A 72,089-nucleotide genomic window follows, 5' to 3' on the forward strand; every position below is an offset into this window, starting at 1 on the left:
AGGGTTTTAGTCCGTAGGACAACAATCACAACATACAATCATACCATAGGCTAGCTTCCAGGGTTTAGCCTCTCTGATCTCGTGGTAGATCTACTCTTGTACTACCCATATCATCAATATTAATCAGGCAGGACGTAGGGTTTTACCTCCATCAAGAGGGCCCGAACCTGGGTAAAACATCGTGTCCCCCGCCTCCTGTTACCATTTGGCCTAGACGCACAGTTCGGGACCCCGTACCCGAGATCCACCGGTTTTGACACCGACATTGGTGCTTTCATTGAGAGTTCCTCTGTGTCGTCGCCGTTAGGCCTGATGGCTCCTACTATCCTCGATAGCGATGCGGTCCAGGGTGAGACTTTTCTCCCCGGATAGATCTTCGTATTCGGCGGCTTTGCACTGCGGGCTAATTTGCTTGGCCTTCTGGAGCAGATTGAAAGCTATGCCCCATGCCGTCAGGTCAGATTTGGAAGTTTGAACTACACGCCCGACATCCGCGGAGACTCGATCTTCGACGGATTCGAGCCAAAGCCAGGCGCGCCGCACTGTCGCGATGGGTATGACCTAGCTCTGCCACCGAACAGTACCTAGAGGCCGCGCCCGCATCAGCTCCGACCCTTAGCTCGGAGCCAACTGCGCCAATCGAGGACGGGTGGTTAGACACCGCCTCAGGGGCTGCAGTCTCAACGGCGGTCGAGCCGAATACCAGCATAACACTCTGCGCAGCCCGTGACTCCAAGGTGCCGGACTCTTTTTCTCACTCCGAACCGCCCGTGCCCTTGCCAATCAAATCCGATTGGGCGCCGATCATGGAATTCACCGCCGCAGATATATTTCGGCACTCGCCCTTCGGTGACATCCTAAATTCACTAAAGTCTCTCTCTTTGTCAGGCGAGCCCTGGCCGGACTATGGCCAACAGGATTGGGATGCGGACGACGAAGAAATTCGGCGCCCACCCACCACCCACTTCGTAGCCACTATTGATGACTCAACCGACATGCTCGACTTCGACTCCGAAGACATCGATGGTATGGACGACGATGTGGGAGGCGAAGAGGAACCACCGCCCACAGGGCGCTGGATGTCCACCTCATCATATGACGTATACATGGTGGACACACCAAAACAAGACGACGACGAGGAACGAAAGGACACACCGAAGGCTTGTTCCCTCGAGAAGCAGTCAAAGCGGGGGCGCAAGCACCTCCCTAAATCCAGCCTCGGCAGAAATAACGATCATACAGACCCAGCGTTGGAGCAGGGCGAACCACTGCCGGACCACGGCAATACGGAGAATCAAACCGAACAAACCAATTCTGTCAAAGATAATAGTCTGGACGACATAACGCCGGACAGGCACCCGGAGCAGCAGAATGCCCGTCAAAGGCTTGTTGCCACCGCGAGGAGTCTGAAAAAGTAGAAGCAAAGGCTCAAGGCTGCGCAGGACACACTCCAAATCAGATGGACTAAAGTACTCAACACATCAGCGAAGTACGGCGACAATCGCCCCACCAAGAGCTACCCAAAGAGGAAGTTGCTACCCAAATTCGATGAGGAGGCCTCAGACCCCCCACAACCAAAAATAAAAACGGTCACATGGCTGGATAGACGACCTCACGGCCAACATAGAGCGGCAAACAACGCCACCCACAAGCCAATACGCGATCCACGCGAGGGCTCGCACCAAAAGGACGACGCAACCAGATCCATCTATGGACCACGCAAGCGCGCCCCAGCATACGATGTAACACAACAAACATCCGAACAACGCGGTATACCCAGATACAGGGGTGCCGCACACCCCCTATGTTTCACCGACGAGGTGCTGGACCATGAATTTCCAAAGGGTTCAAACCCGTAAACATAGAGGCATACGATGGAACAACAGACCCTAGGGTCTGGATTGAGGATTATATCCTCCATATCCATATGGCCCGAGGAGATGATCTCCACGCCATCAAGTACTTACCCCTCAAGTTCAAAGGGCCAGCTCGTCACTGGCTTAAAAGCCTCCCTGAAAACTCCATTGGAAGCTGGGAAGAGCTCGAAGACGCTTTTCGGGCAAATTTTCAAGGGACTTATGTCCGGCCTCCGGACGCGGACGATTTGAGTCATATAACTCAACAGCCCGGAGAGTCAGCCCGAAAACTTTGGAACATGTTTCTTACTAAAAAGAACCAAATTGTCGACTGTCCGGACGCCAAAGCCTTGGCAGCTTTTAAGCATAGTGTCCGTGATGAATGGCTTGCCAGACACCTCGGCCAAGAAAAGCCGAGAACAATGGCAGCATTAACAAGCCTCATGACCCGCTTTTGCGCGGGTGAGGACAGCTGGCTAGCGAGATGCAGCACCAGCGACCCTAGTACATCTGAAGTTAGAGATGGAAACGGGAAATAACGGTGCATCAGCAATAACAAACGCCGGAATAAAGAAGATAGCACGAAGAGCACGATAGTAAATGCCGGATTCAAAAGCTCTCGGCCAGGTCAGCAAAAGCCTCCCTCTAAAGGCGCCAGAGACGAACTATCCAGCCTAAACAAAATTCTGGACCAAATATGTCAGATCCATGGCACCCCCGGTAAACCCGCTAATCATACTCATAGAGAATGTTGGGTCTTCAAGCAGTCCGGCAAGCTCAACGCCGTACACAAGGGGGAGGATGCACCAAGCGAAGACGAGGATGAGCCTCTCAAGCAAGACACTGGGGAACAAAAGAAATTTCCACCATAAGTCAAAACAGTAAACGTGTTACACGTGATCAAGGGGAGAAACCAAGCGGATGGATACCACTTCACACGAGTCCTGATGGATGGTGGTAGCAGTCTCAACCTGATATACCAGGATACAATCCGCGAAATGGGGATAGACCCAACGAAAATTTGCCATAGCAATACCACCTTTAAAGGAGTAACGCCAGGCCCAAGGGCTCATTGCACGGGCTCCCTGCTACTAAAGGTTATATTCGGCTTCCCCGATAACTTCCATAGCGAACATTTAACCTTCCATATCGCTCCGTTCCAAAGTGGCTATCAAGCACTACTTGGATGCGAAGCTTTTGCTCGCTTTAATGCAATACCACATTACGCTTCCCTGACGCTCAAGATGCCCGGACCAAGCGGCATCATTACAGTGAACGGAAGTATTAAGCGATCTTTGTGCGCTGAAGAGAATGCGACTGCCTTGGCAGCCGCACACTAAAAACGGCCTCACCAACTAAAGCATTTGATAGGTCGTCAAGACCACGGACGCGGTTAGACGAGTCCGACACTACTATATGTAATTTGTACCGGATTGATGGCCACACCCCTATTACAAATACAAGGGGCTCAACGCGCGCAGACAAGCGGCAATTTCTACTCATTTTTAGTTATACATGGTTTCTTTAAAAACTATCTTTTTGCACGACAACTTTTTCACCTAAGTTCCTCTCTTTTACAGATGATCATCGTGCTACACCTGTCCAGGATACGGCACAACGGAGACACAGGCGCAGACATGCAGCAGGGACCCGTTCCAAGGATTCTTTTTAGATTAAGACCTTGCGTTAACCTTTTTTACTGTCTCTTGTTGATACACATCCACCGAATTCTCAGCACAATTGGGAAGGATGCTGACGTCTTGGCATGTGGTCACGTCAGAATAGTGCACGTACCTGGACACAAGGGGCTTCTTACAAAGGGCACTATTTAGGCTCGGTTTATACCATAAAGACCGAATACCTTAGGGAGTGTTCGGTGTCGCGAGTTTGGCCTTATATGCATCAGCTCCTAATCATTGTCTTTGGTCAAATGTTGGGTTTGCCCAGCTCCTGTGTTTTGGTGCCTTACGTTCCACTTTATCGGCTAAGGCAGCACCAGGAGAACTACTGCGATTGTGCCCTGGTTCACCCGGACGAGCACCTCAGTAGAGAAAGCCGAAAACTGACTGTCATGATATAGCGTGAGACTGGTCAACCACTCGATGACCTATCAGAATGTTAGAATTCCTCCGCCTTAACGAAGGGCCGTTTTCCAGCCAGGCATGTATGCACCCGGAGATCGGGAGAGTGCGGAGCCACCAGGGGCTATCTAGTAGCCCCACTGTCAAACTCCTATGGCTAAGTGAAAGTGTTAAAGCATTATAGTCCGGTTGCCTCGTTCGCTACGCTATCACCTCCTTAATAGGACCAAGACGTTGGGTTAAGTGTGAACACGCGTTTTTTGCAAGCACCTCCGCATTATATGCGTGGGGGTTGAAGCCGACGACTGCAATCTTTTAGGTTATATACATATGTACACAAACGGCCGCACAGGAGGCATCATATTACTTTCCAGCAAAAGTATAAATACAGCCTTACTATATTTCATAAAAACATTGTGTTTACAATGGGAATACATGTCATTCAAACATAATATTCTTCGAGCACTGGGACTCTATCAAACGAGCACCCTCAAGAACCTCTTCAAAATAGTGCTCGGCAGCTACTCGGCCTATGGCTGAACCTTGCGCCGCAACAGTGGTAGCATCCATCTCCGCCCAGTATGCCTTGACACGGGCAAAGGCCATCTGTGAGCCTTCTATGCACGCCAACCTCTTCATCGTGTTGATGCATGGCACCACACCAAGGAACTGCTGCACTAAGCTAAAATAGCTGTTTGGCTTCGGCTTCTCCGGCCACAAATGATCTACAACAGACCTCATGGCGAGTCCGGACAACCTATTAAGTTCGGCCCATTCGGTTAGCTGATCAGTCAAGGGAAGCGGATGCTCTGGAACGTTGAATTGCGACCAGAATAGCTTGTCCACTTCACGATCTGATTGATCTTGGAAGTATTCGACCGCATCGGCAGCGCTCGCCGCCAAGTCCATATATGCGTCTGCCGAACTCCACAGCCGATCTAGAGGGGCATACCACGGATCTCCGAACTTCCTCCACAGCAGAAAGGGCTTCCCAGCCGCAATATCCCCGGCTTCGCACAGCTCCTCCTTCGCCCTCATAGCAGAGCGACTGTCTTTGGTCGCCATAGTGGCCTTCTCAAGGTCCGCTGCCTTCACTCGGTTTTCTTCTTCAAGGAACTGGCAACGATCGGCAGTGCCTTTTAATTCTACGGCCATCTCGGACATCTTTTCTTTGCTTTCGCAATGGGCATCCTTCTCGGCTCTTAACTCTTCGGCCGCCTTCAAAGCAGCCGCATTACTAACCCTCGCTTGTTCCTTGGCTCGGGCGAGTTCCGCCCGAAGGGTCTCCACAGTGGCAGCTCCGTCTGCAGTCACAACATATTAAAGATACTGGCATCATGCTGCTCTTATTGTGTGACATTTACCAGAAAACATTACTTACCCTGTGATTCGTCAAGCCGCTTATTAACAAGCTCGATGTCGGCGTCTGCCGCATCTAGTTGCCGTTTTAATTCGGCAAACTCACTAGTCCGGCTAGCCACCGGAGCTTCCACCACCTGCACATAAAGGCAGTCTGGTTATTGCCTGGGACTATGATCCTCTGTTCGCCGCCGTTCTCGACGACAACCAGAGTCTCAGGGGCTACTATCTACACAGGGCACACCTAACATGTGCGGTACTATCACATATTATTTCACGTACCTCAAAGCCTGTCAGTAGACTCATAAAGGCTTCATGTAATCCGCTTTCGGCAGACGAAATTCTCTCCATCACCGCACCCATCAGTGTACGGTGCTCTTCTGAGATGGCCGCTCGCCCTAACAGCTCCCTCAGAACGTCCGACCGCATACCAGACGGTGCCGGACTCTTTTGTTTGCTCTCTTTGGGAGACGGACGCTGAGGACTTCGGGAGTTTATGGGATTATCTTCTGGCCTCACCGGATCTGGAGAGGCCCTCCGTGACGACACTTCGGGGTCGCCCACTTCTTGAGCGGAGGAGTCCAGGGGAGGCGTTTCGCTCTCCATCATCTCCGAAAGAAGATCCCCCTAAGACGAGCTCAGCTGAGAAGGGCTAAGACCCGAACTGCAAGATATATGCGGCGGTTATTTTCTCAGAAGAAAGATAGTATACCTTCACTATTAAAGTATTTTTTGATCACTTACAACTCGTTGGAGGGCTGATCCCCCCGTGGACTTTGTGCGGTAAGAGAACCCCCCGAGGCAGGACCCTCTGTTGGAGACTTCTTCTCTCGTTTGGAGGCCTCGGCTTCTGGATCCTCGGAAGCAGTCCTCTTCCTCCCCCGGTTATCCTCCTTTAAGGAGACGCTCATTCCCTCGGTTGGAACTGGCAGCGATGGGGGCCCGCTTCCGCCCACATTATTCCCCACTGTATCTTCCTTTGAGGGCTCCGGGCAAGGTGCGAGCTCGAGCATCTTTTCCAATACCGGATTTTCCAAACCCTCAGCGAAGGGGGCCGAACACCGAATCATCTTCGCCTTTGTTAGCCAGTCCTAGTCAAAGAGCAATCTCTCATAAATAACTTCATGATGAATAAAGGACAATGTGTTCGGCTAGAGGATTTCTTACTTGTTCGGCGGCGCGGTTACTACTCAGGCCCACGTCCTCAATAGCATCCGGACACTCTATTTGAGGTCTGAAGAATGACTTGTACATGTCCTCATGCGTCAGGCCGAGGAAACTTTGAATGGCATGCGGTCCTTCTAGGTTGAACTCCCACAAGTGAAGGGGCCGGCGTTTGCAAGGCTGGACTTGACGAACCAGCATAACTTGCATTACCACGACCAAATTAAAATCTCCCTCGAAGAGATCTCGAATGCGGCTTTGTAGTATAGGCACGTCCTTGGCTGGACCCCAGCTCAGACCTCTGCTAATCCATGACATTAGTCGTGGTGGTGGTGGGGGGAGCGGAAAGCGGGGGAAGCCGCCCACTTGGAACTTCTGGGAGCTGTGACGTAAAACCACTCCCGTTGCCATAATTCGGACACCTCTGGAAAAGAACCTTTCGGCCATGGAGCTCCTGCCATCTTGCCTATTGATGCACCTCCGCACGCTGCATGTTGCCCCTCGATCATCTTCGGCTTCACTTCAAAGGTCTTGAGCCAAAGGCCGAAGTGAGGGGTAATGCGGAGGAAGGCCTCACACACGACAATAAATGTCGAGATGTGGAGAAAGGAGTCCGGAGCTAGATCGTGGAAATCTAGCCCGTAATAGAACATCAAACCCCTGACGAAGGGATCCAGAGTGAGGCCTAGGCCTCAGAGGAAGTGGGAGACGAACACGACGTTCTCGTTGGGTTCGGGAGTAGGGACGACCTGCCCTCGAGCAGGAAGCCGAAGCGAAACCTCGGCGGTCAGGTATCTGGCCTCCCTCAACTTCTTGATGTCCTCTTCCGTCACGAAGGAGGGCATCCATCGGCCTTGAAGACTGGATCCGGACATGACTGAAGATCCGGAGCACCTAACCTGGGCTTTGGGTGTTGGAACTCGAGGCGGGGGAAGGGTTCGATTAAGCACGAGAGGGAAAAAGCGAAAACCTTGTCCCTTTATAAAGAGGGTGAATATCAAGCGTCCTCTCCCTAGCCGTTTGGGACTTGCCTATAATCTAGGAGTCCTAGGCATGGTTGGGTTACCCACGACCGCATTAATGAGAATCCCATAATTGGGGGAACACGATCTCTGCTTTGACAAGACGTGTCAAGAAACCGCCTCGCGTTATGTGTGGAGCTGGTTGAAGAAAAACGGTTCGAATAATCACCGGGCCATGACATAACGTCATGCTGCCAAAACAAGCCAGCAAATTAGATCTGTGAAAAAATTATTCTCTCTACAACGGAATGTGGAACTTATTTTGCAGGGTCGGACACTATCCTCGTATTCAAATTCTTCTGTGATGTATTCGGAGAAGGAACCCGCCTTGCAATGCCGAAGACAATACTGCGCGCCGGACTCATCGTCATTGAAGCCTGGTTTAGGGGCTACTGAGGGAGTCATGGATTAGGGGGTCCCCGGACAGCCGGACTATATCCTTTGGTCGGACTGTTGGACTATGAAAATACAAGATTGAAGACTTCGTCTCGTGTCCGGATGGGACTCTACTTGGCGTGGAAGGCAAGCTAGGCAATACGAATATGGATATCTCCTCCTTTGTAACCGACCTTGTGTAACCCTAACCCTCTCCGGTGTCTATATAAACCGAAGGGTTTTAGTCCGTAGGACAACAATCACAACATACAATCATACCATAGGCTAGCTTCTAGGGTTTAGCCTCTCTGATCTCGTGGTAGATCTACTCTTGTACTACCCATATCATCAATATTAATCAAGCAGGACGTAGGGTTTTACCTCCATCAAGAGGGCCCGAACCTGGGTAAAACATCGTGTACCCTGCCTCCTGTTACCATCCGGCCTAGACGCACAGTTCGGGACCCCCTACCCGAGATCCGCCGGTTTTGACACCGACACCCACCATATACCTTCCTCAAAACAGCCACCATACCTACCTATTATGGCATTTCCATAGCCATTCCGAGATATATTGCCATGCAACTTTCCACCATTCCGTTTGCTATGACACGCTTCATCATTGTCATATTGCTTTGCATGATCATGTAGTTGACATCGTATTTGTGGCAAAGCCACCGTCCATAATTTTTCATACATGTCACTCTTGATTCATTGCATATCCCGGTACACCGCCGGAGGCATTCACATAGAGTCATATTTTGTTCTAAGTATTGAGTTATAATCCTTGAGTTGTAAGTAAAAGAAGTGTGATGACCATCATTATTAGAGCATTATCCCGGTGAGGAAAGGATGATGGAGACTATGATTCCCCCACAAGTCGGGATGAGACTCCGGACGAAAAAAAGAGGCAAACAAAGAAAGAAGAAGGCCCAAATAAAAAAATTAAAAAATGAAATGAGAGAAAAAGAGAGAAGGGACAATGTTACTATCCTTTTTCCACACTCGTGCTTCAAAGTAGCACCATGATCTTCATGATAGAGAGTCTCTTATGTTGTCACTCTCATAAACTAGTGGGAATTTTACATTATAGAACTTGGCTTGTATATTCCAATGATGGGCTTCCTCAAATTGCCCTAGGTCTTCGTGAGCAAGCAAGTTGGATGCACACCCACTTAGTTTCTTTTGTTGGGCTTTCATACACTTATAGCTCTAGTGCATCCGTTGCATGGCAATCCATACTCACTCACATTGATATCTATTGATGGGTATCTCCATAGCCCATTGATACGCCTAGTTGATGTGAGACTATCTTCTTCTTTTTTTGTCTTCTCCCCAACCACCATTCTATTCCACCATAGTGCTATATCCATGGCTCACGCTCATATATTGCGTGAAGATTGAAAAAGTTTGAGAACATCAAAAAATGAAACAATTGCTTGGCTTGTCATTGGGGTTGTGCATGATTTAATATTTTGTTTGATGAAGATAGAGCATAGCCATACTATATGATTTTGTAGGGATAACTTTCTTCGGCCATGTTATTTTGAGAAGACATGTTTGCTTAGTTAGTATGCTTGAAGTATTATTATTTCTATGTCAATATTAAACTTTTATCTTGAATCTTTAGGATCTGAACATTCATGCCATAATAAATACAAATTACATTGAGAAATATGTTAGGAAGCATTCCACATCAAAAATTCTGTTTTTATCATTTACCTACTCGAGGACGAGCAGGAATTAATCTTGGGGATGCTTGATACGTCTCCAACGTATCTATAATTTTTGATTGCTCCATGCTATTATATTATCTATTTTGGATGTTAATGGGCTTATTTTTACACTTTTATATTATTTTTGGGACTAATCTATTAACCGGAGGCCCAGCCCAAATTGCTGTTTTTGCCTATTTTAGTGTTTCGCCGAAAAGGAATATCAAACAGAGTCCAAACGAAATGAAACCTTCAGGAGCATTATTTTTGGAACAAACGTGATCCAGGAGACTTGGAGTGGACGTCAAGAAACAATCGAGGAGGCCACGAGGGAGGGGGCGCGCCCACCCCCTAGGCACGCGCTCCATCCTCGTGGGCCCCTCGTTGCTCCACCGATGTACTTCTTCCTCCTATATATATCCATGTACCCCGCAAACATCCAGGAGCACCACAAAACCCTATTTCCATCGCCGCAACCTTCTGTACCCAAGAGATCCCATCTTGGGGCCTTTTCCGGAGCTCCGCCGGAGGGGGCATTGATCACGGAGGGCCTCTACATCAACTCCATGGCCTCTCCGATGATGTGTGAGTAGTTTACTTCAGACCTTCGGGTCCATAGCTAGTAGCTAGATGGCTTCTTCTCTCTCTTTGGATCTCAATACAAAGTTCTCCTTGATTCTCTTGGAGATCTATTCGATGTAATCTTCTTTTGCGGTGTGTTTGTCGAGATCCGATGAATTGTGGGTTTATGATCAAGTTTATCTATGAACAATATTTGAATCTTCTCTGAATTCTTTTATGTATGGTTGGTTTATCTTTACAAGTCTCTTCAAACTATCAGTTTGGTTTGGCCTACTAGATTGATCTTTCTTGCAATGGGAGAAGTGCTTAGCTTTGGGTTCAATCTTGCGGTGCTTGATTCCAGTGATAGAAAGGGAAATGGCATGTATTGTATTGTTGCCATCTAGGATAAAAAGATGGGGTTTACATCATATTGCATGAGTTTATCCCTCTACATCATGTCATCTTGCTTAGGGCGTTACTCTGTTCTTATGAACTTAATACTCTAGATGCATGCTGGATAGCGGTCGATGTGTGGAGTAATAGTAGTAGATGCAGGCAGGAGTCGGTCTACTTGTCGCGGATGTGATGCCTATATACATGATCATACCTAAATATTCTCATAATTATTTGCTTTTCTATCAATTGCTCGACAGTAATTTGTTCACCCACCGTAATACTTATGCTATCTTGAGAGAAGCCACTAGTGAAACCTATGCCCCCCGGGTCTATTCTCCATCATACAAGTTTCCAATCTATTTTATTTTGCAATCTTTACTTTCAATCTATATCATAAAAATACCAAAAATATTTATCTTATTATTATTATCTCTATCAGATCTCACTCTTGCAAGTGGCCGTGAAGGGATTGACAACCCCTTTATCATGTTGGTTGCGAGGTTCTTATTTGTTTGTGTAGGTACGAGGTGACTCGCGCGTGGTCTCCTACTGGATTGATACCTTGGTTCTCAAAAACTGAGGGAAATACTTACGCTGCTTTACTGTACCACCCTTTCCTCTTCAAGGGAAAACCAACGCAGTGCTCAAGAGGTAGCAATGTCTCCTCCTTCTTGATCTAGCAAGTGAGAGAGGAGAAGTAGATGGGATCACAACCAACACGATGGCGTGGTGGTGATGGTGGTGGTGGAGTACCGACAGCGCTTCGCTAAGCGTCGCCCGGACGAGGCGATGGAACTAAGGAGTAACGGGAGAGAGAGGCGCGCCAAGGTCTTGGTGTGTCCTCTTGGAACGCCACCTCCCCTCTATATATAGGGGGAGGGGCGTGGGAAACATCCCCTCCAAGCCCTAGTGCGCAGCTAAGGGGGAGAGGAGTTGGACTCCAAGTTCAATCCTATTCCTACTAGGACTCCTTCCTTTTTTGCCTTCCCTAGCCACATGGGCTTTTGAGGACTTGGTGCGCCTATCCTAATAAGGCCAGGGCACCTCCCTGCAGCCAATGCTAGCACTTGGGTCATGGTGGACCCACTTGTGGACTTCCAGACCCCTCCAGAATCCTCCAGAACCTTCTAGAAGCTTCCCGGTACAATACCGAAAAAACTGCACTTTTTTCCGGAACCCAAAATATGACTTCCCATATATAAATATTTACCTCTCGACCATTACGAGACTCCTCGTGACGTGTGGGATCTCATCCGGGACTCCGAACAATATTTGGTTACCACTCATCAAATATCCCAATACTACTCTAGCGCCAGCGAACGTTAAGCGTGCGACCCTGCGGGTTCTAGAATTATGTAGTCATGACCGAGACACCTCTCCGGTCAATAACCAATAGCGGTACCTGGATGCCCATATTGATTCCTACATATTCCATGAAAATCTTTTATCGGTTGAACCTTTATGAAAACATGCATAATTCCCTTTGTCTGTCGGTATGTTACTTGCCTGAGATTCGCTTGTTAGTATATCTATACCTAGTTCAGTCTCATTACCAGAATGTCTCTTTAGTCGTTTTGTAATACATCATCTTGCAACTAACTCCTGAGTCACTTTGCTTGGCAGCTTCTTGTGATGTGTATTACTGAGAGGGACCAGAGATACCTCTCCGATTGGAGTGACAAATCCCAATCTCGATTCACGCCAACTCAACAGACACCTTCGGAGATACCGTAGAGCATCTTTATGATCACCCAGTTACTTTGTGACGTTTGATAGCACACAAGGTATTCCTCCGGTATCCGGGAGTTGTATGATCTCATGGTCGAAGGAACATGTATTTGACATTAAGAAAGCAGTAGCAATAAACTGAATGATCATATGCTAAGCTAACAGATGGGTCTTGTCCATCACATCATTCTCCTAATGATGTGATCCCGTTATCAAATGAAAACTCATGTCTATGGTTAGGAAACCTTAACCATCTTTGATCAACAAGCTAGTCTAGTAGAGGCTTACTAGGGACTGGTATTTGTTTATCTATCCACACATGTATTTAAGTTCCCGATCAATACAATTATAGCATGAATAATAAACCTTTATCATGACTTAGGAAATATAATAATAACCATTTTATTATTGCCTCTAGGGCATATTTCCATCAGTCTCCCACTTGCACTAGAGTCAATAATATAGTTCACATCGCCATGTGATTAACACCCATAGTTCACATCGCCATGTGACCAACACCCAAAGAGTTTACTAGAGTCAATAATCTAGTTCACATCGCCATGTGATTAACACCCAAAGAGTACTAAGGTGTGATCATGTTTTGCTTGTGAGAGAAGTTTAGTCAATGGGTCTGTCACATTCAGATCCATATTTATTTTGCAAATTTATATGTCTACAATGTTCTGCATGGAGCTACTCTAGCTAATTGCTCCCACTTTCAATATGTATCCAGATTGATACTCATAGTCATCCGAATTGGTGTCAAAGATTGCATAGACGTAACTCTCTACGACGAACTCTTTATCACCTCCATAACCGAGAAAATATTTTTTTAGTTCTGTAAGGATAATTTTGACCGCTATCCAGTGATCTACTCCTGGATCACTATTGTACCCCCTTGCCAAACTCATGGCAAGGCACATAATAGGTCTGGTACACAACATGGCATACTTATGGAACCTATGGCTAAGGCATAGGGAATGACTTTCATTCCCTCTCTATCTTCTGCCGTGGTCGGGCTTTGAGTGTTACTCAACTTCACACCTTGTAACATAGGCAAGAGCCACAAATGATCATTCATCATATTCTAAACAAAGAATCATCATGACATCATTTATGCATTTTATCGAATACGACTATACCATTCAAAATAGTACCAATTTGAACCTCTTAAAATTCATCAAAAATATTAAGTACCTTAGCGAGCAACACATTTAGGGCGAGCTTGTCATTGCTACACATAGTATTTCCCCTAGTCCACCGCCACCAACATTTTCCAACAAGATGATAACTTATGTAAATTGCACATGATAAGGCTGAGAAGCAGTGGTAGTAGAAAAACATATGTGAAAATTATTTTCTCACACGACAATCACAGTTATCTGATTGCTAAAGGTATACCCAATACATTTGCTTGGGTGTATTGATACTTAAGTCTATATCATATATTAGTGTTTAGCTTAACATGAACCGTTGATGAAATGAAACATTTTATTTAATCCATTATTTCATTGAAATATACACTTAGCCGGAATCATTCCAGAAAAATGATAAGATATAAATTATAGATACATAGAGAGTTAAACTACAAGATCACGTGGCATTAGTATCCAACTAAAGTATAATTAATCAGAATGTGAAACTGTAGGCAAGGTTCCATTGGTGATATCTAATTCATGCTGATATAAATTAATGGAGGTTGCCATCCCAACGTGATTTTGTGCTTACATCAACTTGAAGGTGTATCATCCCCTGAGAAATTAGTCCATATAAGCATCAAGACTGCATCCATAAATCTTAACAACATTCTTGGAAGCGGTTAGGACCCAGGAGAACATTGTATATCTAAAACCGTAGCTGTAATGTCCAAACACAAGGAAATACCATGGGATCGAACACTAACCATTGGAGGCTGTCGTGGCTAGAATACATCTTGAGGTCCACTTTCCTAAGGTAAGGGGAGCCATCCTTGCTCATCTGAACATACCAAGGGCTTCCTTATGCCGCATCCTCTCCCATCTTGTAACTCACCACTACTTAATCAGATAAGGGGATAAATTCTTGGAGGTCTAAAAAGGTCAAATGCAAGCAACATCAGCAGCGATTAAGCCTCAGTCAATGCTAGCTACGGATGGCGTATATTAAGAAGTCCACATCTCCAATGGGGATTGACACATGGAGCTAAAGCAGCCAGCAGCGCTGGTGAGGTAGGAGCATTGGGGAGCAGACGGGGATGGAAGGGCTAGACCTACGAGGTACGGGGAGAGGCCTGCTCGGGGGAGGAAGCTCGCGATGTAGCAATGGAAGGCGCCCGACAGAGGAGGCTGGTCGGCGGTGGAGTTGCTCGATGACGGGCCGGTCGGCGCCGGTGGTTGTCCGTGTCAGTTGGGTGCTCGACGGTGCTGCTGTGAGGTGGTTGGGCGGGGTGCGGTGGGTGGGGGCGATGGCAGCAGTGGTTGGGGAGGAGGGTAGTCGGTGGCAGTGGTCAACGTGGAGGGCGGTAGGCGGCGATGGGTAGTTGTGGGCGGCGGCGGGGGCCGGGGGTGAGGTGCTTGGGGGCGGCAGCTGCGGTCTTGAGATTGGATCTAGTGTAGGGCACATCGAGATCTGGGGGTGAATTGGATTTGGTCGATTTCAGATTGGGGCGCGTCTTGTTTTTTAGAACAATTGGGGTGCGTCTTGTGTTCTGAAATTTTCGTCTCTCGCGCCTTTTTCCTCGCTGGCGCGGGCTTCAGGCTCAGTATAATTTTTTCTCGCGCTAAAGACAGTCACCGGCAGCAAATGTGTCGTGGTTTAGTTGCCCCGACAAAAAATTTGCCCTAAATATTTGCCGGCAGTGTGATTGCCTGCGTTGCTTAAGTTCTCCCGGCAGTTTATGTGCCCCGAAGTGATTCTCCCGGCAGTAACAGATGTCCCGGCAGATCTATTGCCCTTGTTCAGGTATTTCTCCCGGCAGTTAATTCCCCCCAATCAAGGGTTGTGGTGTAGTGACATTTTGAGATTCTTCAAAACTTTATTAGGGTATATGCTATGTGAAATTCTTATCAAGCGTCTTGATCTATCTCTATAGATCTTGATGCCTAATATGTAAGCAGCTTCACCATGGTATTTCATTGAAAAATTCTTATTCAAGTATTCATTTATGCTATCTAGAAATTCTATATCATTTCCAATCAACGATATGTCATCCACATAACTAATTGTGGTTCCGTTCGAGGTGAAGATACCCCGAACAAGCCCCTCAAAGGATTATTTTCCATAGTAACAAGTGACAATAAATTTCATCACACTATATAAATGTTTCCTTACCAAGTTCCACTTACCAAAGGCGCTTCACTCTTGGCAACGGCGCCAGAAAAGAATATTGATGACCCACAAGTATAGGGGGTCTATCATAGTCCATTCGATAAGTAAGAGTGTCGAACTCAACGAGGAGCAGAAGGAAATGATAAGCGGTTTTCAGCAAGGTATATTCTTTGCAAGCACTGAAATTATCGGTAACAGATAGTTTTGTGATAAGATAAATTGTAAGGGGTAACAAGTAATAAAAGTAAACAAGGTGCAGCAAGGTGGCCCAATCCTTTTTGTAGCAAAGGACAAGCCTGGACAAACTCTTATATAAAGCAAAGCGCTCCCGAGGACACATGGGAATTATTGTCAAATTAGTTTTCATCATGCTCATATGATTCACGTTCATTACTTTGATAATTTTATATGTGGGTGGACCGGTTCTTAGGTGCTGAACTTCCTCGGACAAGCCTCGCACTTATGATTAACCCCTCTCGCAAGCATCCACAACTATGAAAGAATAATTAAGGTAAACCTAACCATAGCATGAAACATATGGATCCAAATCAGCCCCTTACGAAGAAACGCATAAACAAGGGTTTAAGCCTATGTCACTCTAGCAACCCATCATCTACTTATTACTTCCCAATGCCTTTCCCTAGGCCCAAATAATGGTGAAGTGTCATGTAATCGACGTTCACATAACACCACTAGAGGAGAGAAAACATACATCTCATCAAAATATCAAACGAATAGCCAATTCACATGATTACTTATAACAAGACTTCTCCCATGTCCCGAGGAACAAATGTAACTACTCACAAAGAATATTAATATTCATAATTAGAGGAGCATTAATTATCATTAAGGATTTGAAAATATAATCTTTCACCGAATAAACCAACTAGCATCAACTACAAGGAGTAATCAACACTACTAGCAACCCATAGGTACCAATCTGAGGTTTTGGGACCAAGATCGAATACAAGAGATGAACTAGAGTTTGAGAGGAGATGGTGCTGGTGATTATGTTGATGGAGATTGTCCCCCTCTCAATGGTGATGACGATGGCTTCGATTTCCCCCCTTCGGGAGGGATGTTTCCCCGGCAGAACAGCTCCACCGGAGCCCTAGATTGGTTTTGCCCAAGTTCCACCTCAAGACGGCGGCGCTTTGTCCCGAAAGCTTCCCTCTGATTTTTCCAGGTCAAAACACACCATATAGCAGAAGATGGGCACCGGAGGCCTACCAGGGGCCCACAAGGTCGGGGGCGCTGAGGGAGTCCTGGATTAGGGGGTCCTCGGGTGTCCGGGCTATGTAACATGGGCCGGACTAACGGGCTGCGAAGATACAAGATAGAAGGCTTTTCCCCGTGTTCGGATGGGACTCTCCTTGGCATGGAAGGCAAGCTTGGCATGCGGATATTAAGATTCCTTTCTCTGTAAACCGACTTTGTACAACCCTAGCCCCCTCCGATGTCTATATATACCAGATGGTTTAGTCCATAGAGGCAATCATAATCATACAGGCTAGACATCTAGGGTTTAGCCATTACGATCTCATGGTGGATCAACTTTTGTAATCCCTATACTCATCAAAGTCAATCAAGCAGGATGTAGGGTATTACCTCTATCAAGAGGGCCCGAATCTGGGTAAACACCATGTCCCTGTCTCCTATTACCTTCGATCCTTAGACACACAGTTCAGGACCCCCTACCCGAGATCTGCCGGTTTTGCACCGACATTGGTGCTTTCATTGAGAGTTCCACTATGCCGTCATTGAAAGGCTCGATGGCTCCATCGATCATCCACAACAATGCTTCCGGGAAGGAGATTTTTCTCCCTGGCCAGATCTTCGTATTCGGCGGCTTCGCACTGCGCGCTAACTCGGTTGGCCACCTGGAGAAGATCGACAGCTACGCCCCTGGTCACTAGATTAGTTTTGGAAATCTGAACTATGTCGCTGATATGCGAGGCGAGTTGATCTTCCAAGGGTTCGCGGCTCCAACCACTGCTCCGTCCTTAGATCCGTAGCACGTCACCAAGTCCGAAGACATGAGTCTAGAGCCCGCCGGACTCTCTACGGCTATAGAGCTCAACATTGGAGAACTGGAGAGGATAGCGCCACCAGCAGTCATCACAAAGCCGGGCTCTTCTCCGGACACTAGCTTCGAACCCTCAAAGTTCGCATCCTGCGAGCTCGGTCAGGGAACTTCGGTCCCCGTCCAAACCTCGCTCTTAAACGAGGCTCTAGACTTAATGCGATCCGTCGCCATCACAGAGGAACCCCTTCCGAATTGCGCCCAGCCCGGACTACAGGCTGAAAATAGGGAATTTTACTTCCCACCCACCACCCACTTTATAGCCACTGTCGATGATCTAACCAACATGCTCGACTACGTCTCCGAAGACATCGACAGTATGGACGACGATGCCGAAGCGGAGCAGGCCCAAAACCCGCCGTTCATCGGACGCTGGACGACCACTTCTTCATACGATGTGTACATGGTGGACACACCTAAAAAAGGCGACGATGATGATGAGAAGGACCCAGTTGAGGATGAACCTCCTGAGATACCACCAAAGCGTCGACGTCAGCGGCGCCACTCTAAATCGCGTCGCGGAAAAGACAACAATACTCGCACCGGATACGAGGACACTCCAGAGAACGCCGAATACCAAGAAGACCCCATCGAACCAACATCCGAACAGGATGATCGGGAGGACGGGCAAGCCGACCCTGACGATCAAGCAGGGAATGAAGACTCGGAGGATAGCAACTATCTACCACTCTCCGAGGACGATGTGAGCCTCGGCAATGAAGACTTTATCATGCCAGAAGAACCTCTCGAACAAGAGCGCTTTAAACACCAGCTAATAGCCACGGCAAGAAGTCTAAAAAAGAAGCAACTGAAGCTCCAAGATGACCAAGATCTGCTCAACGATAGATGGACTAATGTCCTAGCAGCCGAAGAATACAACCTCGAACACCCAACAAAGAGTTACCCGAAGCGTTAGCTGCTACCCCAATTCGACGATGAGGCGCTGGAGCCCATACCACCCGCGCGTAACACGGCTGACGGACCCTACCGACCACCACGTGGTCGGGACAGAACGATAACTCAAGCCGAACACCAGCCCGCACCACCTCACCATAAAAGTATAGAAACAACAGCCCGGGGATACACATATGACCTACGACAGGACCTAGAAAATAGAGCAGGTCGAACCAGATCAATCTATGGATCGCGGGGGCGTGCCCCAGCGCGAGAGGATGGTTATCAATCCTGGCGCGACAAGCACAACCACGCCCTGGCCGAAAACCGCATACGGACTTCATCCGAACTGCATCGTGACATGGCCCGATATAGAGGTGCCGCACACCCCCTATGCTTCACCAATGAGGTAATGGAGCACCAGTTCCCAAAAGGGTTTAAACCCGTGAACATCGAATCATATGATGGCACAACAGATCCCGCAGTATGGATTGAAGATTTTCTTCTCCACATTCACAGGGCTCGCGGTGATGAGCTACACGCCATCAAATACCTCCCCCTAAATCTTAAGGGGCCAGCTCGACACTGGTTAAACAGCCTCCCAGAAAACTCTATCGGAAGCTGGGAAGACCTGGAGGATGCCTTTGGAGACAACTTCCAAGGCACCTACATCCGACCTCCAGATGCTGATGACCTCAGTCATATTGTCCAGCAGCCCGGAGAGTCCGCCAAATTTTTTTGGACTAGGTTCCTCATTAAAAAGAACCAGATTGTTGATTGCCTAGATGCCGAAGCCCTATCGGCCTTTAAACATAGCATTCGCAACGAATGGCTCGCCCGACGCCTCGGTCAAGAGAAGCTGAAGTCCATGGCAGCCCTCACGGCACACATGACCCGCTTTTGCGCGGGCGAAGATAGTTGGTTAGCCCGTAGTAGTAATAGTACAAGTGAACCTGGCACTTCTGAAGCTAAGAATAACAACGGTAGGCCCCAATGCAGCAAACACAAGCGCCACAGCAATAATGACAATACGAAGACACGACGGTCAACGCCGGATTCAGCGGCTCCAAGTCCGGTCAGCGGAAGAAGCCATTCAAAAGAAACAGAGAGGGCTCATCCAGCTTGGACCGAATACTCGATCGACCCTGCCAGATTCACGACACCCCCGACAAGCGTGCCAATAATGCCAACCGAAGTTGTTGGGTCTTTAAACAGGCTGTCAAGTTAAACACAGAACATAAGGAGAAAGGGTCGCCCAGCGAGGACGATGACGAGGAGCCTCGTCCACCAAACACAGGGGGACAAAAGAAATTTCCCCACAAAGTCAAAATGGTAAATATGATATATGTCACTCATATCCCCAAGAGGGAGTGCAAGCGCGCCCTAAGGGACGTCTATGCGATAGAGCTAGTTGCCCCAAAATTCAACCCATGGTCGGCCTATTTAACCACCTTCGATCGTAGGGACCATTCGACCAGTATCCATCACGGAGGTTCGGCCTCACTGGTCCTCGACCCAATCATTCACTGATTCCACCTTACGCGAGTCCTCATGGACGGCGGCAGCAACCTTAACCTGCTCTATCAAGACACAGTCCACAAGATGGGTATTGATCCGTCAAGAATCAAGCCTACCAAAACTACCTTTAAAGGAGTAATACCTTGTGTAGAGGCCCGCTACATGGGCTCAATCACATTGGAGGTTGTCTTTGGTTCGCCGGACAACTTCCGAAGCGAAGACTTGATGTTCGACATCGTCCCCTTCCGCAGTGGGTACCATGCACTACTCGGATGAACCGCGTTCGCTCGCTTCAATGCGGTCCCACACTATGCCTATCTCAAACTCAAGATGCCCGGACCACACGACGTTATAACGGTCAATGGAAACATGGAACGCTCCCTTCGTACTGAGGAGCACACCGTGGCCCTGGCAGCGGAAGTACAGGGCGGCCTTATCAAGCCACTATTACATCGGCGACCAAGTTCCCGGACACTATCAAATGAGTCCAGACTACCCCACAGTATGACAGTCCAGCTTGTCAGGAGCTCGATTAGCAATTCGGCCTCCATCTCAGCCCCTACCAAATTGTGGCATATGTACCACACGTGCATAATTACGCACTAAAGGTACCATGGGAAAGGATGGAGGCATAATAAAGATAAAGTCCACAATACGGCTAGACCCTATCTGGACACTCATATTTCCTTTTTTCTTTTTTCAGGTTCCTCACAACCCACGTCACTTGTTCGACGATACCAAGGCCTCTTTTTGAGGCCTATCATGAAAAGACCGATCGATGATCCTCTCGAAGGACAATACACCAAGGGAAAAAAATAGCATGGACGCGTGGCAGAGTACCTACAGGGTCTTTAAAGATCACCTCGTCCGTTTTTAGGACACATGCACAACTTTCCCTTATGCTCGGCATGTAAAATAGCCTTGTTGCTTACTGCACTATTTGTACCAATATGTTTTGACGTGTCAATCAGACTAATGGAAATAGTTTCTAGCCCAACCTATGCGGTATTGGCCTATTTCTTAATCTGTGTCTCCCTGTTTTTGTCCGATTGTCATGTACACCTCGGTACGACTTAAATCGCCAAGGGCTCTATTGAGCCACGTACATTTTTTTTAAATAAACAAAGTCCGAACACTTTCACAGTGCAATTCGGCGTCCCGAATATAGCATTATATGCATCAGCTTTGAATCATGTCTTTGGTCAATAGTTGGATTGCCCGGCTCCTGTGGCTACTACCTTACGTTCCGCTTGTTCGGCTAAGGTAGTAAAGGGAGAGCTACTATGATTGTGTTTCTAGTTCATCCGGACAGACACCTTAGTAGAGAAAGCCGAAAACTGACTGTCATGATGCGGCGAGAGCTGGTCAGCTATTCGGTGACTAAGTATAAATCTCTTGCGGTTTTTTCTGCATTACGCGACAGGCCGGCCTTCACCCGGCTGGGCATCCACAACACCCAAGTTTGGATAACCGAACAATACTAGGGGCTGCGCCTATAATCCCATTATAAAACTCCTATGGCTAAGTGAGAGCGATAAAGCAATATAGTCCGATTGCCTGGTTCGCTCCACTAACACCTCCTTCACGGACCAAGGCACTGGGTCAAGTGTGTTTAGGTGCTACCCCGAACACCCCCATACTACCTATGTGGGGGTTGAAGCCGACGACTGGCCAACTCTCAGATGTTGTAAACGGCCGCACAGGAGGAAAATATTTAAAATACAACAAGCAGCATATCATACATAAGCCTTGTTTCATAATACAAGATTGGACAACATAGGATACATTCATTCAAAAATGATGTGCTTCGAACATTGGCCCTCTACAATACGGGATCCTTCTAGGACATCATCGAAATACCACTCCGGCGTGCGGTGCTCTTTGCCTACGGGCGGTCCCTCGGTTGCAAGCTTGACGGCGTCCATCTTCGCTCACTGCACTTTGACAAAGGCGAAGGCCATCCGCGCACCTTCGATGCAGACTGACCGCTTCACGGCATCAAGCCGGGGGCATGCACTAACCAGCCGCTTCACGAGCCCGAAGTAGCTGCTCGGTATGGGTTCGGCACACCACAAGCTGATCGTTGAGGGGCACGGGATGCTGAGGCGCAAGGTATTGCGACCAGAATAGCTTTTCTGTCGAGCTCCCCTCGTTAGCTTGGAAGAATTCTGCAGCATCGGTAACACTCTGGGGCAGTTGCGCAAATGGTCCTGGAGAACTCCAAATCCGGGTCAGTAAGATGTATTTTTTCCTCACAAATTTTCTCTGCATGTTAAAGGCCTTACCAGCCACAATTTGCTTTTCCTCCTGGATCTCCCGGCAGGTGTTTTGGGCTTCAGTCCGGGCCTCCTGAGCACTTTGGAGAGCCTTAGCAAGTTCGGATTTTTGATCCAAAATTTTGTGCTCTAAGGACTCACATTTGCTTATAGAATCCTTGAGCTCTTGCTGGACTTCCTCCACCCTTGACTCATGTCTTCGGCGGGCGGCTTGTTCCTCCTATGCCTCTTTCTTGGCCTCGGCCAACGCGCTCTTGAGGGTATCGACCTCAGGCGCGGCAGTTATGAGCAAACTTATAAGACTCATTCAGATGGCAAATTATTGCTAATATTATTTCAGAAGCATTTTTGGTATCACGTACCTTTCTTTTCCGCTAACTTCCGCCTCAGCTTAGACGCCTCGGCGGCATGGGTAGCTGACGCCTGCATCGCAGCTTGTTTGGTTCAAATAGATATGTGTGTTAATCTCCTGATTGAGTCATTAGATCCTCTATTCGGCCTTTCCTTGTGAATATCGAACAGAGTCTTAGGGGCTACTATCTATACACAGACACTTTTTCTCATATAGCCAAAAGGTATTACGTACCTCAAAGCCTCTCAGAAGGCTAGTATAGGCCTCATTCAATCCGCTTTTGGCGGACCGAACCCTTTCAACCACCGTACCCATAAGGGTACGATGTTCTTCTACAATGGTGGCACTCTGAAGTGCTTCCACCAGAGTATCCGGCGCCTTCGGATTGACAAAGGTCGCCGGTGGGATTTGCGCACCCCCTTCTTTCGAAGGAGGTTGCCCACCTGATCCCAGAGCCGTATTGGTCTCCGGAATAATATTTGGTTGGGGGCCGAATTGGGCATGGCCCCCATCGTCAGTCTCCATGGGGGTCGATTCCCCCATGTTTTTGGTAGCAGGGATATCGCCCTCTAGGGCCACCTTGGCAGATCCCCGCACATCCCCCTGACCCGGAAGGGTCCTTTGGGACAACCCTTCGGCATCATCCGTAGCTTTGGGGGAGGAGGCCGGCGGAGGCGACCCATTGTCCATCATGTTCGGATCCAGTGAATTCCCCGAAGATGAGGATTGCTGGGGGAGGATGCGAGCCAGTCTGCAGCACGTAATGCAGTATATTAAGATCACAAAGCGGAAATCCGTTTAGATATATAAGTACAAGTGCCTTTGGGGCTACTTACGATCCGGCTAGGGGCTTCGGCCTGGGGCGCCATTCATCAGCGTCTGATTCGGAGTCGTCCGTGAGGGAGATTCTCCAGATCCGTGGAAGCCCCCCTTTTCTTCTCCCCCCCTTAAGGGGAGATTTACTCTCTTCCTCCTCCCCTTCATCTTCGTAAGGGGAGGAGTGGGTCTTGGTGTCTTCGGACACTACGTCTGAAGCACCTTTACGGCGGAGGCTACTTTTGGCCTCCTTGCCCTTCTTCTTGGCCCGCTTTTCCGGCGCCTGATATGGCGTCAGAACCAACATCCTCGCTAACAGAGGGATGGTTGGGTCTTTGGGTAGCGGAGCTGGACAGTGAATCCGCTCCGCCTTCTTCATCCAACCCCATAGGAAGAATGGAAAGCTTAGTAAGCCCCTTGGATTTGCAAATAATAAAGTTATCATAAAAACTTACGGGAGACGATGCATGAGTACAGTCGAGGCCGAGATCCTCGGTCGTTTCTGGCCACGTATTTTGGGTCTTGAACAACAGTTTCCACATGTGTTCGTGCTCCGTGCTAAAGAATCGCCGCAGGGTCCGGGGACCGGCCGGGTCGGACTCCCACATGCGCTGAGTCTGGTCTTGATAGGGGAGAATCTGTTGAAAGAGCATTACTTGGATTACGCTAGCAAGTCTGGTATTCTTGTCTACCATACTCTTGATGCACTTCTGCAGCATCGTCACCTTGTCAGATGACGCCTAGTCCAGGCCCTTGTTGAGCCAGGATGTCAGCCGCAGTGGAGGCCCGGACTTGAACTCGGGAGGAGCGGCCCATGTGGAGTCACGGGGTTCCGTGACATAGAACCACCCCTGCCGCCACCCCTTCATGGTCTCCATGAAGGTGCCTTTAGTGATGTTGGGAAGCTTGCTCACCATGCCGCCACCGTCCTCCGCGTGTTGACCCTCCACCACTTTTGGCTTCACATTGAAGACCTTGAGCCATAGGCCGAAGTGGGGAGGGATGCGGAGGAATGCCTCACATACGACGATGAACGCCAAAATGTTGAGGAAGGAATTCAGAGCTAGATCATGGAAATCTAGCCCGTAGTAAAACATAAGGCCGCAGATGAAAGGATGGAGGGGAAACCCTAATCCGCAGAGTAAATGAGGGATAAATACTACCCTCTCATGGGGCTTCGGAGTAGGGAAGATCTGCTTCTTGGACGGAAGCCGGTGGGCGATTTCCTTGGCCAAGTACCCCACTTCCCGGAGCTCCTTGATGTCCTCCTTCGTGATGGAGGAGGCCATCCACTTTCCCTGCGCTCCATATCCGGATATGGCTTGAATGTTTTCTGAGGACGGAAGGGATCGAAGCTTGGGCTCTGGAGCTTGAGAGTGAATGGGCTGAGGAAGAAGATGGCGTGGGGTGAAAAGGTGGGTTCTTATCTCCTTATAAAGGCAGTGAATATAGAGCGTCCCCCCACAAGCCTTAAAACTCGCCTATTCCAAAGGGGTCGTGCGGACGGCACGGTTGGATTACCCAAACCCGTATTGATGAAGATCCCGCGATAAGAGGACACAATCTCTATTTTGACAAGACGTGTCATCGGAGGTTGCGTCTCGAAACGCAAAACGGGAGATTGAAAAGTGATTCGAAATAATAAAGAGGCCAGACGCAATGTCTCGCCGGCAAAAACTGTTAGTGAGGACATATCGTGTTTTTTGATTAAGTATTATGCCCTTCAGGCCGCGATACTGTGACTGTTAAACAGATCCGGACATAGTTCTTGTTGATCAACTACTTTGGAGTATTCGGAGGAGGAACCGGCCTTGCAATGTTGAAGACAATTTGCATGCCAAACACATCGTCATTGAAGCCTAGTTCAGGGGCTACTGAGGGAGTCCTGGATTAGGGGGTCCTCGGGTGTCCGGGCTATGTAACATTGGCCGGACTAATGGGCTGCGAATATACAAGATAGAAGGTTTTTCCCCGTGTCCGGATGGGACTCTTCTTGGCGTGGAAGGAAATCTTGGCGTGTGGATATGAAGATTCCTTTCTGTGTAAACCGACTTTGTACAACCCTAGCCCCCTCCGGTGTCTATATAAACAGGAGGGTTTAGTCCATAGAGGCAATCATAATCATACAGGCTAGACATCTAGGGTTTAGCCATTACGATCTCGTGGTAGATCAACTCTTGTAACCCCTACACTCATCAAAGTGAATCAAGCAGGATGTAGGGTATTACCTCTATCAAGAGGGCTCGAACCTGGGTAAACACCGTGTCCCTGTCTCCTGTTACTTCGATCCTTAGACGCACAGTTTGGGACCCCCTACCCGAGATTTGTCGGTTTTGACACCGACACATGCACCCAGGGGGTAGGGCGCGCCCTCCACCCTTGTGGCTGGCTGGTGGCCCCCTCTGGTATTTTCTTCGCCCAATATTTTTTATATATTCCAAAAACATGCTCTATGAAGTTTCAGGACTTTTGGAGTTGCACAGAATAGGTCTCTAATATTTTCTCCTTTTTCAGTCCAGAATTCTAGCTGCCGGCATTCTCCCTCTTCATGTAAACCTTATAAAATAAGAGAGAAAAGGCATAAGTATTGTGATATAACGTGTAATAACAGCCCATAATGCAATAAATATCAATATAAAAGCATGATGCGAAATGGACGTATCGGATGTGTGGATGTTGTTTAGTGCAAGATTAATTCCGGGGGCATCATAGGCCCCTTCTTTAGCTCTTCACGTGGGATGAGATCGGGGTCATATTTCCCCTCTTCTCGTCCACCTCGTGGTTGAGGCCCTTGCGGCCATTCTGGACAAATCTAGGTTGCTCGATCACATCTCTAGGGTGGTTGCACATCTTATTCCCGGGGGTGGTGCCACACATCTTCAGTATGCAGATGATACTATCATTATGGTGGATGGCTCGGATCTTGACATCATCAATATAAAAATCCTCCTTCTCTGCTTTGTGTCCATGTCTGGTCTTAAGATCAACTTCGACAAGAGTGAGGTTGTGGTTTTAGGGCACTCTAAGGCCGAGCGGCAGTGGATAGCAACCAACCTGAATTGTAGGTTGTCGTCCTTCCCCATTTCATGCTTAGGGGTGCGGCTATCTGACTCGAGGGTTCCGTTGGGGGAGTTCAACCTACTTATGAGGTGGGTCGCATCTAGGGCAGAACCTTGGTGAAGTCGTTTTACATCCAAAGGGAGTAAGACCATCCTTATCGATTTCAACCTCTCTAGTCTCCCCATGTATATGATGGGATTGTATATCCTACTGGAAGGGGTGCATAGCTCATTTGATAATGACCCCTATAGATTCTTCTGGCAGGAGATGGCCCAACAAAAATACCATCTGGTAAACTGGGTTGATATTTGCATGCCAAAGGACATGGGAGGAATAGGCATTCTAGTGTCATGTCAAATGAACATGGCCCTTATGTTGCACTGGGTATGGAGGATCCTTCGAGGGGAAGGAGGCTTATGGTTGCAGCTTATTCAAGCAAAGTACTTGTAGGGTCAGCCACTATACATTGCATGTGCACGTAAGGAAGGGGTCCCAGTTTTGGAGGTCCATGCAACAGATCAAGCATGAGATCTGCCTAGGGTTGTCTGTCTCCAATGGCAATGATGGGGGACCCTATTCTAGCTTAGTCCATGGGTGGACAGAGCCTCGTTATGTGCGGGGTTTCCAATTATTTATTTTTTGCCATATGCTTGGATCTAATGGTGTTGGTCTCCACGGCTGCCCACAATTGCCATTGGAACATCCTGTTCCGACAGACATTTAGGCCAGTGGAGACCGCTGAGTTGGCCACTTGCGAGATGCCCTCCTGCCCCTGATGGTGACCATGGATTATCCGGACACTGTGTCCTGGTGTCTGGCCCCTTCAGGAGTCTTTTCTGTTGACTCAGCATATCATTCCATGTACCGACGACCGACTATTATCTGGACCTCTCCGCTTTGAAAAGCACCCTTGCCCTTGAAGATCAAAATGTGTGCTTGGCAGTTGTTGCGGGGTCGCCTCCTATATGGGATGGAGGTGATCAAGAGACACAACCCTAGGAATGGGTTGGACCCTCTTTGTGGTGTCCCGAAGACGTGAACCCACATCCTCTTCACTTGCCCGGTGCATACTGTTCTTTGGAGTACTGTTCGTGATACTCTAGGGCCTGACTAGGAGGCCCTGGACCTGGCCGGATTCCTTCAAAGCCGTACCAACCAGACCAGGGGGAGGAGATGCCTCTTCTGGCTTGTGTTTGTGGCGCTAGTTTGGATTTTGTGGGCGACACACAATAACATGGCGTTGGAGCAGGTCTTTCTTAGACGGGCCTTTGATTCTATCTTCAAATTTCTTGCATTTTTACAGCACCAGCACCCGCTGTCTAGACATCGAGATCGGATCACCCACTTGCCTTGTCGTAGGCCTCCTCAGACTAAGGCCACTAGGTGGTCTTTTCTGATTTCTTTTATGGTTTTTTGGGCCTTTTTGTGCTGATGGCCAAGCAGACTATTTTATTTGCTCGGCACAAAAAAAGACTATTTTATTTTGTTGCACTTAACTTGTTGTATGTACATGATGGTGACTTTATTTATAAAGCGGGACGAAAGGCTATCTCTTTTTGATGGTGCTACGGCGGGCTTACGCCATCCTGAATCATTTTCATTATCATAGATGAGATTGAGATACAACACAACGGCTACATAAGTAGCACCCGACACACGCCAGAAGGTACAAAGAACAAAAGGGAAGGCACAAGGAACAACAGAACAGAGAAGAACCAGAAATGAGCTTTGGCAAGCAGCCAACACCAAGAGCTTAGCACTCCTCACCAATAGTTAGACCGAGAAGAGTGGGAACTAGTGTTTTTGGACCATTCAAAAGGAGATACATCACCAAGAAGGCGTAGAGAAGAAGTCGCCTGCTGCCTTGCGATCACTCTGCACCTTGAAGAACTAGGAGAGTTGCAGCCACCGTCGAAGGGCTTCCCACTTCCCAGCCACGATGAGACGGAGAAAGTCGCAGATCGTGCCGAAGGGCCATGTTCCACTGAGACAGTACCGCACCTCCTCTGGGGCACACCACGGCCACCATCACATATAGAGGGAACCGGAACACTATGCAAGGCAACCAAACTCAGGCGTCGTCAAAGGGCACCGAACTCTGAGACCTTACCGCTACCACGAGCCCCCAGGAGATAGGTTAACCAACATCACCAGAATGACCAAGGAGTTATCGCTGCCATAGATCACTTCCACCGCCACCACCCTACACTCCAACAACCCAACAAGCACTCCAACCCAGACATCAAGCTACCAACAACAGAACTGTGGCTCCAAAAACAACACCCCCCAAGGGGGATAAACGACATCAAGACGCCATTGTTGTCCGATCCAGAGATGGATCTGAGGCTTTCGCCCGGGGCACATGAGTGAGCGGGCAAGGTAGCTTCCCGACGACGCCTTCATGAAGGGAAGCGGCGCCCGAAGGCGTCGCCGTCATCGTTGCCGATGAGATCGACACAAGGCTTTTTCCTTAAGCAAACCATCCCAATCAACTCCGCCGAAGTTGTCACTGAGTCCAGCAGCTCGAGACCTCCCCAACCTCCTACCAGTCCACAGGGAGCGTCCTTGCTAGGACTAGCACGAGGCTCCGGTGACGCAGACACTCACCTCAAGCACCCGCACAGCCGAAGTCAGCTTGGTGTCGGCTGCAGCCCGCATCCAAGCCCTCTCCGCCGGCCACACCCCACCACCAGAAATAGCCACCAGGACCCTCCCCATCCACAACCAAAGTAGAGCAGCCCCTATAGCCAAGCCAAATCTGAGCTCACCACCGACCACCACCCAAACCTCCTCCACGAGCCACACAACCACCGCCTCCATCACGCCCCCATCCACCCAGCCGTGGCTACTGTCCGGAGCCGGCTAAGTCGAGCTGCTGCCTTTGAAGGACACCAGATCCAAGTGGGCTCGACTTCACAAACCAGATCGAGGTTGCCGGAGAATGGGCCAGCAAGCACCGACGCCGGCCGCAACTGCCGTCGTAGCCCAGGCGATGACCGTTGAGCCACCGCAACGGCAACCGCAGCCACCCGTGCGCTGGAGAGCCATCTCACCCTACCTCCACGCGCCAGCCGAAGAAGTGCCCCACCACCGCTGAGGGAGTCCTGGATTAGGGGGTCTCCGGACAGCCTGACTATATCCTTTGGCTGGACTATTGGACTATGAAGATACAAGATTGAAGACTTCATCCCGTGTCCGGATGGGACTCTCCTTGGCCTGGAAGGCAAGCTAGGCAATACGGATATGTAGATCTCCTCCCTTGTAACCGACTCTGTGTAACCCGAGCCCCCTCTGGTGTCCATATAAACCGGAGGGTTTAGTCCATAGGACAACATACAATCATACCATAGGCTAGCTTCTAGGGTTTAGCCTCTACGATCTCGTGGTAGATCAACTCTTGTAATACTCATATCATCAAGAACAATCAAGCAGGACGTAGGGTATTACCACCATCAAGAGGGCCCGAACCTGGGTAAACATCGTGTCCCCTGCCTCCTGTTACCATCCGCCTTAGACGCATAGTTCGGGACCCCCTATCCGAGATCCGCCGGTTTTGACACCGACATTGGTGCTTTCATTGAGAGTTCCACATCGCGCCATTCCGAAGTGGCTATCAAGCACTACTCGGAAGAACGGCTTTCGCTCATTTTAATGCAATACCGCCTTACGCTTCTCTCAAGATTAAGATGCCCGGTCCACATGACACCATCACAGGTAGCGGAAATATTGAGCATTTTCTACGCGCGAAAGAGTGTGCGACGGCTTTAACAGCCGAGCACTAGATGGCCTCACCTACCAGAAAAAATGACAGGTCGTCAAGACCACGGGCACGGTTAGACGAGTCCGGTGCACCATTACATATACACGAGATTGGTTTGATGATCAAACCCTCCTAGACGGTACCGGGGGATTCCTGCGTGTAATCAGGGCTAGTCCGACTCAACTTGACTTATCTTGAATTTTAATAGTTCATTGATAATTACCAATTTTTTGGCACGACCACTCTCACCTAAGTTCTTCTCTTTTATAGATGACAATCGTGCTACACCCGTCCAGGACACGGCACAACGGAGACATAGGCCCAGACGTGCAGCAGGGACCCGCTCAACGGTTTCTTTTCAGATTAAGACCCTGCATAAACCTTTTTTACCGTCTCTTGTTGTTCACATCCTCCGGATACTCAATACAACCGAGAAGGATGCTGACATTATCGGCATGTGGCCATGTCAGGATATTGCATGTGCCTGGACACTCGAGGTTTATTATTAAGGGCCTTGTTCAACCCGACATATATTATAACACTACAAAAAATTACACTTCCGTGATGATACATGTTTGTCACAGTAGGTCGCATTTTCTGTCATGCATGAACATCCATGAAGATTTTATGACAGAATCAAGATAGTCATACCTGTGCTGTCGTAGAAGTGTTCCATGACATTACCAAAATTATCATCACGGAAGTGTCCACTTCCATGACGATAAATCGCGCGTTATAGAAGTGCTTTCGTCAAGGGTGACCGACACGTGGCATCCACTGTAACGGAACGCCGTCAAGCTATCGGGTCGGGTTTTGGATCCGATAACCCGTTAACAGCCCCGGCCAATGGGGATTTTCCACGTGTAAAATCATCATTGGCTGGAGGAAACATGTGTCGGCTCATCGCGGGGACAGATGTCATCCACTCATTGGACAGAAGGCGCCTATGATACGTCGACACGTGGCACGGCTCAACAGAGGCCCATTCCTGTGAAAAGGCTGGCCCATTTGACTTGGTCAAAAGGTGGCGGGCCGGCCCGTGGAAAGCCTGTTAACGGCCTGTTCGCATATAGCCCATTTACAGCCCGCTAACCCAAGGCCCGTTATGCCCTATTCGAATTAGGCCCAGTAGCGTCATCTGGGCCATCCAATATGATTCCAGTCCATTTTCACTTCTGGCTCATGTATGGCCCATGACGTCTTTCGGCCCATATGAGGCCTGAGGGAGTCCTGGATTAGGGGGTCTCTGGACAGCCGGACTATATCCTTTGGCCGGACTATTAGACTATGAAGATACAAGATTGAAGACTTCGTCTCGTGTCCGGATGGGACTCTACTTGGCATGGAAGGCAAGCTAGGCAATACGGATATGTGTATCTCCTACTTTGTAACCGACCTTGTGTAACCCTAACCCTCTCCGGTGTCTATATAAACCAGAGGGTTTTAGTCCGTAGGACAACATACAATCATACCATAGGCTAGCTTCTAGGGTTTAGCCTCTCTGATCTCGTGGTAGATCTACTCTTGTACTACCCATATCATCAATATTAATCAAGCAGGACGTAGGGTTTTACCTCCATCAAGAGGGCCCGAACCTGGGTAAAACATCGTGTCCCCTGCCTCCTGTTACCATCCGCCTTAGACGCACAGTTCAGGACCCCCTACCCAAGATCCGCCAGTTTTGACACCGACATTGGTGCTTTCATTGAGAGTTCCTCCGTGTTGTCGCCGTTAGGCTTGATGGCTCCTTCTATCATCGATAGCGATGCAGTTCAGGGTGAGATTTTTCTCCCCGGACAGATCTTTCTGTTTGGCGGCTTCGCACTACGGGACAACTCGCTTGGCCATCTGGAGCAGATCGAAAGTTACAACCCTGGCCATCAGGTTAGGTTTGGAAGCTTAAATTACACGGCCGATATCCGCGGAGACTTGATCTTTGATGGATTTGAGCCCTTGCCTTGTGCGCCACACGGTCACGACGAGTACGATTTAGCTCTACCATCGGACCGTATTCAGGAGATCGCACCGACAGCCGCTCCGAGCCTCAATTCGGAGCCGGTTACGGCATCCATGGACGGGTGGATAGACCCCGTCACGGAGGCCATATCCTCAGCGGCGATCGAGCCAAATATCGACCTTACCCTTCACAAGAGTCATGTCGTTAAACTGCCGGATACTTCTGCGACCATGGACTCCGAACCGCCTGCGCCCGTTCCTATCGAATCTGGTTGGGCGCCGATCATGGAGTTTACCTCCGCGGATATCTTTCAGCACTCGCCCTTCAGCGACATACTGAATTCATTAAAGTCTCTCTCCTTGTGAGGAGAGTCCTGGCCAAACCATGCCCGGCAGGATTGGGATGCGGATGACGAAGAAATTCACCGCCCACCCACCACCCACTTAGTAGCCACTGTCGATGACTTCACCGACATGCTCAACTCCGACTCCGAAAACATCGATGGTATGGACGATGATGCAGGAGACGAACTAGAACCACTGCCCACAGGGCACTGGACGCCCACTTCACCACATGACGTATACATGGTGGTCACACCAAAAGAAAACGATGACGAGGAACGGAAGGACGCAACTAAGGGTTGTCCCCTCGAGAAGCAGTCAAAGCGGCGGCGTAAGCGCCGCCCCAAATCCCGTGTCGGTAGAAACAACGATCATATAGACCCAGCGTTAGAATAGGGTGAACCATTGCCAGACCACGGCAACACGGAGAATCAAACCGAACAACCCGACTGTGTCAAAGACAATAGTCCAGACGACATCACACCGGACAGACACCTGGAGCAACAGAATGCCCATCAAAGGCTCGTTGCCACCACGAGGAGTCTAAAAAAGCAGAAGCAAAGGCTCAAGGCTGCGCAAGACACACTCCAAATCAGATGGAGTAAAGTACTCAACACAGCAGCGAAGTACAGCGGTAATCGCCCCACCAAGAGCTACCCGAAGCGGAAGTTGCTACCGGAATTCGATGAGGAGGCCTTAGATCCCCACCAAAAAATTAAAACAGCCATCTGGCCGGATAGACGACCTCACGGCCAACATAGAGCGGCAAACAACGCCGCACATAAGCCAATACGCGATCCACGCGAGGGCTCGCATCAAAAGGACGGCGAAACCAGATCCATCTATGGACCACACAAGCGTGCTCCAGCATACGATGCAACACAACAAACATCCGAACAACGTGGTACAGCCAGATATAGGGGTGCCGCACACCCCCTATGTTTCACCGATGAGGTGCTGGACCATGAATTTCCAGAGGGATTCAAACCCGTAATCATAGAGGCATATGATGGAACAACAAACCCTGGGGTCTGGATTGAGGACTATATCCTCCATATCCATATGGCTCGAGGAGATGATCTCCACGCCATTAAGTATTTACCCCTCAAACTCAAAGGGCCAGCTCAGCAATGGCTTAAAAGCCTCCCCGAAAGCTCCATTGGAAGCTGGGAAGAGCTCTAAGACGCTTTTCGAGCAAATTTTCAAGGGACTTATGTCCGACCTCCGGACGTGGACGATTTGAGTCATATAACTCAACAGCCCGGAGAGTCAGCCCGAAAGCTTTGGAACAGGTTTCTTACTAAAAAGAACCAAATAGTCAACTGTCCGGATGCCGAAGCCTTGGCAGCTTTTAAGCATAGCGTCCGTGACGAATGGCTTGCCAGACACCTCATCCAAGAAAAGCCGAGAACAATGGCAGCATTAACAAGCCTCATGACCCGCTTTTGCTCGGGTGAGGATAGCTGGCTAGCCAGATGCAGCACCAGCGACCCCAGTACATCCGAAGTTAGAGATGGAAACGGGAAATCACGGCGCAGGAACAATAATAAACGCCGGAATAAAGAAGACAGCCCGAAGAGCACGACAGTAAATGCCGGATTCAGAAGCTCTCGGCCAGGTCAGCAAACGCCGCCCTCTAAAGGCGCCAGAGATGAACTGTCCAGCCTAAACAAAATTCTGGACCAAATATGTCAGATCCATGGCACCCCTGGTAAACCCGCTAATCATACCCACAGAGAATGTTGGGTCTTCAAGCAGTCCGACAAGCTCAACACCGTACACAAGGGGGAGGATACACCAAGCAAAGACGAGGATGAGCCTCTCAAGCAAGACACTGGGGAACAAAAGAAATTTCCACCAGAAGTCAAAACATTAAATGTGTTACACGTGATCAAGGGGAGAAACCAAGCGGCACTCCCAGAGAAATATGCCCAAGGGCCTATCACTGCGGAGTCCTGCCACTGGTCGTCTCAATCGATCACTTTCGACCATCGGGATTACTCAGCAAGTATCCAGCGTGCAGGATGGGCTGCCTTGGTATTAGACCCAATAATTGACGGATACCACTTCACACGAGTCCTGATGGACAGTGGCAGTAGTCTAAACCTGATATACCAGGACACAATCCGCAACATGAGGATAGACCCAACGAAAATTTGCCACAGCAATACTACCTTCAAGGAGTAACGCCAGGCCCAGGGGCTCATTGCATGGGCTCCCTCCTACTAGAGGTTATATTTGGCTTCCCCGATAACTTCCGTAGCGAACATTTAACCTTCCACATTGCTCCGTTCCAAAGTGGCTATCAAGCACTACTTCGACGCGAAGCTTTCGCTCGCTTTAATGCAATATCGCATTACGCTTCCCTCACGCTCAAGATGCTCGGTCCATGTGGCATCATTACAGTGAAGGGAAATATTGAGCGATCTTTGTGCGCCGAAGAGAGTGCGACTGCCTTGGCAGCCGCACACTAAAAACGGCCTCACCAACTAAAGCATTTGATAGGTCGTCAAGACCACGGACACGGTTAGACGAGTCCGACGCAGCTATATGTAATTCATATAGGATTGATGGCCACACCCCTATTACAAATACAAGGGGCTCAACGCGCGCAGACAAGTGGAAATTTTTACTCATCTTGAATTATACATGGTTTCTTTAAAACTACCTTTTTGCACGACAACTTTTCACCTAAGTTCCTCTCTTTTACAGATGACCATCGTGCTACACCCGTCCAGGATACAGTACAATGGAGGCACAGGCGCAGACGTGCAGTAGGGACCCGTTCCAAGGATTCTTTTTAGATTAAGACCCTGCGTAAACCTTTTCTACTGTCTCTTGTTGATACACAACCCTCGGATTCTCAGTACAATTGAGAAGGATGCTGACGTCTTGGCATGTGGCCACGTCAGAATAATGCACGTACCTGGACACAAGGGGCTTCTTACAAAGGGCACTATTTAGGCCCGGTTTATACCATAAAGACCGAATACCTTAGGGAGTGTTCGGCGTCGCGAGTTTGGCCTTATATGCATGAGCTCCGAATCATGTCTTTGGTCAAATGTTGGGTTTGCCCGGCTCCTGTGTTTTGGTGCCTTACGTTCCGCTCTATCGGCTAAGGCAGCACCAGGAGAACTACTGCGATTGTGCCCAGGTTCATCCGGATGAGCACCTCAGTAGAGAAAGCCGAAAACTGACTGTCATGATATAGCGCGAGACTGGTCAACAACTCGATGACCTATCGGAATGTTAGAATTCCTCCGCTTTAACGAAGGGCTGTTTCCCGGCCGGGCATATATGCACCCCGAGTTCGGCAGAGTGCGGAGCCACCAGGGGCTATATAGTAGCCCCACCGTCAAACTCCTATGGCTAAGTGAAAGTGTTAAAGCATTATAGTCCGGTTGCCTCGTTCGCTGCGCTATCACCTCCTTAATAGGACCAAGACGTTGGGTTAAGTGTGAACACGTGTCTTCTGCGAGCACCTCCGCATTATATGCGTGGGGGTTGAAGCCGATGACTGCAATGTTTCAGGTTATATACATATATACATAAACGGCTGCACAGGAGGCATCATATTACTTTCAGGCAAAAGTATAAATACAACCTTAATATATTTCATAAAAACATTGTGTTTACAATGGGAATACATGTCACTCAAACATAATATTCTTCAAGAACTGGGCCTCTATGAAACGAGCACCCTCAAGAACTTCTTCAAAATAGTGCTCGGCAGCCACTCAGCCTTTGGCTGAACCCTGCGCCGCAACAGTGGTAGCATCCATCTCCGCCCAGTATGCTTTGACACAGGCAAAGGCCATCCGCGAGCCTTCTATGCACGCCGACATCTTCATCGCATTGATGCGCGGCACCACACCAAGGAACTGCTGCACTAAGCTGAAATAGATGTTCGGCTTCGGCTTCTCCTGCCACAGATGATCTACGACGGACCTCATGGCAAGTCCGGACAATCTATTAAGTTCGACCCATTCAGCTAGCTGATCAGTCAAGGGAAGCGGATGCTCTGGAACGTTAAATTGCGACCAGAACAGCTTGTCCACTTCACGACCTGTCTGATCTCGGAAGTATTTGACCGCATCGACAACGCTTGCTGCCAAGTCCATATATGCGTCTGCCGAACTCCACAGCCGATCTAGAGGGGCATACCGCAGATCTCCAAACTTCCTCTGCAGCAGAAAGGGCTTCCTAGCTGCAATATCCCCGGCTTCACGCAGCTCCTCCTTCTTCGCCCTCATAGCAGAGTGGGTGTCTTTGGTCGCCATCGTGGCCTTTTCAAGGTCCGCATCCTTCACTCGGTTCTCTTCTTCAAGGAACTGGCAACGGTTGGCAGTGTCTTTTAATTTTACGGCCATCTTGGCCATCTTCTCTTTGCTTTCGCAATGCGCGGCCTTCTTGGCTCTTAACTCTTCGGCTTCCTTCAAAGCAGCCGCATCGCTAATTCTTGCTTGTTCCTTGGCTCGTCAAGTTCCGCCCGAAGGGTCTCCACGGTGGCAGCTCCGTCTGCAGTCACAACATATTAAAGACACTAGCATCATGCTGCTCTTACTATGTGACATTCACCAGAAAACATTACTTACCCTATGACTCATCAAGCCGCTTGTTAACAAGCTCGATGTCGGCGTCTGCCGCATCCAGTTGCCGCTTTAGTTCGGCAACCCCATTAGTCCGGCTGGCCACCGGAGCTTCCACCACCTGCACATAAAGGCAGTCTGGTTATTACCTGGGACTATGATCCTCTATTCTCCGCCGTTCTCGACGACAACCAGAGTCTCAAGGGCTACTATCTACACAGGGCACACCTAAACATGTGCGGTACTATCAAAAAGTATATCATTTCACGTACCTCAAAGCCCGTCAGTAGACTGATAAAGGCTTCATGTAATATTCTTTCGGCGGACGAAATTCTTTCCATCACCGTACCCATCAACGTACGGTGTTCTTCTGAGATGGCCGCTCGCTCCAACAGCTCCCTCAGAACGTCCGACCGCATACCAGACGGTGTCAGACTCTTTTGTTTGCTCTCTTCGAGAGCCGGACGCTGGGGACTTCGGGTGACTATAGGATTATCTTCTGGCCTCACCAGATCCGGAGAGGCCCTCCGTGTTGACACTTCGAGGTTGCCCGCTTCTTGAGCGGGGGAGTCCGGGGGAGGCGTTTCGCTCTCCATCATCTCCGAAAGAAGATCCCCCGAAGATGAGCTCTGCTGAGAAGGGCTAAGATCCGAACTGCAAGATATATGCTTCGGTTATTTTCCTCAGAGGTAAGGTAGTATATCTTCACTATTAAAGTATTTTTGATCACTTACGGCTCGTTAGAGAGCTAATCCCCGCGCGGACTTTGTGTGGTAAGAGCACCCCCCCGAGGCAGGACCCTATGTTGGAGACTTCTTCTCCCGTTTGGAAGCTTCGGTTTCCGGATCTTCGGAGGCAGTCCTCTTCCTCCCCCGTAGCGAGAGAAGGTCAAAATCTTCTCCTTGGTTATCCTCCCTTATGGAGGCGCTCATTCCCTCAGTTGGAATTGGCAGCGATGGGGGCCCACTTTCGCCCGCATTATTCCCCCCTTTATCTTCCTTCGAGGGCTCCGGGCAGGGTGCGAGCTTGAGCATCTTTTCCAGTACCGGATTTTCCAAACCCTCAGGGAGGGGGGCGAACGCCGAATCATCTTTGCCTTTGTTAGCCAGTCCTGGTCAAAGGGCGATTTCTCAGAATGACGTCATGGTAAATAAAAGACGGTGTGTTCAGCTAGAGGATTACTTACTTGGTCGGCGGCGCGGTTGCTACTCAGGCCCACGTCCTTGGTAGTATCCGGACACTCTGTTTGAGGTCCGAAGAATGACCTGTACATGTCCTCGTGCGTCAGGCCGAGGAAACTTTGAATAGTGCGCGGTCCTTCTGGGTTGAACTCCCACAAGCGAAGGGGCCGACGTTTGCAAGGCTGGACTCGACGAACCAGCATGACTTGCATTACCATAACCAAATTAAAATCTCCCTCAAAGAGATCTTGAATGCGGCTTTGCAGTATAGGCACGTCCTTGGCTGGACCCCAGCTCAGCCTTCTGCTAATCCATGACATCAGTTGTGGTGGGGGGCTCGAGCGGAAAGCGGGGGCAGCCACCCACTTGGCACTTCTGGGAGCTGTGATGTAAAACCACTCCCGTTGCCATAATCCGGACACCTCTGGAAAGGAACCTTTTGGCCACGGAGCTCCTGCAATCTTGCTTATTAATGCGCCTCCGCACGCTGCGTACTGTCCCTCGATTGTCTTCGGCTTCACATCAAAGGTCTTGAGCCACAAGCCGAAGTTAGGGGTAATGCGGAGGAAGCCCTCACACACGACAATTAATACCGAGATGTGGAGAAAGGAGTCTGGGGCTAGATCGTGGAAGTCTAGCCCGTAATAGAACATCAAACCCCTTACAAAGGGATCCAGAGCGAGGCCTACACCTCGGAGGAAGTGGGAGATGAACACGACTCTTCGTTGGGTTCTGGAGTAGGGACGACCTGCCCTTGGGCAGGCAGCCGATGCGAAACCTCGGCGGTCAGGTATCTGGCCTCCCTCAACTTCTTGATATCTTCTTCTATAATGGAGGAGGGCATCCATCGGCCTTGAAGGCTGGATCCGGACATGATTGAAGGTCCCGAGCACCTGACCTGGGCTTTGGGTGTTAGAACTCGAGGCGGGGGAAGGATTCGATTGAGCATGGGAGGGAAAAAAGTAAAAGCCTTGGCCCTTTATAAAGAGGGTGAATATCAAGCGTCCTCTCCGTGTCCGTTTGGGACTTACCTATAATCTAGGAGTCCTAGACGCGGTTGGGTTACCCATGCCCGTATTGAAGAGAATCCCGTGATAAGGGGACACGATCTCTACTTTGACAAGACGTGTCAAAAAAAACTGCCTCGCGTTATGTGCGGGGCTAGTTAAAGGAAACGGTTCGAATAATCACCGGGCCATGGCATAATGTCGTGTTGCCAAAACAAGTCAGCAAATTGGATTTGTGGAAATATTATTCTCTCTACGGTGGTATGTGGAACTTATTTTGCAGAGTCGGACACTATCCTTGTATTCAAATTCTTCTGTGCTGTATTCCGAGGAGGAACCCGCCTTGCAATGCCGAAGACAATACTGCACGCCGGACTCATCGTCATTGAAGCCTAGTTCAGGGGCTACTGAGGGAGTCCTGGATTAGGGGGTCTCCGGACAGCCGGATTATATCCTTTGGCCAGACTGTTAGACTATGAAGATACAAGATTGAAGACTTTGTCTCGTGTCCGGATGGGACTCTACTTGGCGTGGAAGGCAAGCTAGGCAATACGGATATGTGTATCTCCTCCTTTGTAACCGACCTTGTGTAACCCTAGCCCTCTCCGATGTCTATATAAACCGGAGGGTTTTAGTCCATAGGACAACATACAATCATACCATAGGCTAGCTTCTAGGGTTTAGCCTCTCTAATCTCGTGGTAGATCTACTCTTGTACTACCCATATCATCAATATTAATCAAGCAGGACGTAGGGTTTTACCTCCATCAAGAGGGCCCGAACCTGGGTAAAACATCGTGTCCCCTGCCTCCTGTTACCATCCGCCTTAGACGCATAGTTCGGGACCCCCTACCCGAGATCCGCTGGTTTTGACACCGACAAGGCCCTATGTAACTCTTGGCCTATTAACGGCCTGTGGTGAAACTGACCCGTAATGAACAGTGTATCACTTTACACCCATTAACGCCCCGTGGTGAAACTGGCCCGTAAAGAACAGTGTATCACTTTATACCCATTAACGACTCGTTATTCCCTCGGGCCGTTTCCAGCCCATGTTATCTTTCGGCCTTCTCAGAGCCCATTTATTCTTGGGCTATTTTCCAGCATTCTTTTACTTACGGCCCGTTACTGTCATTTTCTGCTTGTGGGCCAAATTCAGCATGTGGTTACAGTCAGCCCGTTTGTGGTCCGTTAATACGTTGGGTCGTTTTCATAGCGTCATCAAATACGGCCTATTAACGATGGCCCGTTATGGTTGGCCCATGAACGGACAATGCCAACTCTAGCCCGTTTACGACCAGAATGCAATCTGTTTGGCCCATGTTTGGCCAATCGATCATACGGCCCGTATAAGGCCCATTGATGATACGACCCGTAGAAGGCCCATTGTTTCTACGGCCCGTAGAAGGCCTATTGTTTATACGGCCTGTAGAAGGCCCACTGTTTCTACGGCCCGTAGGAGGCCCAGTGTCACTACAGTAAATATTAGCCCATGGTTATTGTGGCCTAGTTTTAAAAAATAGGTTATTGCAGCCACTAGCAAACCACAAAAAAAGAACTGCACTGACTACAAGCAAACAAATAAACAAGACAACAAGGAAATAAATAAGCAAGCAACTTACACTAGGCTATCACGGCTATTACACATATTACATCCACTAGGCATCAAAGTTCGCCACCAGTGCAAATATAGGGAACACAACAGCATATAAACGCCGCAGCAAAACAAGTCCAGAAATGAAACCACTTCAGAAGAGCTCAAGAAACAATATCCTGGGTACCCATAATGCTGGCAAGATGCTTAGCAAGCTTATTAACTTTCTCTTGTTTGGCGCTTAAGTCCTCCAGCGCTTGCTGTTGCACCAGAAAGTATGCATCTGAATTCTGCAGGGACTTCCTCAGTCCTTCGGCTTCCTGTCGCATAACATCTGATCGATGTCTTTCAACTTGAAGTTGAGACTCAAGAAGCCAAACTGATTTAGGCAACGAGTTCGAAGAGCTGGTGCCAGCGGTGGTAGCCAGTAACTCGAACACTACATCAAGACAGGACTTTGGGGTTGTCTCAGTGTCTTCAATATAGTTCTTATTAGCTTTCTTGGAGACCAACAGGGATGTCTCACTATCTTGAACCTTATCTGCATTACTTCCTTTACCATTGCATAACAGGGTACTCTTCTCCAATATTTTATCCGTGTTCTAAAAGAGAAACAAACAAACACATCTCAGGTTTACAATGTAGTATATGAAACTCATTTTGGTAAACCAGTTCAGTAGTAAGGTGGACAGGATAACAGCATGAAACAAACATATATCTATGTAGTATGGTCACTGTATGGTCTATATCATTCTAGTTTATGTTGCCAAATCAAGATAGATACAGTTTGAATCATATCTATTTAAGACAAAGCAACATAGACAGAATATAAGTGTGGGAAACTACACAGCAATAACAACACTTGTAATGTGCATGGCATGTGAACATAACTGTTTATTTAATTGAAACTGAAATCAACATAGAGCAAGTTACAATAGCAAACAGCCAAACATGTTGAAGGAACAGGTTTAAAACATACCTGTTGCGCCATTGGAGTTTCAATTGCATCCTTCAAATTTGAAATTAGTTGGTATCAGTAAATACAGTGATGCAAGAGCAAAGTAGTATGAACCATAGCTACGGAACCTGACCTGAGAACAATTCTTGTTCTGCTTTAAGCGTTGACTTCGGGTTCGGAGTGGTGGTCCTCGTGATTTGGGCACTGCAGTTGCCTTACTAACTGCTCGTGTTTGGGTGCTCTGTGGTGGAGACGGTGCTGTGTCAACAGGAACTGGGTGTCTATCTGCTGGGGTTGGGGTTAGAAGGGGTGTAGCTGGTTCTCTGCCCAACTGGGTAGGGGTACAATCTGCATGAGTGTGGGTTATGTGTGGTGGGGCTCGTTCTTGGGCAAGTACAACCGTGGTTCTATCTGCATTGATAGGTAGCATGATCTTTTCTGAAGATCGTGTTTTTACTCCCACAGATACTGTCATCGCTCCCTCCAATTGAAATGGCTGATAAACAAGAAAAGTAATTGAATGTATAGACATTGTAAGATAGACAGGTGCAATGGATAGTAGGGAAGAAAACAGGGCATGAAATAATTCACATTTATGTTGTCTAAGCAAACAAAATAGCAGGACATAATTTCACATATATGATGGCTAATTAAACAGGATAGCATGACACAATTTCACATGTATGATGGCTAACTAAACAGGATAGAATGACATACTTCAAAATATGATGACTATGTAAACAGGATGACATGATATAACTATACGATGTGTCTATTAAAGTGGTTGGCATGCCATAAATCACAAACATGCCGTCGATGGAAACATGATGGCATGATATAATTCATGGATAGAATGACATAATTTAAAATATGATGACTATGTAAATAGGATGAGATGATATAACTATATTATGTCTTTAGAAAATGGGTTGGCATGCCATAATTCAGATACATGCTATCTATGTAAACATCATGGCATGACATAATTCAAATATATGATTTATATACTAAGGAAGTGAGCAGAGGGCAATCGCATATATGATGTGTCAACTAAGGAGATGGCATTCAATATTGTGTATATGATGTAAAAACTAAGCATTGCAATACAACATATGCATTATATGAGTAATATAACCCTGCCAAGTTTGAGCATACACCTCAGGGGGATAATAGGACTGGTCATCTGCCTCTGAATCCTCCTCTGAAGAGCTATCTGTAACCAGCAAGATATCTACTTCAGTAGGTAGCATTGTCTGCTCCGAAGACCTTGTTTTCACTCTAGATTTCTCCATCACCAATTCAAATGGCTGATGCACAAGAAGAGCAGTTGAATACACAAACATTGTCGACAAAAGCAATGAGAAATACAAAAAAAGGACGACATGATATAATTCACATATATGACACTTGCCTAAACAGCATGGCATTGCATAATTCACATACATAATGCCTTGCAACAAGATAACATTGCATAATTCACATATGTAATGTCCTGCAACAAGATGGCATTGCATAATTCACATATATGGTAATTAGACACTAAACAGGTGGCATTCACACAAAGCATGTCTAAACTAAGCAAATGACATAGCAATGCAAGATACCATACGCACGATATGAGCAACATAAGCCTGCCAAGTTAGGGCATGCACCTCAGGGGGGTATATGACTGGTCATCTGTCTCTGAATCCTCCTCTGAGGAGCTATCGGTAACTAGCAAGACATGTGCTTCGTCAGATAGCATTGTCTGCTCTGAAGACCTTGTTTCCACTCTAGATTTTTCCATGACCGTGCCGAATGGCTGATGCATAGGAAGAGTAATTGAATGTACTAAAATTGTTGACAAATTTAACACGTAATAAAAAAATGATGGCATGATATAATTCACATATAAGATGACTGGCTAACCAGGGTGGCATTGCAAAATTCACATATATGATGCCTGGCTAGAAAAGATGGCATTGCATGATTCACATATATGATAAAGAAACTGAACAGATGGCATTGACACAAAGCATGTCTAAACTAAGAAGATGACATCTTTAATGTATACAGTAAGCAATGCAAGGCACCATATGCATGATATTACCAACATAAGCATGCCAAGTTAGAGCGAAGACCTCATGGAGTAAATAGGAGTGGTCTTCTCCTTCCGAATCCCCCTCAGAACAGTTATCTTCCTCTTGATTACGATCCAAAATGGGTGGAGGGGGGCTGCCTTTGCGCCCACCATGGAGCGACGTCTGCATGGAATTTTATTGCCACGCAAGGCTTGTCTCTTTTTCTCTACATGATCAGTTCCATTGTGTACAATAACTGGCATGCATAGGAATAAAACATAGTGAGATTATGTAAGGAGTGCATGCACAAATCCAGAGTGATGGTAGCAAACTGTGGATAGACCCAAAACCAATGATAGCAGGCAGATAATAGCTTTAGTTAAAAAATACAGATAATGGCTCCTTTAATGTTTGTTTGCACCCAACATAAAACTCATAGTAGACACCGGAGATTAACCAGATAGTAGACAGATAGTACTGATTGCTGCCCCAATATGTACCCCACAATCATTTAAAAACTCAAGTTTCACCATTAGTTTGGACCTGACTCGGAGTATAATAGGTGAACACGATGATAATGTACCATGTCATCATATTAAGCGATGCATAACGTAAGCAGACATGGAAGAGTGCGACCTCTCTTGTGGACCCGTGTAGTCCTCAAGGTCATCTGCTCAGTTGATGATGGTAATGCAGTTCCAGTGGCTGCCGGCGGCGGGGAAGAAGATCTGAGGCGGTGAAAGACAGTCTGGAGAGCGGATCCCTGCTGTGGTGAACCCTTCCGTCGTTGGAGCAGCTGAGCTGGGGTGGAACACAACGCCGCAGGAGTAGGACAAACCACACAAGGTTTTCTTTGACACATATCTGTAACAGAAGTAATTGAGTAAGGGCTTGTTTGAATTTGGGGATTCTAACAATGCAGGGATAGGAAATAGATAGGAATAGGATAGGAATGCACGTGCAAAATAGAGAATTTAAAAACACAGAATTTTTGCCAATCTGGGTCTTTGATTCACAACAATTGGAAGATCACAGGATGCAAAAAAGCATGGTGAGATTAAGTCAAACCACAAGAAAATGTATGGTTATAATGCTATTATGCTACTATCTCTTAGTCTTATGCTTGATGAATAGGAATATGAAAAGGAGGAGAAGTGGAAATTAGAATTCCTACGGTTTTTCTTTCAAGGAGACACTAAAGGAACAAATCCTACAATTTTCCTTTGCTCCATTCCTTTGCACCAAATTCATGAAAAGTAGTACCATAGGAAACTTTCCAATTCCGATATTTTTCATTCACTTTTCTTTTCAAGCACTGGCGATTCTAGTAGGTAGGCTTGAGCAAGGAAAATCCTACACTAAAAAAATGTTTTTGTGCTACTTCTATTACTTTGGACCCAGACCACTGCCATACTAGCTCAACTCCCAGGCCCATCGACAAATGCACAGCTCAAACGCGCAGAGATAAATAATGATGGCATTCAAGAGAGTCCATCACGGATAGCTAAGTTGCCTGGTACCTCACTGCTTGTCATATAGTAGGATAAAATAATCGTATTTCCCGTTACTACGAGTGCTCAGTGGACAATATATATAACATGTAGAGTAAAAAAGAGATGCAACAAGTGTACAACCTCTTTGGCAAAGCCATGTCGATCTCAGCGTGATTGGGTTGGCCGGTGAGGATGCTCCTGCTGACTTGGCTGTCGGAGGAGGGGAAGAAGATCTTAGGCGTCTGGAGATGGAGCCCGAGGTACTTCTCCGCTGTGATGGAGGGTTTCATCATTGGAGAAGCTCCGGTGAGTTGTATGAAGTCGAGGCTGAAGCAGGACAAGAGAGACAACGAAAAATGTTAACCCGAGTGGAATTCTAATAGCATCTCCAATACATGACGTAAAATACATAGCCACAAAGTGCTAGATGTAAAATACATCAGCCGCTCATCTCTGGACTTAACTGTCGAAACTGAATTTAACTGTCGAAACTGAACTTAACTGTCGAAACTGAACTTAACTGTCGAAACTGAATTTTGCTGTCCAAATTGAATTTTGCTGTCGAAACTGAACGCACTAGCATGGTGAGGCTACACGTCGGTCGACTGACTTTTTCATCTCTGGTCATTCGATTTTGCAGCCGTTTGATACGAAATCAAGGGCCTGCGGTTCATCTTCAACCTCCACCCCCCTGAGCCGCCAGCCACCACCGGCCAAACAGCAGCCCCCTGCCGCCCGCGGCCGGCGGTGCGCCGCCCCGCTCACCCCGAAAACACTCCCCACCGCCGGTACGCCGCCGCCCCGGCCATCCCTAGGCCCCCCCTGTACCAAGCTTTTTCTCCGGCGATCCCCATGCCACCGCCCCGCCACCGCCGGCGACCACCGCCCCATCCTGAACCCTAAGATAGATAGTGGGGTACCTCTCCGGCGAGCCCCCTCCCCGATGCGGCTGGTTCTTCCTTCATCCCGGTGAGCCCCCCCCCCACCCGCTGAAAATCGACTGACCCAAAAGTCGATTCAGTCGACTGAAGTGTAGCTAAATCGGAGCAGCATCGCAAGCAAGAGCAAGCGCAAGAGCAGCAGCGCGAGCAAGAGCAATAGCAAGAGCAGACCAGGCAGGGGACCGAGAGCAAGAGCAGAGCAGCAGCGCAAGCGAGAGCTAAAAGCAGCAGCAGCTCCTACTAATGTGGACGTTGCCTCCGAGGGAGCGATGCCGTGGAGGAAGTGGCCGACGACGCCGCCGTGGATGGAGTCGCGCCGTGTCGGCTCGGGACCAAGCGCCGGCAGCACCGTGAGATCGAATCAAGAAGAAAATGCGGCGATTAGTGTAGAACCTCTTTGGTGGCGCCGATTAGGCCGCAGCTTCATCCGAGGAAACGGTGATGATAATGCTCTTCCGGTGGTGCAGGTGAAGACGACAGTGTGGGAATGGAGGTGGCGCGAAAGACGAGGGGAACGTCGGGGCGGGGTCGCTGAACCGGCGGGACGATGAGATCGATGACGGATCCTCATCCGGTACGATGGATGAGGGACGTCGAGGTGTTGTTGTGGACGACGTCGTCGGGGAAGAGGCTCTGGCTGGGTGGCGGACGGAGCAGGGTGTGGGGTTTCGTCACGGGTTTTCGCGGCCTCGGTGTACGAATGGGTGGGCGGATGGGATGGCAGTGGGGAACCATGGCTTAGAGACGCGCTTGTCCGAAATGTGGGTAAGTTACGAAAGTACCCCCACGGATTTGAGGTAGTTCTTTCGGTTCAGGGGTACCACGGGCATTTCGCGTGTCGGGATTTCACAGGAGGTGGGAGTTTTCGCGCGCGTTGTAATTTCGGAATAGCAAGGCGCGGGATGAGATGGAGGGAGTTGTCGGAGCACAACGAGACAAAGATATATCTTAAATATTTCGGGCTAACAAGGCGCGGGTTGAAGAGGCGGGAGTTTCGCAGCACGATAGACAGAGACGCTAGCTTGAATTTTCGGCATAACAACGCGCGACTTGAAATTTCGGAAGAACAAGCTTAACGTGTACCGAAAAAAGACAATTTGCACCTCAACACGCACAACATACACACACAAACACCATTTAGACTAGAGTAAGGTACACGTGCATTGCACGCATGAGATTTGGCAACCAAATTATGAATAAATACCTCATTATGCAAGCTTTGAGTCATATATGCATGCTGTAGATGTTCGTTTAATTCTTATAGTTCATTTCATTCAAAATAATCTAGTTTTTATAAGAAAGGTAATCTATTTTAAGATTCATGGAATTGTGCGTCGTAAGACATAAAGTAAAAACAAATAATGGCAAATCATGTAGAAAAACATTTGGGCAATTCTGATACAAAAGATTCTAGAACAAACAAGAAGTGCTTGTGTTTTGATGTTTGTGCATTATGCTTAAGTTCGACCATGGAGTCTTCAAGATTATACATGTGGCGAAATCTGGTGGAATCTAGATGATATCCAATGGCCAGTAGTGCTCAAATTTGCCATCTTTGGACCATCGGATTCGCCTCATCCAACGACCATCTTTCAAAGTTAAAGTTACCCGCACACAATATAAAAAAATATAAAATATAATATATATAGGGGTATAGATATATATATATGTGATGCGAAAGCCGCCCATCATCTCCAATTAGAATAGTGTGTCCATGCACGGATGCGACGTGGCCAAATGATGTCTGCCATCGGTATCTCAAATTCAAATCAGTCTCACCTTGTTCAATGTGTATACATTACAACATGCTCGTTTCCAAACCACACCGCGCAGATCTCCGTTATATTCATGCATGCATGGGTTTCAAACATCAGGATCTCTTATTCAAATATTTGAATTCAACTTTACATTGATTATGACCTCACCTATTCTTTTACACCCACACAGTAGTCTTCTCTTTATAATTGTACCACTAACTTTCTCTGATGCATGCACACACAGTACCAGTCGGCATTATCCATCGCATGCATGCAATCTTTTTATTTAGGCCGGTCTCCCATGAAGGCACACACCCACACACATCCCCCTCTCCATCATATCAGGCATTCTTTATCTCTCACGCGTGCATGCGCAACGATCGATGTTCCTCTATGTATGTCTGTATATATCTAGGTCTTTCATAGTTTTCCACACAAACCGATCAATCGATATATCCAGTGAGGTCTCACCCTCTTTCCCACGTCCACATCGATCAATCTATACCTCTCTATATAGGTTAACATATATAGCTAATACACCCACATTAATTATATATCCAACGTCCCCCTCTCATCATCCGTGCCTTCCGCTTCATCTCTCAGACGTGTGCACAATGGCGAAGACAGGGGCAGTAAGGGCCCTGCCCCCCTCCCCCCTAACATCACTATATATCGAGGCTAATATGAATGTGATCATTAGACAATTGCTGCTAAAAATGGTTTAAGTTCATGAATTGACCCTCCTCGTAAAGGATTAGCAATGCTTGGCCCCCTAGCTCATTTATTTTTCATGGCTCCGCCACTTCGCGCAACAGTGCACGTGTTCGCCCCCTCTCTCTAAATATCGATCTCGCACTTGTGCATTCCTTCATAGTCTCCCTCCACTCGGCCCCTCGCACCATCTTCTATCCCCCACCGGATTTTGCCACATGTACAATCTAGCAGACTCCATGGTTGAACTTAAGCATAATGCACAAACCTCAAAACAACAGTGGTTCTCTTTTGTTCTAGAATCTTCCGTATCATAACTAACCAAACTTTTTTTTCTAGTTGAATTGTCATTATTTGTTTTTTACTTTATGCTTTACAAAGCACAATTCCATGAATCATAAAATAGATTAAGGGCTTCTTTGATTCAAAGGATTCTCAAAGGAATTTTGGAGGATTCTAATCATTAGGAATTTTTCCTATCTTGGTTGTTTGATTCGTTTTTTTTTGAATATTTACTGTGGGGTAAAACCCCACAGCCCATTTTATTATAAAAAGAAAAGGTCCAGCAAAATACAAAGCACTGAGAAAGTGCCAAAACAAAAGGAGACCTATCTACAACTTACCTAGAGCTAGAAGACCCAAGTTCAACTGAAGTTATCCTAAATTTACAAAAGGGCATTAACCCAAGCTAACAGTTGAGTTCTAAGACTACTGTTAAGTCTGTGAGACAAAAGAAGAATATCATGTACAAAATTGCACCTCCAGGTGGCAAAACGAGCCTGCTCTCCCCTGAAGATCCTCCCATTCCTAAGAATCCAAATATTCCATGCTGCAGTGAGCATCACCTCAAACAAAAAAATTGACTAAAACTTGATCTGGAATGGGCAACACACTCCTGGATATTAGACCCCTGGGACCAGTCAATCTGGAGGTAGTTCCACACTCTTGAGCTGAAATTGCACTGGAAGAACAAATGAGATCTGTCCTCATGGACATAAGCATTACATATAACACAAAGATTATCCTCAGCTTGGGACCTCCAGTGTCTTCGAACCAGCATGTCTTTGGTGTTGAGTCTATCAAAGAACAATAACCAACCAAAAACTTTAATCTTCATGGGCATCTGCTCTTCCATAACCATTTGCAGGGCATAATAGTGGGCATATGGGAGTGCATGATGGTATAGAACCCCTTGGCCAAAAAGGACCAAAATTTGGAAGGCCACACCCACTGGTCAGGAAGTAGAGGATCTCTTTGCAAGTTTAGCAGCCAACCTTCTAGAATTGTTAACTCTGCCGCAGCTTCTTGTGAGATGGGTAGGTAAAACATGGAAAAAAGGTCCTGGGTCTGAAGCACATCCCTGACTGAGACCTTGTCATCAATCACGAAAGGGAACAGTCTAGGAAGCCTCCTTACCAAGGGCAAGGAAGAACCAGCCACATGCCATGCATCATGCCAGAACAAAGCAGTGTCCCCCATGTTAATATGAACAGAAGAAATGGCCCTGTAAGCATCATTCAGCTTGAAGACATCCCTCCACCAGAAAGAGCCAGTCAATACAGTTGCCTGAGGGACAATGTTGTCATAATAGGAATCCCATATTAAAGAGACCCAAGGAACATCATGCTTATTGAAGAATTTATGCAGATGTTTCATGAGCAGTCCCTGATTCTGGATATTGAGATTGAGAATACCCAGACCACCCTTATCTTTAGGTCTGCAAACCAGATCCCAAGCTGCCAGAGATTGTTTAGGTGTATCTGTATTCCCTCTCCAAAGACGCTGCCTGAAGATCCTATCCAACTGCTTAATGATGCCAAGAGGTATATGCAAGGTGCAGAGGAAATAGATTGGCATGGAAGTTAAGACTGAAGTCAACAGCTGCAACCTAGAGCCCTGGTTTAGCATGGCAGAACTAGCAGATAGCCTTCTTTCAATATTATCCACAAGCGGGAGGAGATCCACAATTCTGGGTCTGGTGGTACCAAGGGGTAGACCAAGATAAGTGAAAGGGAGTTCTCCTAACTTACAACCTAGAAGAGTAGCCAACCTGAGAGCCTCCTCATTAGATATATTCAAAGGTATCATAGAGGACTTGGCAAAATTCACCTTGAGACCAGTGGACTGCTGGAACACAGCCAACATATTCTTAAGAGCCACCAGTTGCTCATCCACAGCTGGCAAGATGATGATTGTGTCATCTGCATACTGGATAATTGGGTAGTTAGGATCATGGGATGGGATTGGGAGTGTCAGAGACCCTTGAGCCATCATTTGGTTGACCACAGACTGCAACAGATCAGCAGCAATAACAAAAAGAAGGGGTGACAAAGGATCACCCTGTCTGACCCCACACTTACATTTAAATTGCTTCCCTCGAATGCCATTAAGTAATACCAAAGATGTCCTAGATGACAAAATCTCTCTAACCCAAGCAATCCACTTGCTATCAAAACCTTTATGATGAAGGACTTGTAAAATTACCTCATGTTCCACTGTATCAAAAGCCTTGGCAAAGTCCAACTTCAGGATTATGATTGGTCGCTTTGACTGCTTGCATTGATGGATATACTCAAATGCCCATGCAAGGCAATCCTGAATGGACCTACTTTTCAAAAATCCATACTGGTTCTTATGAATACATTGCAAAATTACTTTCTGTAATCTATTTGCCAACAGTTTGGTGAGGAACTTCAGACAGGTGTTTGTAAGGGAAATGGGCCTGAAATCATCAGGCCCTTGAGGAGAAATCATCTTAGGAATGAGGGTGATGAGAGAGCCATTGATGTTCTCCAGAGATATCTGTCCATCATAAAAAGCCTGTATGAGGTGCAAAAAATCCTGTTCGATGATAGGCCAGCATTTCTTGATAAACATGCCATTAAAGCCATCCGGTCCAGGTGCTCTGTCAGCGGGTAGCTCCGCTAAAACCTTGTTTATTTCCTCCTGTGAGAAGGGAGCAGAGAGTACTTCAAGCCCTTCCACTGGTTGGATCAACTGTGGGAGATCAAATCCCATGTTAATGCCCTGAGCATGACCCATCCTATTCTTAAAGGAGGACCACAAAATTCCAGCCATTTGTGTATGATCAGAGACTGGATCATTCCCATCAACCCTAAGACTAGCGATTGCATTTTTTCTCAACCTTTCTGAAGCCATTGCATGAAAGAACTTTGAATTCTCCTCCTCCACCTTGATATATCTGATTGTACACTGCTGTTTCCAATAAATGTAATGGATACGCAGCAAGTTCTCATGGTGCAACTTGACTATCTTTCTGAAGTTAAACTCCGGAGATGTGAGTGGCCTCCATTCCTCAAGCCCATCAAAATGCAGGATGACCTTGGCACAATTCAAAGTCAGCCTTTTAATGTGGGAGATGCTTTTGCTCCACACTTTGAGGTCCATTCGCAGTCGTTTGAACTTTCGAGAGATAATTGCAGCCGCAGACAGATCAGAAAAAACCGGCGCCTCCCAAGACCTCTTAACACACTCCATAAAACCTGGCATGTCAACCCAGTAATTCTCAAAACGAAATACCCTGGCTTTTGGAATGGTGGTGTCAATGGAAACCACACATGGCACATGGTCAGACGAAGTTTTCGCTAATGGAAGTACTACAGTATTTGGATAAATGGAAATCCAAGCTGAAGTTGTGAAGAACCAATCAAGCTGCTCGAGCAGAGGGTTTTCCTGCATATTTGACCATGTGTAACTTCTCCCTTTCAAGGGAAACTCCAAGAGACCCAAATGACCAATGATCTCATTAAAAAGGAAGATGTCGTTAACATTTCCCCCCGACAGGTTTCTATTATCCATGGACCTTATAAAATTGAAATCCCCTAGGAGAAGCCAGTGTTCAGTAGGAGGGATAGTCAGATGGTAAAGCCAATGAACAAAATCATTGCGAATAGGCCCATCACAAGGCCCATAAACGGACACTAGGGTCCAGGTCTCAGCATTGTGCACCGAAGTAAAAGAGACCACAACACCGAATCGCTGAATCTCAATGAGTGTGCCAGTGAAGACACCAAAATTCCAGATGACAAGAATACCACCAGATGCACCAACTGAGGGAGCAAAAGAAAAATGATCAAACCGCCGCGGGCAGAAGGTTCTAATCGTCCTAATATCAAAATCCTCGCATTTGGTTTCCTGAAGGCACACAATTGAGCACTGACTCTCTTCAATTTTCGATCGAACATCTCTCTGTTTGTCCGTAGAATTGAGACCACGGACATTCCAGCACAAAACACGCCAGTTATGATATGATGTACTAGCCATTAAAAACTATATAGTGGGGATAATCCAGCCCACTGCTTAACAGTGCAGCTCCAAAAACCACAAGGTTCAAAACATCCATACACGATAAACCCATAAACTGCCGGCAGTGCTTAGATATAAAAAAACAGAAAAGAGATAACCGTGGGCCACAAAATGCAAAGTCAAATAGGCCCACAATAGACCACCACCACATCATAGAGAAGTACTGATAATCACTCATCATTGGAAACTGCATCTTCATCAGACTTCTTAGAGGGAGCCATAAGCTTCTCCTCTGTCAGATCAACAGCTGGGATGCCCAGAGCATAGCCAACCGCCTGCATAACCGGAATTGGGGTTTCCGGTGGCATCTGAGCCTGCTCCGTGGGCTCCTCTTCAGATGTCTTCAGCTTCTTCCCTCGTGGTCTCCTCTTGGGTGATGGTTTTACCAAGATTGCAGAGAAAGGTTTGAGCCCTGAAGATTTAGCGCAGCTCCTAGTCATTCTCCTCGTGGAGAAATCTGGAGTAGCAGCAATAGGCGCGACACAGCGAGCACGCTTCCCTCCATGTTGTCTCTTCCCAAGCACAGATTCTGCAGGTGGTTCAGTGGCTGAGAACAGAAAATCAGAGTCTGCAATCCTGCTGTCTTGAGATGAAACTGCGTCAGGTAGACTTGGAGTGAGCAAGGATGAATCAACATTCGATATTTCCTGAATACTGACCGAAGATCTAGTTGCTGGCATAGGTGGCCCTTGAAGGAGGAGGGACATCCGCTTCTCTTGATCAGGCTGCAACTGGCCCAGAGAAATAACTGACGGCGGCAAGAAAAATCCTGGTAGAGCAGATGGTACCTTCTTGATGAGGAAATCCGGCAGAAGGGACGATAACGATCTTGCCCAGATCATCTCGGGTGGCAGGACAGGGCCATACACAATTCTGAAAATTCCTAGATGAATTGGATCGATTGGCATAACTGTGTGGGGCTGCTGCACTTCCTCCATATCCACTACATCATCATCAGAGTCCAAAGATGGGTGGAGGACCATAGAGTTCTGATCCTGGACTTGCTCATTCACCTGAGCCTGTTGCTGCGGCTCCTCAGGTTGTTCCCAAGCACCCCAGCCATCCGCCTGCTCTGCGTGTCCTCCATTGATATTTCCATCAAAAGGTAGCGGATGATTGTGGGGCACTGCGTTCCAGCCCAGAGCAGGATAAGGTGGCATCGCCCAAAAAGGTTGCAGTGGATTTACCCCTGGCATGGGATGGGGATTTCCATCCAGCGGCATTGGGTCCTCATCCGCAGGTATAATTGCCTCTGCAAACTCCCCAGTTAAAATATAATAGCCAGTAGTCCAAGAAACTACAGCCCCTCCCCAAGTTGCAAAGTCTCTGAAGACGACCGAGTGTGGGACGAGGGCATTGTCAGGGAAAGAGCATCTGACCACAGACCGGACCTTGCGACGATCAGTGTCGTTCCAGTAATGAAATTGTCCAAACGTGCCAAAAATCTCCGCTAGGTTAGTGGTATTCCTATAATCCAATGGCACTCCAATGAACATCAACCAGCCAGTCCTATGACCCTGGATAGCTCGAAATCCTTCCCCCTGATTGTGCGGAATAAATCTGACGAAAAACTCATTCCCTTCTGCATCCAGGCCCAGTGGAAAAGGTGGATGCTGCGTGAAGGAGGCACGCACCATAGGATCTTCCATCTCAAATAAACCCACCCCCTAGAACCAAGTCTGAGCAGATAGGACAGGCACTTGCATGTTTTATGTCAGAAAGTTTAGAACCTGCTCTCGTCGGATTGCCACCAAGTGAGCCGGAGGGAGGGGCTCGACGATCGCCACCATGAACTGCTCGTGCCGCCATGGTGGCGGGACCGCAGGCGAGTAGTAGGTGCGTGGCAGCCTGTCCTCCCCAGCATCCACCACATCAAAGCCCGCAGGGAGGAAGCGATGAGGGTCAATGGCATACACCGCCATTGGGGAAGCTGGTTGCTTATCCTGAAGCGGCGAGGTGGTGGGAGGCGATGCAGGCGACGGAGCGTCAGATTGGGGCGGAGGGGAGCTGGGTTGCGGTGAGGGACAGGGAGACGATTGGGGTTTTGGCTGCGGTGTTGCAGTTGTATTGGAAACCGAAGAGGCAAGCGAGTCCTCCCTGTTGGCGCGAGCTCCAAAGCCGCTCGATGGGATTTTGGGGACCCAGGTGGATGTGTCAGGCGGCTGACCGGAGCAGTTCTTTTTAACGTGACCAGAATGAAAACATAACCTACACCTCACCCTGTTCTTGCAAGTCTCTGATTTGTGGCCCATGCCCAAACAATTCTGACAATCCCAGTAGCTTGTAGCCATGTCTTCAATCATCTCATCAAAACTCTGTAATCCTTTGGTAATATTCTGTGGAGAGGGCGACTCAAAAAAATCCAGAGGGGACGCATCGGTCTCATCATCCGAAAGAACAATGGGCCTTAAAAGGGAGCCCATTTGCCGAGGCGGTGTTATCGGGCTGGCTTGGGCCGAGGGAGACGATTCCCCAAAATCCAGTCCAACAAATTTGAAGGTTCCTGAGGATCTGGAGTTGCCGCCAACAGAAGTGATCCTATCCGGAGATGACGGGATCGACCCAAACTGAATCAAAGGGCTCGCCGCCGTCGCTGACAAACTTTCTGGCGAGGCGGAGGTTGACAGTGGAGGGCTAAGCGAACCAGCCTCATGTGATCCAACAACATAACCAGCTGCACGGATCGTCTGGACATCGATGCGTGTAGGATTATAATTGTAACCTTTTCGGGCTGGATAATTAATGAACGTCGCAAAACTCAACCTCTTCTTGGGACTGGATGGGTGGCCAAAACGGAGGGAAGATTTACTAGGACGATGATGCATAGCCTCCATACCCATGGCAGCCCTACGTTTGGAGGGGCTCACTAGGATCCATTCTTGCTGGCACTCAAACTGCCAAGATCTAAACTCTTTCTCCCAATCGGGACCCCCATGGCCCCAAAGGTGAAAATAGCATTTGAATTGAGGGCAAACAAAGCTTCGTTGATGCAGAATAAAAAAGCCCACCTCTTTGCATGACACATTGAAAGAGAAAACACCATTGCTAAGGAAAGATACCTTGAGCTGAGAACAATAACCTCCAAGAGCAGATTCCAGCGCCAAACCAACATTCTCCTCATCCAGACGAGAAGAATGTCTGGCAAAGGAGACCACCATGATGAAGTGCCTCGTGTTCTTCGATGGGTGGACCGATCTGCCGAAGGTGCGTTGGATCTCTTGGGACAACTTCATACCCGGGGTGAAGTCCAAGCCCATAGAGATCGCCGCATGGACCGCCATGAGGAAGAGAATAACCAGCAGAGAGGGGAGGCGACACCGGAGTGAATGGCCCGATCAGATGGCAACACCCACGGTGGGACGTGGAGATCGCCGGCGGTGGTGGGTGGCTAGGGTTAGGGGGGCGGCGGGTGGGTGGGAGTCATCTTTCATCTACCAATGTGGCAACTGTTGTTTGATTCGTAGGATTGTAAACCATAGGAATTTTTCCATATGATTCATTTGCACTAGATTTCATAGGAAACATCCCATCCATTCAAACCTCTTTGAAAGAATTCCGCGTTTTTTCTATGCACAATCAAACACTCGTACAATCTTGTAGGATTCAAGATGACATTCCACTATAATCCCATGTTTTTCCTATTCCCGCCTTCTTAGCTTTTTTATAAAAACTAATTGATTTTGAATGAGATGAACTATAAGAATTAAACGAAGGGCTACATTAGGCATATATAACTCAGAGCTTACATGCTATAGTGTGGCATTTATTCATAATTTGGTTGCAAAATCTGATGCGTGCAATGCACGTGTACCTTACTAGTACTTCGAGTATGTGCAAAAAACGTAAATTAGAATACCAATGGCACGCTACAAAGTGTCTCTCTTACAGTTCATGAAGCCACGTGGCACATGTGGAGGCGTTGTCGTTACCTCCTTGCGTGGATTGATCACAGTGACGTGCTGCTGGTTCCAGAAGAATGTACTCGTCCTCCCTGAGCCATACTGGCGGTACATGCACGAAGCGAAGATGTGCACGCACGCCACGCACGCACTCATTCCCTCGCACGCACATGCGGGTACACGGGCGGATGCAATTTTGTACCAAGATCCACCCCATGTGATAATTTGACGCATGTAAAGTCGTTCACTTCATTGATGGTCGATTAATACAGCACATGCAAATTGAGTGGACGTGAGGGCGGAAGAAAGACATTATTCCTCCACTACGCGCATGCGAGTAGTTAAATCGTGGGTTGCTAGTAGTACTTCCATTGGTCTCCTTCGTATTTTGTGCCAATTTTTGACAGTAACATAATATTTACGCATTTGAGTAGTGTAGTACATGAAATTTATGTTCCGCTAAACTCATCGGGAGCCGTTTCGGGCCTCAAAACCAAAACCATCAATTAATCTTTACCTTGTTCCCATCACATTCGAAAGCCTGCTCACACCTACTAGTACGTACCAAACCTGAACGTGTTCCCACTATGCAGGTATTAGTACTAGTGCTAGTACTTAGGTTATAAAAAGGGGAACTACCTAACCGAAAATTACTCTACCTTTCCTCCTCATAAGTGCTTCTTCTTCGTCCGTCGTTGCCATGGCCGGTGAGCAGACCTCTAGGTCGAGAACTACTCGTTACAAGGGAGCGGCAACCAAGGCTGCGGAAAAAAAAGAGGGCTCGCCGCCACGCAGAGACCTCAAAAGATATCTCACGGGCAGGCGATGGCTCCCAGGAGCGCGCTAGCCGTGAAGGCGAACATGCCGAGCCTGCGGAGCTGGAGTCGTTGTCCCTCGACAGCATGCCCGATCAGCTCAATAAGCACCTCAATAAGCAGAAGGAGTTCATCCAAGGTGTAACGCCCTCGATGCGGCTATAGCTCCCACGTGTCGAGGCACGACTTAGAGGCATAACCGCATTGAAAGCAATGTCGCAAGTTAGGCAATCTTCACAACATCCCATGTAATATAGATAATAAAAGGGGAGATAACATAGTTGGCTTACACTCGCCACGTCAATCAAGGTACATAAATAGCAATACATCATCCACACACTCATGGCCTGACTACGGCGCCAAAATAAAAGATAACCCAACATGCGACACGGTCCCGATCGCCCCAACTGGGCACCACTACTGATCATCAGGGAAAGACACGTATTATCATTGAGAGTCCTCGTCGAACTCCCACTTGAGCTCAAGCGCGTCATCTGGAATGGAATCATCAGGTCCTGCATCTGGTTTAATAGTAATCTGTGAGCCACAGGGACTCAGCAATCTCGCACCCTCGCGATCAAGACTATTTAAGCTTAATAGGTAAGGCAAGGTAAAAATATGTGGAGCTGCAGCAAGCGACTGGCATGTATGGTGGCTAACCTGTTCGCAAAAGAGAGCGAGAAGAGGAGGCAAAGCGCGAGCGAGTAACTAGAGAGCAATCCTGCGGCAAGAATTACTCCAACACCGTGTCCACTTCCCGGACACCACCGAGAAGAGGCCATTACGGTAACTCACACGGTTGATTCATTTTAATTAAGTTAAGGTTCAAGTTATCTACAACCGGACATTAACAAATTCCCATCTGCCCATAACCGCGGGCATGGCTTTCGAAAGTTCAAATCCCTGCAGGGGAGTCCCAACTTAGCCCATGACAAGCTCTCACGGTCAACGAAGGATTAGACCTCCTCCCGAGACATTCCGATCAGACTCGGTATCCCGGTTCTTCAAGACACTTCGTCAAGTTAAAACAAATCCAGCAACACCGCCCGAATGTGCCATCAAATCCCGATAGGAGCTGCACATATCTCGTTCTTAGGGCACACTCAGATGAACACTACGTACAACTAAAACCAACCCTCGAGTTGCCCCGAGGTGGCGCTGCAAGTGGCTCTGTTTGGACCAACACTCAGAGGAGCACTGGCCCGGGGGGGGGGGGGGGGGGTTTAAATAAGATGACCCTCAGGCTCCGGAAACCCAAGGGAAAAGAGGCTAGGTGGCAAATGGTAAAACCAAGGTTGGGCATTGCTGGAAAAGCTTTAATCAAGGCGAACTATCAAGGGGTTCCCATTATAACCCAACCGCGTAAGGAACGCAAAATCCGGGAACATAACACCGATATGACGGAAACTAGGGCGGCAAGAGTGGAACAAAACACTAGGCGAGAGGCCGAACCTTCCACCCTTTTCCAAGTATATAGATGCATTAAGATAACAAGGCAATATAATGATATCCCAACAAGTAAATAATGTTCCAACAAGGAACGGTCTCAAATCTTCATCTGCAACTAGCAACGCTATAAGAGGGGCTGAGCAAAGCGGTAACATAGCCAATCAACGGTTTGCTAGGACATGGTGGGTTAGAGGTTTGACATGGCAATTTGGGAGGCTTGAAAGCAAGTGGTAGGCATCGTAGCATGGCATAGCAAAAGAGCGAGCATCTAGCAAAGCAAAGATAGTAGTGATTTCGAGGGTATGATCATCTTGCCTGCAAAGTTGTCAGAGTTGACTGGATCCTCGAAAGCAAACTCAACGGGCTCCTTGTTAGCGAACTCTTCTCCCGGCTCTACCCAAACAAGACAAACAAGCAAACGGAACACAATCAACCACGTGCAAGGATCAAACAATATGATGCAACCATGGTATGCTATGCGGGATGCGATATGTGATGCATATGCAAGATTTGACAAGGAATGAATGAACCTGGCCTCAACTTGGGAAACCAAGTGTTCCACTGGAAAGATGAGATGAAATCGCTTGAAAACGATATAAAGAACACCGGAATCGGAGTTACGGTTTGGAAATGGCAAGCAAATCAAATATGACACAGGTATGCGATTTACAGCAAGTAGCCATCTAAATGCAACAAGTTAAACATGCTACAGCACCCAAACATGGCAACAAAATACATGGCAGGGATCCATTCAAGATGCTTAACAAAAGATGAACACTAAGCTACGGCCAATTCATCCATTAATAGGTTCAAACAATCATGGCAAAAATGCATTTGACAAACAGATCTCAGACTTAGTGAAATTAACACTTGTCTGGAATTTCAGATCAGATAGCACTATTTGGAGCAATAAAACTACATGCTATAGGACCTGAACATGGCAAAGTAAAGCATGGCATGGAGCTACTCAAAGAGCTTAACAAAAGTCCCTTAGTGACCTTGAGCCAAAAGGGATCAAAAAATACATTTGCAAGCATGTGAACATGGCAAAAACATAATCAGATCACAGACTTAGTGAAAACTAGAGCATGCTGAAACAGATGTCAAGTAGGCATGTTTACGAGCTCGATGCACTCACTACAGAGCAAGTCATGACAATCTAAGCATACAACCATCAAGAATACACAAAATTCAAGCTAGACATGGCAAATACAATAACATAGCATGCACGGATCAACTACAACATCCTCGGCAAAATCGCTAACAAGTAGATAATATGCCCAGATTCACGAAATAGCAAAAGTAGAGCTCGATTGACTCAAGATAGGGTGCTCCATAATTGCAAACAAAGACATGGATTGATAGAGCACTACAAGATTAACAAAACATCCTTACTGATCATCCTCAAAAGAGGCACGGATCACTAGGAAACAACATGAACATATGGCCATATGAGATAAACAGGCCAAGGACTTAGTGGAAATGCTAAGTCCCTGAAATCAGCATTACCAAGTGCCTCACTTTGCAAGCTTGTGCTAGTCACCACACACATCACAAAAATACATGGGTTGCACCTCTGGATAGAAGGCAAAACATATAACAAAACACATGTAGAGCTCATGGGCATATCATGCACACAATAATCATGGCAAAAATGACAAATATTTAATTGGAGCAGCAGATCTGACAAATATCTCAAATAGCATTCTTCTAACAGCATTTCGGGCATCAAGATGAACTCAAATGAAAATGATGCAATGAGATGAAATGATGTGCTCTCTGAGACGAGCATTTTGATATGCTATGTGCCCAAAACGGAGCTACAGATGCAAACTTACGATGCGATGAACAGGAGCAAATAATTAGGGTTTCGGGCAAAAAGTCAACCCGAACTATTCTCAGATCCAGATCCGCACGCTTTACGAGGTTCGTTGGAGGATCACTGTTCACCGGAGCTAGACAGGGAGGCCGCCAGAGAAGGACTTGCCGGCGACGTCGCGGGTAACGACGGAGGGCGGCGGAGGCGGGGATGGCCGGAGAGGGTGCGGCGGCGCCGGCGTCGAAGGCGGCCGCGGCGGCGCGGTGGCGCCGGACGGCGAGAGCGGGCGAAGCCGTGGTGGCGGCGAGAGCTTCTAGGCGGCGGGGCGAGACGCGGGAGGCGCGGCCCAGTGGCGCACGGAGGGGGCCGCGGATGGGCCTGCGGGCCCGCGGCGGATCCGGTGAAGTGAGGCTCAGCGGGAGCTGACGTGGCGGCGCGCGATAGGTCGGGCGGCGGCGGGCGGACGTGTCCGGTCCGCTCTGGACACGTCCGGCGGCGGCGGTGGATGGATCTAGGGTTTTGGGGGAAGGAGAAGGGGAATTTCGGGGGGGGGGGGGTCTTTATATAGGCATAGAAGGAGCTAGGAGAGTCCAAATGAGGTGCGGTTTTCGGCCACGCGATCGTGATCGAACGCTCTAGATGATGGAGAGGGTTTTGGTGGGTTTTGGGCCAACTTGGGGGGGTGTTGGGATGCAACACACACAAGGCCTTTTCGGTCCCTCGGTTAACCGTTGGAGTATCAAACGAAGTCCAAATGGTACGAAACTTGACAGGCGGTCTACCGGTAGTAAACCAAGGCCGCTTGGCAAGTGTCGGTCCAATCCGGAAATGTTTAATCCCCACACACGAAAGAAAGGTAGAAATGACCACCGGAGGAGAACGAAGCGCCGGAATGCAAAACGAACAACGGGAAAAAATGCTCGGATGCATGAGATGAACACGTATGCAAATGCAATGCACATGATGACATGATATGAGATGCAAGACAACGACAACAACACACGGAGACAAAAACCCGAACCCGAGAAAATAAAATAACTTAAGGCCGGAAACGGCAAGAGTTGGATTACATATTGGGTAAGTCATATCCGGGGTGTTACACAAGGCTTGATGGAGTTGCTGAAGGAGAGCCTCGACGACATGCCCGCTCAGCTCAATCAGCAGGGGGACTTGACCGCCGGCTTGGTGATGCTGCTGAAGAAGAGCATTGCCTCGGAGAAGAAGGCGACCGGTGAAATCCTGCGACTTCGGGAGAAAAAGGCGAAGCTCTCCCACGAGATCGACCTGTTGAAGGAGAAGAATGCCGGCTGGAAGAAGCTGCCTGAGAATAGTAGTTCCTCGATGAAGATGCTGTGGGCCCTCGTCATGGAACAGAAGGAGGAGTTGGCGAACCTCGGCATCAAGCACCCGGCTGCTGTCAAGGTACGTAATGCGGTCATGGAACAGATGATGAAGGCTCGCGTCGAGAAATCCCGCGTCATGGACAGAATGAAGAAGCTGGCGGAGGAGACGCGCAAGGAGATGGAGGTCGTGGAGGCGATGAAGAAGCAGTTACGACTCCGCAGTCAGACTAAAATAAGTCCCTTGGATCCAAGCACCCTCTAAGCATCCTGGAATTATTTGACAAAACTAAGCACCCTGAAATTCTTTGACAACTAAACTTCTGGCTATATGATGTTGTCCATATATATTGTGCGTATATAATGTGAAGAAATGAGTGGTAGTACTATACCAACTGAAAGATGAAATGTAAGAAATACTAGTATGTACGTACTGAAGAGTTAAAGTAACGAGAAGAAACATAACATAGTTCTACTGGGGGCTCAGCACAACACACCCCTCAAATTAAATTAAGCACACCTGAAATTAAACTTTGCAACTATTCCGGTAGACACTGCATTAGAACCACCATGAGCAACGACACTGCCACCTTACTCGGAGTCCTCGTCCACGTCCTCGACTTTGTCGTTGTCCTTCTTCCTCTTGGCCGATACTTCTTTGCTTGAACCGCACACTTGGCTGTTGCTCTTCATCCAACCCTTGTAGATATTGAAGCAAAGGTAGCCATCCATTGCAGCATAGTGGATGTGGTCTATATCTAGTACATTCCATTGCCATGCATGACGATGAAACGTGTATGGAGGTTTCTCCAGTTTACCGTACAAAGGATGAACCATGGCTCCTGCCAGGGTCAGCATTGAAGGTTGACGAGAGGACACCAGCCGATTCTTCTAGAGGTCGAAGGGGTTGCCTACAACGAGACCTATCCGACGCAGGACATCCCTGTCATTCTTAAAGTCTACAGTAACGAATTTCACTATTTTGTCCTTGAGGAAGTTCTTAAAATCCTGGCACTCAACGTTGGCATGGCATATGTGGTAGACCAAGCAAACGTTATGTACGCAAACCTGGATCATGGCGGGCTTCTTCCTCTCTTCATCCTTTAGATCCTTCTCTGGTCCTAGGACTGTGGTGTACTCAACATCTAGCCCAGCGACCCACTCATCATCTGAGTTTTCGAACATGCGTCTGAAGCGAGAAAGGCATCCTTTCACCGTCGCAGAAGAACGGGTGTAGATGACATTGAACTCATCGCCGGTGATGGTTCTAACCTAGTCTCACCGCCGATCGTGGAGATTTGGGACGCCATGGATTTGGGAGGAGGGTTAGGATTAGTGGAACTGCCGTAATGTGAATGGACGGGACGACTAGGAGCGAACCGCCATAGTATTGAAGGACGTGCGGGGACGAGTAGGAGCGAACTGCCAGCGTGCGAACAACAGGGTAGTGGCTTTCCATTCTCCCCTGATACGGGCTTCCGAGAGCCCTTGGATCTGCGATCGAACGATTGCATGGCGTGATTCTAGACCTATGGGTGAATATCCTATCCTGGAGGGTTATTCTGCAAATTTTCAGCAACTTAGCATGCGATCGTTTGATCTCAGATCCAAGGGCTGCCAGCAGCCTGTATCATGGTCGCGCCTACCACGACCGTCGCATCGCTCGCGCGGTCACGCCCTTGGAGATTTAACACAGTGCGTTAGGCTATCTGATGTTGGTATGTCATACATAGTCATCACTTAGTCACTCATACTATGTGACACCCCGAGACCGATGCGCCAGGTGTCTTCCAGTTATTCGCCGTCGTTGCCATGTCATTCGCTTGCGTGTTGCATTTTATCATGTCATCATGTGCATTGCATCATCATGTTTTCAAAACTTGCATCCGTCCGGATCTCCCAGTTCTTTCTGTTGTCCGTTCTGAGCCCAGTCACACTTGCACGCGCCCGCGGCATGTCCGAAATAGTATTCTATAAGTGGTCGGGAAAAGTTCTCGGAAAGGGTTGAAAGTTGGCATGCGGTGTTGTTATGTTGTAGGTAGGACGCCTGCCAAGTTTCATCGCATTCAAAGTTCGTTTGACGCCCCAACAGATATCTATAGCGACATTATAGTCGGTCAAATTGTCGGACGTTTTCAGTCTCCGGAAACCTTGCTGGGCTGCATTTCCGTCTCTCTCTTCTCAGCTGAGACCTCTCCTACACAGCCTAGGCCCAGCCTACGCCCCTCTTTGCACAGTGCATCGACCCCTCGCGCGTGTCCAAAACTTACCCGAACCCGACCCAGACAGTCATCACCATTGGATCCGGGTCATCCCCAAACATCTCCCTTTTATTATTTGGACTCCCTAGCCTATTTTTCTCGATTGCCTGATTTCGATCGGAGGGTCCAACCTCAATCGTTTTTACCTATATATAGTCCACCGCCTTCTAAATCAGATCAAACCCTAGTCTATACCTACCCTTAGACCCTCCCCTAACCTCTCAGCCGCCGGCCACCTACTCCCACTCAATTTCCGCAGCCACCCTCCCCCCCCCCCCCGTCGCCACTTGGCGCCTCCTCCACCATCAGCCGTCGTGGCCCGTGAAGCCCATCCGGGGCCCGCCCAGGCCCGGATCTCCCCACCGTTGCCCGTACGCAGCTCCCGAGCTTCTCCCACTCGATCTGGGGCATCCCCGCGCTGGCCGAACCTTCTCCTCCTCCTCACCTCGTCGCCGGCCAGCACCGTCGTCGGACAAGCCAACCAGGCCAGTACCCCGCTGCCCTGCTCCTTTTCCCTGACCGTCTCTTTCTCCTCCTCCCTCTAACCTCTCTCTCCTGCCATGTTCAAGGTTCCCCCATGGCCACCGGATTGGGGTGTCGCCGCAGTCGTCCTGCCCGTTTCCGGCGTCGCCCGCCGCTGCCTCGCCCGGATCAGGTGGATCCGGCGAGCTCTTCGCCGATGTCGTCTGCATCGAGCTCCTGCTCGGTCCCTGCTGCCTAAACGAGTCGAGGACGAACCAGGCATGTCCCGTGTTGACCCTCCGCATCGGCCGCGTACAACTGATCGATCCGCCAGCGCCTCGCCTCGATCTGGAGAGGCCCAGCTCCATCCCCCGTCGGGCCCGCTCCAGCTGGCCTACTTCCCCGGCCCAGTTCCAGCGCCCCATCCCTAGAGGCCCATGGGTGAGCAGCACACCCCCAGCACCCACTGCACTATTGGCCCAGCAAGTTTCGGCCTAGTGGATGTTTTTTTTGGTTCTACGAATTTAGCTAATTTCCAGGGATTTGCAGATTTGCAGAAAAGCCCCTATTCTTCTTGCATTTAATAACTCACCAACCATGCATCACATGTAAAAACTTAATATATGAAAAGTGCTTAGAATTTTGTGTAGTTTCATAATATGTCACTTTCACCCATGTTTAAAATTTTTAAAATGTTGTTTGGTTAAATTTTCTCCTATGCCATGTTAAAATGCTTTAATTCATAACTAATTAACCGTAACTCCAAATCTAATAAACTTTATATGTAAATGGGGTAGAAAAATGCCTAGTTTAACATAGTGCACTTTTCTTGCATGTTTAATAACTCTAAAATTGTGTTTAGGGCAGAACAGTACCAAACCTAAATATGCACATGAGGAGTTTCCAGACTTGTTGTTTGTTATTTCCGGCCTCATTTAAACTTGACTAGATAGTTAGTTTATGTATGCTTCACCTCTTTCCATGCAAACCAACATTTAATATTGTTGAGTACATAAACGAGATCGAACTAAATAATTGAAGTGGTGTTCCGTCAATATGCAACCCGTTGCATTTGCATATTGAGCTCCATTTAATTTGTAGGATTATTTGTGCACTTTGCCATGCCATGCCTCTTTAAACCGGACATGCATCATACTTGGTTGTGCATCATGCCATGTTTATGTTATGGTTGTTTACTATGTTGTTTGCTTGTTTCCGGGTTGCCTATCTCGTGAGCTTCGGTTTCGTTCCGGAGTTGTGAGGATCCGTTCGACTACGTCCTTTTGTCTTCTTCATGGACTCGTTCTTTTTCCTTGCAGGATCTCAGGCAAGATGACCATACCCTCGAAATCACCTCTATCTTTGCTTGCTACTTGATCGCTGTATTGCTATGCCACGATACCTACCACTTGCTATATCATGCCTCCCATATTGCCATGTCAAGCCTTTAACCCACCTTGTCCTAGCAAACGGTTGTTTAGCTATGTTACCGCTTTGCTCAGCCCCTCTTATAGCGTTGCTAGTTGCAGGTGAAGATGAAGTTTGTTCCATGTTGGAACATGGTTATTGTTGGGATATCACAATATCTCTTATTTAATTAATGCATCTATATACTTGGTAAAGGGTGGAAGGCTCGGCCTTATGCCTGGTGTTTTGTTCCACTCTTGCCGCCCTAGTTTCCGTCATACCGGTGTTATGTTCCTTGATTTTGCGTTCCTTACACGGTTGGGTGTTATGGGAACCCCTTGACAGTTCGCTTTGAATAAAACTCCTCTAGCAAGGCCCAACCTTGGTTTCACCATTTGCCTCACCACCACCTACTTTTCCCTTGGGAGTCGCTCTCTCGAGGGTCATCTTTATTTTAAGCCCCCCCGGGCCAGTGCTTGTCTAAGTGTTGGTCCGAAATAGAGCCACTTGCAGCGCCATCTCGGGGAAACTTGAGGGTTGGTTTTAGTTGTACGTAGTGTTCATCCGGTGTTGCCCTGAGAACGAGATATGTGCAGCTCCTATCGGGATGTCGGCGCATCGGGCGGTCTTGCTGGTCTTGTTTTACCATTGTCGAAATGTCTTGTAATCGGGATTCCGAGTCTGATCGGGTCCTCCTGGGAGAAGGAATATCCTTCGTTGACCGTGAGAGCTTGTGATGGGCTAAGTTGGGACACCCCTGCAGGGTTTTGAACTTTCGAAAGTCGTGCCCGTTGTTATGGGCAGATGGGAATTTGTTAATGTCTGGTTGTAGAGAACTTGAAATTTAACTTAATTAAAATGCATCAACCGCGTGTGTAGCCGTGATGGTCTCTTCTCGGCGGAGTCCGGGAAGTGAACACTGTTCTTGTGTTATGCTTGAACGTAAGTAGTTTCAGGATCACTTCTTGATCACTTCTAGTTCACGACTGTTGCTTTGCTTCTCTTCTCGCTCTTATTTGCGTATGTTAGACACCATATATGCTAGTGCTTGCTGCAGATCCACCTCATTACCCCTTTCCTACCCATAAGCTTAAATATTCTTGATCTCACGGGTGTGAGATTGCTGAGTCTTCATGACTCACAGATACTTCCAAACAGTTTGCAGGTGCCAATGATACCAGTGCAGGTGACGCAACCCAGCTCTAGTGGGAGCTCGATGAAGATCATGTTCGTTGAGTTGTTTCGTTTCCAGTTGATCAGTAGTGGATCCCAGTCGGGGCGATCGGGGATCTATTACATTAGGGGTTGTCTTTATTTTGGTTCCGTAGTCGGACCTTGATTGTATTCTGGATGATGTAATGTTATATTTATGTATTGTGTGAAGTGGCGATTCTAAGCCAACTCTTTATCCCTTTCTTATTCAATACATGGGATGTGTAAAGATTACCCCTCTTGCGACATGCCTACAATGCGGTTATGCCTCTAAGTCGTGCTCCGACACGTGGGAGATATAGCCGCATCGTGGGTGTTACATACTACAACAAGGTTGGCTATAAGGTTGGCTATAAGTGTATTTTTTTACTCCTCTCTATCTCTTTCTTCGTAATGGAGGTGGTCAGGAATCGGGAGACTCACGCCGGTCGTAGCGCCGTAGCTAAAATGATAATGGCAAGTCAAGTCACGGGGCCCCACCTGTCCAGTAGTAACTCGCTGTCAAATCACACAGCCCTACGTTTGCAGCAGCCTACTCCCTCGTCTTCTCGCGTCTCTGTCGAACCGACTAGGTGGAACTGCCCCGCCGCCTACTACGCCAGAAAAGCCCCGCCCTCGACTTTTAAATAGTATACAGTATACACATGTACGGAGTATACAACACGCCCGTCGCGTTCGCGTCGCACCCAGACGGTCGGTCGGTCTGGCACGCTGCTCTCCAAATGGAACGCTGATGTCTACTACACAACCTTCTTCTTGTAGACGTTGTTGGGCCTCCAAGTGTAGAGGTTTGTAGGACAGTAGCAAATTTCCCTCAAGTGGATGACCTAAGGTTTATCAATCCGTAGGAGGCGTAGGATGAAGATGGTCTCTCTCAAGCAACCCTGCAACCAAATAACAAAGAGTCTCTTGTGTCCCCAACACACCCAATACAATGGTAAATTGTATAGGTGCACTAGTTCGGCGAAGAGATGGTGATACAAGTGGTATATGTATAGTAGATAATGGTTTTTGTAATCTGAAAATATAAAAACAAGAAGGTAACTAATGATAAAAGTGAGCATAAATGGTTTTGCAATGATAGGAAATAAGGCCTAGGGTTCATACTTTCACTAGTCCAAGTTCCCTCAACAATACTAACATAATTGGATCACATAACTATCCCTCAACATGCAACAAAGAGTCACTCCAAAGTCACTAATAGAGGAGAACAAACGAAGAGATTATGGTAGGGTACGAAACCACCTCAAAGAGTGCCCCAAAGTTTCTACCGGAGAATCACAACGAAAACGTGTGCCAACCCCTCTGCATAGGTTCATGGGCGGAACCCGCAAGTTGATCACCAAAACATACATCAAGTGAATCACATGGTATCCCACTGTCACCACAGATACGCACGACAAGACATACATCAAGTGTTCTCAAATCTTTAAAGATTCAATCCGATAAGATTGCTTCAAAGGGGAAACTCAATCCATTACAAGAGAGTAGAGGGGGAGGAGAAAGATAAGATCCAACTATAATAGCAAAGCTCGCGATACATCAAGATCGTGCCAAATCAAGAACACGAGAGAGAGAGATCAAACACATAGCTACTGGTACATACCCTCAGCCCCGAGGGAGAACTACTCCCTCCTCATCATGGAGACCACCGGGATGATGAAGATGGCCACCGGAGAGGGATTGCCCCCTCCGGCAGGGTGCCGGAACGGGTCTAGATTGGCTTTCGGTGGCTACGGAGGCTTCTGGCGGCGGAACTCCTGATCTATTATGCTCTCAGATGTTTTTAGGGTATATGGAGATATATAGGCGGAAGAAGTACGTCAGGGGGGGCGCACGAGCGGCCCACGAGGTTGGAGGGCGCGCCTAGGGGGGTGGGTGCGCCCCCTACCTCGTGGCCTCCTCGAAGCTTCCCTTACATGCACTTCAAGTCTTCTGGGCTTCTTTCCTTCCAAAAATGGGTTCCGTGAAATTTCAGGTCAATTGGACTCTGTTTGGTTTTCCTTTTCTTCGAAACCCTAAAATAAGGTAAAAACAAAAACTGGCACTGGGCTCTGGGTTAATAGGTTAGTCCCAAAAAATGATATAAAAGTGTATAATAAAGCCCATAAATATCAAAAACAGTAGATAATATAGCATGGAGCAATGAAAAATTATAGATACGTTGGAGATGTATCAGCATCCCCAAGCTTAATTCATGCTCGTCCTCGAGTAGGTAAATGATAAAAACAGAATTTTTGATGTGGAATGCTACTGGGCATAATTTCAATGTAATTCTTCTTAACTATGGCATGAATATTCAGACCCAAAAGATTCAAGACAAAAGTTCATATTGACATAAAAATGATAATACTTCAAGCATACTAACTAAGCAATTATGTCTTCTCAAAATAACATGGACAAAGAAAGTTCATCCCTACAAAATCATATGGTTTAGTCATGTTTCATTTTCGTCACACAAGAATGCTCTCATCATGCACAACCCTGATGACAAGCCAAGCAATTGTTTCATACTTTAGTAATCTCAAACCTATAAACTTTCACGCAATATATGAGCGCGAGCCATGGACATAGCACTATGGGTGGAATAGAATATAATGAGGAGGTTATGTGGAGAAGACAAAAAGGAGAAAGTCTCACGTCAATGAGGTTAATCAATAGGCTATGGAGATGCCCATCGATTGATGTTAATGCAAGGAGTAGGGATTGCCATGCAACGGATGCAGTAGAGCTATAAATGTATGAAAGCTCAACAAAAGAAACTAAGTGGGTGTGCATCCAACTTGCTTGCTCACTAAGACCTAGGGCACTTGAGGAGGCCCATTGTTGGAATATACAAGCCAAGTTCTATAATGAAAAATTCCCACTAGTATATGAAAGTGACAAAACAAGAGACTCTCTATCATGAAGATTATGGTGCTACTTTGAAGTACAAGTGTGGCAAAGGATAGTAGCATTGTCCATTCTCTCTTTTTCTCTCATTTTCATTTTTTCATTTTTTTGGGCCTTCTCTTTTTTTTGGCCTTTCTCTTTTTTCCTTTTTTTGGGCCTTCTCTTTTTTATGGCATTTCTCCCTTTTTTTTATTCCTCACTTGGGACAATGCTCTAGAAAATGATGATCATCACACTTCTATTTATTTGCAACTCAATGATACAACTCGATACTAGAACAAAGTATGACTCTATATGAATGCCTCCGGCGGCGTACCGGGATATGCAATGAACCAAGAGCGACATGTATGAAAGAATTATGAATGGTGGCTTTGCCACAAATACTATGTCAACTACATGATCATGCTAAGCAATATGACAATGATGAATGTGTCATGATAAACGGAATGGTGGAAAGTTGCATGGTAATATATCTCGGAATGGCTATGGAAATGCCATAATAGGTAGGTATGGTGGCAATTTTGAGGAAGATATAAGGAGGTTTATGTGTGAAAGAGCGTATCATATCACGGGGTTTGGATGCACCGGCGAAGTTTGCACCAACTCTCAATGTGAGAAAGGGCAATGCACGGTACCGAAGAGGCTAGCAAGGATGGAAGGGTGAGAGTGCGTATAATCCATGGACTCAACATTAGTCATAAAGAACTCACATACTTATTGGAAAAATCTACAAGTCATCAAAAACCTCGGTACTACGCGCATGCTCCTAGGGGGATAGATTGGTAGGAAAAGATCATCGCTCGTCCTTGACCGCCACTCATAAGGAAGAGAATCAAATAACACCTCATGTTTCAAATTTGTTACACAACGTTTACCATATGTGCATGCTACGGGACTTGCAAACCTCAACACAAGTATTTCTCAATTTCAGAACTACTCAACTAGCACGACTTTGATATTATTACCTCCATATCTCAAAACAATTATCAAGCATCAAACTTCTCTTAGTATTCAAAACACTCATAAGAAAATTTTACTAATCTTAAATACCTAGCATATTAGGATTTTAAGAAAATTACCATGCTATTTAAGACTCTAAAAATAATCTAAGTGAAGCATGAGAGTTCATCTATTTCTTCAAAATAAAACTACCACCATGCTCTAAAAGATATAAGTGAAGCACTAGATCAAATGACAAACTACTCTGAAAGATATAAGTGAAGATCAATGAGTAGTTGAATAATTATGCAACTATGTGAAGACTCTCTAACATTTAAGAATTTCAGATCTTGG

This window comes from Triticum urartu, chromosome 6A (assembly GCF_056163025.1).
Source record: "Triticum urartu cultivar PI428250 chromosome 6A, HENAU_Tu73, whole genome shotgun sequence".
In the NCBI taxonomy this organism is placed as follows: Eukaryota; Viridiplantae; Streptophyta; class Magnoliopsida; order Poales; family Poaceae; genus Triticum; species Triticum urartu.